At 41.9% G+C, this 72,089-nt stretch overlaps 1 protein-coding gene and 1 long non-coding RNA gene across 2 annotated transcripts; one reads left to right on the top strand and one right to left on the bottom strand.

Annotated features, from left to right (window-relative positions):
• The first annotated feature begins 28,254 nt into the window (after positions 1 to 28,254).
• On the top strand, positions 28,255 to 37,498 carry LOC126989899 (uncharacterized). The gene is made up of 2 exons (XM_050848515.1): positions 28,255 to 29,580; positions 34,937 to 37,498. Exon 2 carries the CDS (start codon positions 35,619 to 35,621, stop codon positions 36,678 to 36,680), a length of 1,062 nt encoding a protein of 353 aa, XP_050704472.1. The 5' UTR covers positions 28,255 to 29,580; positions 34,937 to 35,618; the 3' UTR covers positions 36,681 to 37,498.
• A 4,876-nt stretch (positions 37,499 to 42,374) lies between these two features.
• On the bottom strand, positions 42,375 to 60,186 carry LOC126989902 (uncharacterized). The gene is made up of 3 exons (XR_007743843.1): positions 60,144 to 60,186; positions 54,312 to 54,371; positions 42,375 to 42,421 (listed from the first exon to the last, which is right to left on the bottom strand). It is a non-coding gene; the product is annotated as an uncharacterized LOC126989902 (long non-coding RNA).
• Positions 60,187 to 72,089: the final 11,903 nt, after the last annotated feature.

The following is a 72,089-nucleotide window of genomic DNA, read 5'->3' as shown; positions in this document are numbered from 1 at the left end:
TATTGAGGAGCAGATGAAAGCACCTCGATATTGAGGAGCAGATGAAAGCACCTCGATATTGAGGAGCAGATGAAAGCACCTCGATATTGAGGAGCAGATGAAAGCATATCGATATTGAGGAGCAGATGATAGCACCTCGATATTGAGGAGCAGATGAAAGCACCTCGATATTGAGGAGCAGATGAACGCACCTCGATATTGAGGAGCAGATGAAAGCACCTTGATATTGAGGAGCAGATGAAAGCACATCGATATTGAGGAGCAGATGAAAGCACCTCGATATTGAGGAGCAGATGAAAGCACCTCGATATTGAGGAGCAGATGAAAGCAACTCGATATTGAGGAGCAGATGAAAGCACTTCGATATTGAGGAGCAGATGAAAGCACCTTGATATTGAGGAGCAGATGAAAGCACCTCGATATTGAGGAGCAGATGAAAGCACCTTGATATTGAGGAGCAGATGAAAGCACCTTGATATTGAGGAGCAGATGAAAGCACCTTGATATTGAGGAGCAGATGAAAGCACCTTGATATTGAGGAGCAGATGAAAGCACCTTGATATTGAGGAGCAGATGAAAGCACCTTGATATTGAGGAGCAGATGAAAGCACCTTGATATTGAGGAGCAGATGAAAGCACCTTGATATTGAGGAGCAGATGAAAGCACCTTGATATTGAGGAGCAGATGAAAGCACCTTGATATTGAGGAGCAGATGAAAGCACCTTGATATTGAGGAGCAGATGAAAGCACCTTGATATTGAGGAGCAGATGAAAGCACCTTGATATTGAGGAGCAGATGAAAGCACCTTGATATTGAGGAGCAGATGAAAGCACCTCGATATTGAGGAGCAGATGAAAGCACCTCGATATTGAGGAGCAGATGAAAGCACCTCGATATTGAGGAGCAGATGAAAGCACCTCGATATTGAGGAGCAGATGATAGCACCTCGATATTAATGAGCAGATGAAAGCATCTCAATATTGAGGAGCAGATGAAAGCACCTCGATATTGAGGAGCAGATGAAAGCACCTCGATATTGAGGAGCAGATGAAAGCACCTTGATATTGAGGAGCAGATGAAAGCACCTCGATATTGAGGAGCAGATGAAAGCACCTTGATATTGAGGAGCAGATGAAAGCACCTGGATATTGAGGAGCAGATGAAAGCACCTTGATATTGAGGAGCAGATGAAAGCACTTCGATATTGAGGAGCAGATGAAAGCACATCGATATTGAGGAGCAGATGAAAGCACCTCGATATTGAGGAGCAGATGAAAGCACCTCGATATTGAGGAGCAGATGAAAGCACTACGATATTTGGGAGCAGATCAAAGCAACTCGATATTGAGGAGCAGCTGAAAGCACCTTGATATTGAGGAGCAGATGAAAGCACCTCGATATTGAGGAGCAGCTGAAAGCACCTCGATATTGAGGAGCAGATGAAAGCACCTCGATATTGAGGAGCAGATGAAAGCACCTCGATATTGAGGAGCAGATGAAAGCACCTCGATATTGAGGAGCAGATGAAAGCACCTCGATATTGAGGAGCAGATGAAAGCACCTCGATATTGAGGAGCAGATGAAAGCCCCTCGTTATTGAGGAGCAGATGAAAGCACCTCGTTATTGAGGAGCAGATGAAAGCACCTCGATATTGAGGAGCAGATGAAAGCACCTCGATATTGAGGAGCAGATGAAAGCCACTCGATATTGAGGAGCAGATGAAAGCACCTTGATATTGAGGAGCAGATGAAAGCACCTCGATATTGAGGAGCAGATGAAAGCACATCGATATTGAGGAGCAGATGAAAGCACCTCGATATTGAGGAGCAGATGAAAGCACCTTGATATTGAGGAGCAGATGAAAGCACCTTGATATTGAGGAGCAGATGAAAGCACCTCGATATTGAGGAGCAGATGAAAGCACCTTGATATTGAGGAGCAGATGAAAGCACCTTGATATTGAGGAGCAGATGAAAGCACCTCGATATTGAGGAGCAGATGAAAGCACCTCGATATTGAGGAGCAGATGAAAGCACCTCGATATTGAGGAGCAGATGAAAGCACCTCGATATTGAGGAGCAGATGAAAGCACCGGGATATTGAGGAGCAGATGAAAGCACCTCGATATTGAGGAGCAGATGAAAGCACCTTGAGATTGAGGAGCAGATGAAAGCACCTTGATATTGAGGAGCAGATGAAAGCACTTCGATATTGAGAAGCAGATGAAAGCACCTCGATATTGAGGAGCAGATGAAAGCACCTCGATATTGAGGAGCAGATGAAAGCACCTCGATATTGAGGAGCAGATGAAAGCACCTTGATATTGAGGAGCAGATGAAAGCACCTCGATATTGAGGAGCAGATGAAAGCACCTCGATATTGAGGAGCAGATGAAAGCACCTCGATATTGAGGAGCAGATGAAAGCACCTCGATATTGAGGAGCAGATGAAAGCACCTTGATATTGAGGAGCAGATGAAAGCACATCGATATTGAGGAGCAGATGAAAGCACCTTGATATTGAGGAGCAGATGAAAGCACCTCGATATTGAGGAGCAGATGAAAGCACCTTGATATTGAGGAGCAGATGAAAGCACCTCGATATTGAGGAGCAGATGAAAGCACCTTGATATTGAGGAGCAGATGAAAGCACCTCGATATTGAGGAGCAGATGAAAGCACCTCGATATTGAGGAGCAGATGAAAGCACCTCGATATTGAGGAGCAGATGAAAGCACCGAGATATTGAGGAGCAGATGAAAGCACCTTGATATTGAGGAGCAGATGAAAGCACCTCGATATTGAGGAGCAGATGAAAGCACCTTGATATTGAGGAGCAGATGAAAGCACCTCGATATTGAGGAGCAGATGAAAGCACCTTGATATTGAGGAGCAGATGAAAGCACCTCGATATTGAGGAGCAGATGAAAGCACCTCGATATTGAGGAGCAGATGAAAGCACCTTGATATTGAGGAGCAGATGAAAGCACCTCGATATTGAGGAGCAGATGAAAGCACCTTGATATTGAGGAGCAGATGAAAGCACCTCGATATTGAGGAGCAGATGAAAGCACCTCGATATTGAGGAGCAGATGAAAGCACCTCGATATTGAGGAGCAGATGAAAGCACCTCGATATTGAGGAGCAGATGAAAGCACCTCGATATTGAGGAGCAGATGAAAGCACCTCGATATTGACGAGCAGATGAAAGCACCTCGATATTGAGGAGCAGATGAAAGCACCTCGATATTGAGGAGCAGATGAAAGCACCTCGATATTGAGGAGCAGATGAAAGCACCTCGATATTGAGGAGCAGATGAAAGCACCTCGATATTGAGGAGCAGATGAAAGCACCTCGATATTGAGGAGCAGATGAAAGCACCTCGATATTGAGGAGCAGATGAAAGCACCTCGATATTGAGGAGCAGATGAAAGCACCTCGATATTGAGGAGCAGATGAAAGCACCTCGATATTGAGGAGCAGATGAAAGCATCTCGATATTGAGGAGCAGACGAAAGCATCTCGATATTGAGGAGCAGATGAAAGCAGCTTGATATTGAGGAGCAGATGAAAGCACCTCGATATTGAGGAGCAGGTGAAAGCACCTCGATATTGAGGAGCAGATGAAAGCACCTTGATATTGAGGAGCAGATGAAAGCACCTCGATATTGAGGAGCAGATGAAAGCACCTCGATATTGAGGAGCAGATGAAAGCACCTCGATATTGAGGAGCAGATGAAAGCACCTCGATATTGAGGAGCAGATGAAAGCACCTCGATATTGAGGAGCAGATGAAAGCACCTTGATATTGAGGAGCAGATGAAAGCAATTCGATATTGAGGAGCAGATGAAAGCACCTCGATATTGAGGAGCAGATGAAAGCACCTCGATATTGAGGAGCAGATGAAAGCACCTCGATATTGAGGAGCAGATGAAAGCACCTCGATATTGAGGAGCAGATGAAAGCACCTTGATATTGAGGAGCAGATGAAAGCACCTCGATATTGAGGAGCAGATGAAAGCACCTCGATATTGAGGAGCAGATGAAAGCACCTCGATATTGAGGAGCAGATGAAAGCAGCTCGATATTGAGGAGCAGGTGAAAGCACATCGATATTGAGGAGCAGATGAAAGCACCTCGATATTGAGGAGCAGATGAAAGCACCTCGATATTGAGGAGCAGATGAAAGCACCTCGATATTGAGGAGCAGATGAAAGCACATCGATATTGAGGAGCAGATGAAAGCACCTCGATATTGAGGAGCAGATGAAAGCACCTCGATATTGAGGAGCAGATGAAAGCACCTCGATATTGAGGAGCAGATGAAAGCACCTCGATATTGAGGAGCAGATGAAAGCACCTCGATATTGAGGAGCAGATGAAAGCACCTCGATATTGAGGAGCAGATGAAAGCACCTGGATATTGAGGAGCAGATGAAAGCACCTCGATATTGAGGAGCAGATGAAAGCACCTCGATATTGAGGAGCAGATGAAAGCACCTCGATATTGAGGAGCAGATGAAAGCACCTCGATATTGAGGAGCAGATGAAAGCACCTCGATATTGAGGAGCAGATGACAGCACCTAGATATTGAGGAGCAGATGAAAGCACCTTGATATTGAGGAGCAGATGAAAGCACCTTGATATTGAGGAGCAGATGAAAGCACCTCGATATTGAGGAGCAGATGAAAGCACCTCGATATTGAGGAGCAGATGAAAGCACCTCGATATTGAGGAGCAGATGAAAGCACCTCGATATTGAGGAGCAGATGAAAGCACCTTGATATTGAGGAGCAGATGAAACCACCTTTATATTGAGGAGCAGATGAAAGCACCTCGATATTGAGGAGCAGATGAAAGCACCTCGATATTGAGGAGCAGATGAAAGCACCTTGATATTGAGGAGCAGATGAAAGCACCTCGATATTGAGGAGCAGATGAAAGCACCTCGATATTGAGGAGCAGATGAAAGCACCTCGATATTGAGGAGCAGATGAAAGCACCTCGATATTGAGGAGCAGATGAAAGTACCTCGATATTGAGGAGCAGATGAAAGCACCTCGATATTGAGGAGCAGATGAAAGCAACTCGATATTGAGGAGCAGATGAAAGCACCTCGATATTGAGGAGCAGATGAAAGCACCTCGATATTGAGGAGCAGATGAAAGCACCTCGATATTGAGGAGCAGATGAAAGCACCTCGATATTGAGGAGCAGATGAAAGCACATCGATATTGAGGAGCAGATGAAAGCACATAGATATTGAGTAGCAGATGAAAGCACCTTGATATTCATGAGCAGATGAAAGCAACTCGATATTGAGGTGCAGATGAAAGCACCTCGATATTGAGGAGCAGATGAAAGCACCTCGATATTGAGGAGCAGATGAAAGCACCTTGATATTGAGGAGCAGATGAAAGCACCTCGATATTGAGGAGCAGATGAAAGCACCTCGATATTGAGGAGCAGATGAAAGCACCTCGATATTGAGGAGCAGATGAAAGCACCTCGATATTGAGGAGCAGATGAAAGCACCTCGATATTGAGGAGCAGATGAAAGCACCTCGATATTGAGGAGCAGATGAAAGCAATTTGATATTGAGGAGCAGATGAAAGCACCTTGATATTGTGGAGCAAATGAAAGCACCTTGATATTAAGTAGCAGATGAAAGCAGATCGATATCTAGGAGCAGGTGAAAGCATATCGAAATTGAGGAGCAGATGAAAGCACCATGATAATGAGGAGCAGATGAAAGCACATCCATATTAAGGAGCAGATGATTGCACCTTGATATTGAGGAGCAGATGAAAGCACATCGATATTAAGGAGCAGATGATTGCACCTTGATATTGAGGAGCAGATGAAAGCACCATGATAATGAGGAGCAGATGAAAGCACATCCATATTAAGGAGCAGATGATTGCACCTTGATATTGAGGAGCAGATGAATGCACCTCGTTATTGAGGAGCAGATGAAAGTACCTCGTTATTGAGGAGCAGACGAAAGCACATCCATATTAAGGAGCAGATGAATGCACCTTGATATTGAGGAGCAGATGAAAGCACCTCGATATTGAGGAGCAGATGAAAGCACCTCGATATTGAGGAGCAGATGAAAGCACCTCGATATTGAGGAGCAGATGAAAGCACCTCGATATTGAGGAGCAGATGAAAGCACCTCGATATTGAGGAGCAGATGAAAGCACCTCGATATTGAGGAGCAGATGAAAGCACCTCGATATTGAGGAGCAGATGAAAGCACCTCGATATTGAGGAGCAGATGAAAGCACTGATATTGAGGAGCAGATGAAAGCACTTCGATATTGAGGAGCAGATGAAAGCACCTCGATATTGAGGAGCAGATGAAAGCACCTCGATATTGAGGAGCAGATGAAAGCACCTTGATATTGAGGAGCAGATGAAAGCACCTCGATATTGAGGAGCAGATGAAAGCACCTGCATATTGAGGAGCAGATGAAAGCACCTCGAGATTGAGGAGACGCTGAAAGCACATCGATATTGAGGAGCAGATGAAAGCACCTGGATATTGAGGAGCAGATGAAAGCACCTTGATATTGAGGAGCAGATGAAAGCACCTTGATATTGAGGAGCAGATGAAAGCACCTTGATATTGAGGAGCAGATGAAAGCACATCGATATTGAGGAGCAGATGAAAGCACCGATATTGAGGAGCAGAAAGCACCTTGATATTGAGAAGCAGATGAAAGCACCTCGATATTGAGGAGCAGATGAAAGCACCTCGATATTGAGGAGCAGATGAAAGCACCTCAATATTGAGGAGCAGATGAAAGCCACTCGATATTGAGGAGCAGAGAAAAGCACCTCGATATTGAGGAGCAGATGAAAGCACCTCGATATTGAGGAGCAGATGAAAGTACCTTGATATTGAGGAGCAGATGAAAGCACCTCGACATTGAGGAGCAGATGAAAGCACCTCGTTATTGAGGAGCATATGAAAGCACCTCGATATTGAGGAGCGGATAAAAGCACCTCGATATTGAGGAGCAGATGAAAGTACCTCGATATTGAGGAGCAGATGAAAGCACCTTGATATTGAGGAGCAGATGAAATCACCTCGATATTGAGGAGCAGATGAAAGCACCTCGATATTGAGGAGCAGATGAAAGCACCTTGATATTGAGGAGCAGATGAAAGCACCTCGATATTGAGGAGCAGATGAAAGCACCTCGATATTGAGGAGCAGATGAAAGCACCTCGATATTGAGGAGCAGATGAAAGTACCTCGATATTGAGGAGCAGATGAAAGCACCTTTTTATTGAGGAGCATATGAAAGCATCTCGATATTGATGAGCAGATGATAGCACCTCGATATTGAGGAGCAGATGAAAGCACCTCGATATTGAGGAGCAGATGAAAGCACCTCGATATTGAGGAGCAGATGAAAGCACCTTGATATTGAGGAGCAGATGAAAGCACCTTGATATTGAGGAGCAGATGAAAGCACCTCGATATTGAGGAGCAGATGAAAGCACCTCGATATTGAGGAGCAGATGAAAGCACCTCGATATTGAGGAGCAGATGAAAGCACCTCGATATTGAGGAGCAGATGAAAGCACCTCGATATTGAGGAGCAGATGAAAGCACCTCGATATTGAGGAGCAGATGAAAGCACCTCGATATTGAGGAGCAGATGAAAGCACCTCGATATTGAGGAGCAGATGAAAGCACCTCGATATTGAGGAGCAGATGAAAGCACCTCGATATTGAGGAGCAGATGAAAGCACCTCGATATTGAGGAGCAGATGAAAGCACCTTGATATTGAGGAGCAGAGGAAAGCACTCGATATTGAGGAGCAGATGAAAGCACCTTGATATTGAGGAGCAGATGAAAGCACCTTGATATTGAGGAGCAGATGAAAGCACCTCGATATTGAGGAGCAGATGAAAGCACCTTGATATTGAGGAGCAGATGAAAGCACCTCGATATTGAGGAGCAGATGAAAGCACCTCGATATTGTGGAGCGGAAGAAAGCACCTTGATATTGAGGAACAGATGAAAGCATCGATATTGAGTAGCAGAAGTAAGCACCTCGATATTGAGGAGCAGATGAAAGCACCTTGATATTGAGGAGCAGATGAAAGCACCTCGATATTGAGGATCAGATGAAAGCACCTCGATATTGAGGAGCAGATGAAAGCACCTCGATATTGAGGAGCAGTGAAAGCACCTTGATATTGAGGAGCAGATGAAGGCACCTCGATATTGAGGAGCAGATGAAAGGACCTTGATATTGAGGAACAGATGAAAGCACCTCGATATTGAGGAGCAGATGAAAGCACCTCGATATTGAGGAGCAGATGAAAGCACCTTGATATTGAGAAGCAGATGAAAGCACCTTGATATTGAAGAGCAGGTGAAAGCACATCGATATTGGGGAGCGGGTGAAAGCACCTTGATATTGAGAAGCAGATGATAGCACCTTGATATTGAGGAGCAGGTGAAAGCACCTCGATATTGAGGAGCGGGTGAAAACACCTCGATATTGGGGAGCGGGTGAAAGCACCTTGATATTGAGGAGCAAATGATAGCACCTCGATATTGAGGAGCAGGTGAAAGCACATCGATATTAAGGAGCAGGTAAAAGCACCTCGATGTTGAGGAGCAGATGAAAGCACCTCGATATTGAGGAGCAGATGAAAGCACCTTTATATTGAGGAGTATATGAAAGAACCTCGATATTGAGGAGCAGATGAAAGCACCTTGATATTGATTAGCAGATGAAAGCACCTTGATATAGAGAAGCAGATGAAAGCACCTCGATATTGAGGATCAGATGAAAGTACCTTGATATTAAGGAGCAGATAAAAGCACCTCGATATTGAGGAGTAATTGAAAGCACCTCGATATTGAGGAACAGATGAAAGCATCTCGTTATCGAGGAACAGATGAAAGCACCTTGATATTGAGGAACAGATGAATGCACCTCGATATTGAGAAGCAGGTGAAAGCACCTCGATATTGAGGAGCAGATGAAAGCACTTCGATACTGAGGAGCAGATGAAAGCTCCTCGATATTGAGGAGCAGATGAAAGCAAATCGATATTGAGGAGCAAGTGAAAGCACATCGATATTGGGGAGCAGGTGAAAGCACCTTGATATTGAGGAGCAGGTGAAAGCACCTCGATATTGAGGAGCAGGTGAAAGCACCTTGATATTGAGGAGCAGGTGAAAGCACATTGATATTGAGGAGCAGATAAAAGCCCCTCGATATTGAGGAGCAGGTGAAAGCACATCGATATTGAAGAGCTGGTGAAAGCACCTCGATATTAGGGAGCGGGTGAAAGCACCTTGATATTGAAGAGCAAATGATACCACCTCGATATTGAGGATCAGATGAAAGCACCTCGATATTAGGTAGCAGATGAAAGCACCCCGATATTCAGCAGCAGGTGAAAGCACATCGATATTGAGGAGCAGATGAAAGCCTCTCGTTATTGAAGAGCAGATAATTGCACCTCGATGTTGAAGAGCAGATTAAAGCACCTCGATATTGAGGAACAGATGAAAGCACCTTAATATTGAGGATCAGGTGAAAGCAGCTTTATATTGAGGAGTATATGAAAGAACCTATATATTGAGGAGCAGGTGAAAGCACCTTGATATTGAGGAGAAGTGAAAGCACCTTGATATTGAGGAGCAGGTGAAAGCACCTTGATGTTGATTAGCAGATGAAAGCACCTTGATATAGAGGAGCAGATGAAAGCACCTCGATACTGAGGATCAGATGAAAGCACCTTGATATTAAGGAGCAGATAAAAGCACCTCGATATTGAGGAACAGATGAATGCACCTCGATATTTAGGAGCAGATGAAAGTACCTCGATATTGAGGAGCAGGTGAAAGCACCTTGATATTGAGGAGCAGGTGAAAGCACATTGATATTGAGGAGCAGGTGAAAGCACCTCGATATTGAGGAGCAGATGAAAGCACATCGATATTGAGGAGCAGATGAAAGCACCTTGATATTGAGGAGCAGATGAAAGCACCTTGATATTGAGGAGCAGATGAAAGCACCTTGATATTGAGGAGCAGATGAAAGCACCTTGATATTGAGGAGCAGATGAAAGCACCTCTATATTGAGGAGCAGATGAAAGCACCTCGATATTGAGGAGCAGATGAAAGCACCTCAATATTGAGGAACAGATGAAAGCACCTCGATATTGAGCAGCAGATGAAAGCACCTCGATATTGAGGAGCAGATGAAAGCACCTCGATATTGAGGAGCAGATGAAAGCACCTCGATATTGAGGAGCAGATGAAAGCACCTCGATATTGAGGAACAGATGAAAGCACCTCGATATTGAGCAGCAGATGAAAGCACCTCAATATTGAGGAACAGATGAAAACACCTTGATATTGAGCAGCAGATGAAAGCACCAGGATATTGAGGAGCAGATGAAATTACGTCGATATTGAGTAGCAGATGAAAGCACCTCGATATTGAAGAGCAGAAGAAAGCACCTCGATATTAATTAGCACAGGATAGCACCTCGATATTAAGGAGCAGATAAAAGCACCTCGATATTGAGGAAGAGATGAAAGCACTTTGATATTGAGGAGCACATGATAGCACCTCGATATTGAGGAGCAGATGAAAGCACCTCGATATTGAGGAACAGATGAAAGGACCTCGATATTGAGGAGCAGATGAAAGCACCTCGATATTGAGGAACAGATGAATGGACCTCGATACTGAGGAGCAGATGAAAGCACCTTGATATTGAGGAGCAGAGGAAAGCACCTCGATATTGAGGAACAGATGAAAGCACATCGATATTGAGGAGCAGAGGAATGCACCTCGATATTGAGGAACAGATGAAAGCACATCGATAGTGAGGAACATATGAAAGCACCTCGATATTGAGGAACAGATGAAAGCACCTCGATATTGAGGAGCAGATGAAAGCACATCGATATTGAGGAGCAGATGAAAGCACCTTGATATTGAGGAGCAGATGAAAGCACATCGATATTGAGGAGCAGATGAAAGCACCTTGATATTGAGGAGCAGATGAAAGCACTTTGATATTGAGGAGCAGATGAAAGCACCTTGATATTGAGCAGCAGATGAAAGCACTTTGATATTGAGGAGCAGATGAAAGCACCTTGATATTGAGAAGCAGATGAAAGCACTTTGATATTGAGGAGCAGATGAAAGCACCTTGATATTGAGGAGCAGAGGAAAGCACCTCGATATTGAGGAGCAGATGAAAGCACATCGATATTGATGAGCAGATGAAAGCACTTTGATATTGAGGAGCAGATGAAAGCACCTTGATATTGAGAAGCAGATAAAAGCACCTCGATATTGATATTGATATTGATATTGATATCTTTATTGGCCATTGATATAATATAATATGTTATAAACAGTAAACAGTAATAGTACAGCCCAGGTCCATTAAGCAAGAAGCTTTTGTATGGATCAGTTTTAATGAACAAATAAAAATATAGAACATGCAAATGTTTTGGCCTAATTGAAGACAGTATCTATCATGTATAAGACATAAATACAGCACATTTTAGTTCATTGCCTACTCACACAAATACATGTACATGCAGACCCACATGTGTACATATATAATCACATACATACATACATACATACATATACACATACATATACATACATACACACATACATGCAGCATAGCATACATATACAAATGCATACATAAAGAAATAGACATATACGTTCATACAAACAATACACATACACACCATATACATACATATGGACATACATACAAACATATATACATACATACATACATACAAATACATACACATATCCACATACATATACATATACACACATATGTACACATACACACATTCATACGCATCCATATACATACATATGTACATATATACACACACATACATACACAAATACATACTCACACACATACATATATACACATACATACACACATACATACATATACATATACATACACACACATACATACATATACACATACACACATACACATATACATACATACATACATACATACATACAAACATATATACACATATACATATATACACACACATATACATACACACATATAGATTCACATACACACACACACATACATATATATACATACATGTATATATAGTATTGTAAATAATAATAGTAGAAAAAAAATAATATTAATAGTAATAATAATATTAACATGTCTGATTATTGTTCATAACTTTGCAATAAAGATGATTTAATTTTGCCTTTAAATGTATTAATAGAAGTGAGTGATTTGATATCCTGTGGGAGGTTGTTCCAGTGTGTGACGCCCCGCACACTCACACTGCGCTGAGCCTGGACAGTGCGACAGTACGGTACTCTTAGGTCATGTGGTCGTCTTGTGTTGATGTTATGAGACAGTGGCTGGAATATGTTGGTGGGATACACATGTAATGCTTTGAACACAAATAAATAAGTCTGAAGTAATATAAGATCTGGTAATTTGAGGGTTGGTATATTCATATTTTGATTTATATGACATTACCCTAATAACTTTTTTCTGTGCAACAAATAGTTGGTCTATAAGTGTTTTGAATGCTCCTCCCCAAACTGCTGAACAATACAATAACACTGGATATACAGTAGAATAATATATTAGTTTTAGGGAATCTTTAGTTACATTATTTCTAATTCTATATATTACACCTGTGACTTGAGATATTCTAATACAAACTTGCTGTAGGTGAGCTTTCCACGTTAGGTTTTCGTCAATTGTTACACCTAGGAATTTTATGTTGTTGACTCGACTCAATGATTTATTATTTAATTGTACATCAATATTGTCTTGAATTGAATGTATGGAACTAGATAGCATATAGAATGTCTTTGAAATATTTAGTGTTAATTTATTAGCAGTAATCCAATTTGATACATTTATTAGTTCTTTATTTAGAATTGCTATAATATCTTTAATGTTGTGACCCTGTACATATATTGTGGCATCATCTGCAAACAACAAAATTTTTAATTTAGTACTTGTGTATATTATATCATTGACATATATTAAAAAGAGAATTGGTCCCAGAATAGACCCTTGTGGAACACCGCACCTGACCGTACTGTAGGAAGAAGATTTGTTATTGTATACTGTAAATTGTGTTCTGGAGGACAAATTGCTTTTTAAAAAATTATGAGCTTTTCCACGTATGCCATATATACTTAATTTATGCAGCAAAATGTGATGGGATATGGTATCAAAAGCCTTACTTAGGTCACAAAACACTGTAATTTGATTACTTTTATTATCTAATGTATCATGAATACTTTGGCAAAGTTGGTGAATAGCTAGTTCAGTGGAGTAATTGGATCTAAAGCCATACTGACAGTCGGTTAAAAGTGAAAATTTTGTGAAGTAGTCAATCTAATGGCAATTAATTTTTCAAATATTTTGCTAATGCTTGGAAGGATAGAAACCGGCCTGTAATTATTATAATTAGATTTTTCACCTTTCTTAAATATTGGTATCACTTTTGCTACTTGCAATTGTTTAGGAAAGTAACCCTCTGTAAAACATTTATTTATAATGAACTTTAAAAATGGAGAAATTTCAGTAGTACATTCCTTAAGTACTTTTACACTGATGTCATCAAACCCCGGAGACGTAACTTTTAGATTATTTATAACATCCTTAATTTCTTGCTCTGTTGTGGGTTTAAGAAAGAATGAGAAAGGGACTGGCTCTGGAAGAAAGGACTCAAATGAAACTGAAGGTGGACCGATATCTGAAGCTAATTTGCTACCAATATTCGTGAAGTAGTTATTAAATTCGTCTGCAATATCGCTGTCATTAGATACAGTTTTATCTTGAAAATTCATTGAAGTTGGCAATGTAGATCTATTTATCCCCATTAAGTAATGTAAAGTTTCCCATGTTTTTTTAGAGTCACCTGATTGTTCACTAAATTTTTCTTTAAAGTAATTCTCTTTGGCTGTCCTTATTATTGATGTCAACGTATTCCTATATCGTTTAAATATTGTTTCATAGGTTAGTGGCCATTTTGCGTATAACTTTTGTAACTTGTTACGATGTTTTATTGACTTTATTAAACCTGGAGTTATGTATTGCTTGCCAAAATGTTTTTCTTTAACCAAAAATGATTTTATTGGGAAATTAATGTTATATAGTCTCTTGAATGTGTCCATGTAGAAATTAAATATATTTTCAGTTCCTTCATTATTAGCTAGTTCTAAATCCCACCTAATTTTTTTTTATTTCTTCTCTGAAAGTTGCAATTTTATCATTGGTAATAATTATCTTTGTTACATGCACATATGATATATTGTTAAGGGCAAGTGTAGAAAAAAGACCAAATACCGGGAAGTGGTCACTGATTGATGAATAAAATATACCACTTTTCATATAATTGTGAATGTCATGTGACCATATATGATCAATTAATGTTGCAGAGGTAGAGGTTACTCTGGTTGGCTTTAAAATACTTTGAAAGAATTTGTAGGAATGGAACATATTAATGTATGAAATGGTATTGTTATTGGCATTTAACAGGTTAACATTAAAATCTCCCATCAAATAACATGGTAAACTAAGATTAGATACATAATCTAAAATTTGTTCCATTGATTCAAAAAAATCATTAAGTGATGCATTGGGTGGTCTGTAAAAAACACCTATTATGAAATTTGAACGCTTGATTATTTTAATACATCGTGATTCAAGGTGTGGTAGTTTTAAACAAGCGTTAGTAATCTTTTCTCATTGAAACTTGTCATGCAGATAAATAGCTAAGCCTCCCCCTTGTGTTGACTTATTCTGAAAGTATGAAAAGTAGTTACTCTGATTATATAAGTTACATATGGCATCATTTTGACGTGTTTCACATAACCCGATAGCATCAAACGTGACAGAAGATTGATTTAAACATTCATCAAATAACGAGTCCAGGTGTTGAGGAACACTACTTATATTATACGACAATATTTTTAAACTATTTGGAGGAAAAGTTTCTTGTAAGTCCTCATTACAGAAAACATAATCACATGATGGTTCTGGCAGTATCGGTTCACTTGATCGATCTATAACATGATTGGGTCTTTCTAATTCACTAAAATCATATGTTAATGTATTTAAAATGCTAAGTGGGTAGTTGTGATTGTCCATAATTATCATATTAGTAAATTCTATGTCATTTAAATTATGAAATGGCAGGTATTGGTTTATATTCATTATATAGATGTTGATATTATATTACACTATTTAAACTACGAATGACGAGTTATTTTCTCACGGCACTTCGTAGACTTTTCTTCACCGGCTTATTCTGTGTCGAGGCAGCAGGTGCAGTAGCAGGAGTGGAAGGAGACGAGCAGGGGGCCGGACCATCAGGAAGAGGCGGGCAGGGTGGGGAAGGGACCATTCCCGGCGCCAGCCCATGCCCCCGCCACCTCCACGACGACCCCACCAGCAGCAGCAGCAGCAGCAGCAGGCCCCGGCTCCGCCCGTACCCCGGCGCCAGCCACACCCCGTGGTCCCCGTCGACTGCCGCATCCGATCAACTCCAACGTCGCTGGTCTTGTCTTTGATGATTAACTTGGTGTGACGGAAGAATGCCACTTTCCTGTGTGCGCTTGCCTGTTTTAGTAGAGGCATCTGAGCATTCTTCACGGCTTGTGACGCTGCACAGAGGTCATCGTTCACGAATATGTTCGTGCCCCTCAGCTTCTTAGAGTTCCTCATCACAGCTTCTCGATCGCAGTAACGAGAGAATCTTGCTACGATGGGACGAGGCCTGGCGTCGCGGCGCACACCAACACGATGGGCTCGCTCCAACACGAGTCCCGGCAGCTGCATCTTTTCCTCCAGGAGTGACGTCACGGCTCCCATGGCTCAGTGGCTCCACGCTCCTCCATGCCACTGATTCGCACGTCGCTCCTTCTGCTATAATCTTCCTGATAGTTTAAACTCTCTTCAAGTTCTTGAGGAGCAGATGAAAGCACATCGATATTAAGGAGCAGATGAAAACACCTTGGTATTGAGGAGCAGAAGAAAGCACCTTGATATTGAAGAGCAGATGTAAACAGATCCATATTGAGGAGCAGATGAAAGCACCTCGATATTGCGAAGCAGATGATAGCACCTCGATATTGAGGATCAGATGAAAGCACCTTGATATTGAGGAGCAGATGAAACCACATCGATATTGGGGAGCAGATGATAGCACCTCGATATTGATGAGCAGATGAAAGCACATCGATAATGAGGAGCATATGAAAGCACTACGATATTGAGAAGATGAAAGTACCTCGATATTAAGGAGCAGGTGAAAGCACATCGATATCGGGGAGCAAGTGAAAGCACCTCGATATTGAAGAGCAGGTGAGAGCACCTCGATACAGAGCAGCAGGTGAAAGCACCTCGATATTGAGGAGCAGGTGAAAGCACCTTGATATTGAGGAGCAGATGAAAGCACTTAGATATTGAGGAGCAGGTGAAAGAACATCGATATTGAGGAGCAGATGAAAACACCATGATATTGAGGAGCAGATGAAAGCACCTTGATATAGAGGAGCAGATGAAAGAACCTCAATATTGAGGAGCAGATGAAAGCACCTTGATATTGAAGAGCAGATGAAAGCACCTTGATATAGAGGAGCAGATGAAAGAACCTCAATATTGAGGAGCAGATGAAAGAACCTCAATATTGAGGAGCAGATGAAAGCACCTTGATATTGAAGAGCAGATGAAAGCACCTTGATATAGAGGAGCAGGTGAAAGAACATCGATATTAAGGAGCAGATGAAAGCACCTTGATATTGAAGAGCAGATGAAAGCACCTCGATATTGAGGAGCAGATGAAAGAACCTCAATATTGAGGAGCAGATGAAAGTACCTCGATATTGCGAAACAGATGAATGCACCTCGATATTGAGCAGCAGACTAAAGCACCTCGATATTGAGGAGCAGATGAAACCACCTCGATATTGAGGAACAGATGAAAGCACCTCGATATTGAGGAACAGATGAAAGCACCTCGATATTGAGCAGCAGATGAAAGCACCTCGATATTGAGGAACAGATGAAAGCACCTCGATATTGAGGAGCAGATGAAAGCACCTCGATATTGAGGAGCAGATGAAAGCATCTCGATATTGAGGAGCAGTGAAAGGACCTCGATATTGAGGAGCAGATGAAAGCATCTCGATATTGAGGAACAGATGAAAGCATCTCGATATTGAGGAGCAGATGAAGGCACCTCGATATTGAGGAGCAGATGAAAGCACCTCGATATTGAGGAACAGATGAAAGCATCTCGATATTGAGGAACAGATGAAAGCACCTCGATATTGAGGAACAGATGAAAGCACCTCGATATTGAGGAGCAGATGAAAGCACCTCGATATTGAGGAACAGATGAAAGCACCTCGATATTGAGCAGCAGACGAAAGCGCCTCGATATTGGTGAGCAGATAAAAGGACCTCGATATTGAAGAGCAGATGAAAGCACCTCGATATTGAGGAGCTGATGAAAGCACATCGATGCTGAGGAGCAGAGCAGATGTAAGCACCTTGATATTGAGGAGCACTTGAAAACAACTCGACTTTGAGGTGTTATAACTATGCTAGTGAAAGGCTGGACTGCACTAATCTGAAACTGTAGAAAGGTGAAGGGATATGAGGGTGGCACTCTCTGGCTCAGTATTAGGTAATCAGAAGGTGTCATGTGCTGCAGAGAGGCTTAGAGGTGTTATAAATATGGTAGTGAAGGCTGGACTGCACTAATCTGACCTGTTAGAAGGTGGCACTCTCTGGCTCAGTGCTAGGGAATCAGAAGGTGTCATGTGCTGCAGAGAGGCTTGGAGGTGTTATAACTATGCCAGTGAACGGCTTGACTGCACTAATCTGACCCTGTAGGAGGATGGCACTCTCTGGCTCGGTGCTAGGGAATTAGGTGTCATGTGCTGCAGAGAGACCTGAAGGTGTTATAACTATGCTAGTGTAAGGCTGGGCTTCACTAATCTGGCCCTCTAGGAAGGTGAATATGTAGGAAGGTGGCACTCTCAAACTCAGTGCTGGGGAATCAGAAGGTGTCATGTGCTGCAGATAGGCCTGGAGGTGTTATAACAATGATAGTGAAATGCTGGATTGCACTAGTCTGACCCTGTAGGAAGGTGAATGTGTAGGCAGGTGGTCATGGAGGTAAAAAGGGTGGAGAGGCCGTGAGGCGCTCGGGCTGATCCCAGCGAACTGTCAGTCGGCCATCTTTTTGTAGGGGTAGGCAGCGACTGCTGGGTAGTGATGAAACACGTCATGGAAGTATTTCGCTACGTTGGGATGCATGTTTGTCCCCTGTCTAAGAGGTGGGGTCTTGGTGAGGTCACATAGTTAATAGGGAGAGTCAGGTCTGTTTTGGGGTTGGGCTATGATGACTCAGTTCGAGAAAAACCGAGGTCAGGGTGAGGACAGATAATTAATAAGGGATGTCAGGTCTTGACCCAAGTCGATCCACATATTCTCTGTCTGTAATTCAGTAGAGCTCTCGTGCAGCGAGAGTAATAAAGGCAGGAATGTCGCTCCGTGTGTGGTCTGGAATGCTGGCTACCTGTGTTTCATTTGGGTGCAATGAACAAGCTAACAAAAATCTGATCCATTCATTACTTTTCACCAGTAAACTATTTATTTATTAATTATTCAAGCAAGCGTGCATAACTTTTACATACATAAGAAGAACAACATAAGAACATAGGGAGACTGCAAGAGGCCGAGTGGCCTACACAGGGCTGATGCACATGACGTATGAACATTGATTATTTGATCAAAGTGTTAGCAACAAGATAGTTGGCTATATAGCCGGATTTGTCAGCTTAAGACCTAAGAGGTCTTTTAAGTGTGAGTCGTGCTGCAATGCTTTATTTACCCAACATCTGGATGCAACTCATTGATTTATCTCAGTTGAAAATAAAGGCCACATATCTTTTCCATCCAGAGATGTTGCCATTTGTCTTGTGCGTGAATGAAAATTCAGAGAGAAAGTTTTACAGTATAGTGACCAACCATATGCAACGTTGTGAACACATTCTTGTCACAACATTGTAACACTGTCTGAGTTCCAGGAGAGGGCTGTCTTATCCAGCCTGGCACAACACATGTTAGACAGTGATCCGTTCACTAATTATCTTGTGTTACTGATCAAGGCTGTAGCCGAGACCTATCTGCAGGTCAGGTACAGATATGCAGCTAGACCGTTTACTGCACGACTAATATCCCTTAAAGGCGCCAGAAGCAGAGCCAGGATATATAAATTAGTACTATTTAGTGGACTGTGATTCTGAGTATAATATATAATATCTAGTCTGAAGGACCTGTTGGGATGCAATGTATGTAACACTGTAGTTTCATTTGACACGCCTTATTATTATAAGTAAGTATAAACAGTGTAAAATGGGGTAAAAAAAAGTGCTACTGAAGTGACAGCCCCTACAACAATATGGCGGACGGGGGAAAGCGGTGGGCTCACCCAAGACAATACTGACCGCGCGCCTCACAGCCACTCCACCCTTAATACCTCCATGAAGGTGGCACTCTCAAGCTCAGTGCTAGGGAATCAGAAGGTGCCATGTGCTGCAGAGACGCATGGAGTTTTTATAACTATACAAGTGAAAGGCTGGACAGCACTAATTTGACATTGTATGAAGGTGGCACTCTCTGGCTCAGTGCTCAGCTCAGCTGTCTTGTGCTGCAGAGAGGCTTGGAGGTGTTATAACAATGATGGTGAAATGCTGGACTGCACTCGTCTGACCCTGTAGGAAAGTGACATTATCAAGTTCGGTGCTAGTGAATCAGAAGGTGACATGTGCTGAAGAGAGGCTTGGAGGTGGTATACATATGCTAGTAAAAGGATGGACTGCACTAATCTGACCCTGTAGGAAGGTGGCACTCTCAAGCTCAGTGTTAGGGAACCAGGTGTCATATGCAGCAGAGTGGCTTGGAGGTGTTGTAACCATGTTAGTGAGGTGCTGGTGTTGAGGAGTGAGTGACACACACGAGGGAGCGGGAGTTGCGATGTATTCTATAAAGAGGCCAGGCAGGGAATGTCCGATCCTCGAGCCTTGGCAGTACATGTATACTCGGATTGTTCCGAAGCGCTGCTCAGTGCTTCGGTGCCGCTGAAGGGTAATGGCTCTACAACACCTCACCCCCCTACCAAAGTTTTATGTTATCCCCCAAATATCCACCACCATCTCCAGTCACCAAAGCTCCCCTTTACTGCCGTCACCATTTACATAGTTGCTTGATATCTGCCAGGCGGCTTCCTTTGTCGTGCCGATCGTCGCCTCGTCTCGGCATAAGTAATTTTTTTCCCCGGGTGTCTGTCCTGTTGACCCCTCTGGCCGGCGCGTTTGTCCTGCCCCTTTCGGCGGTTCTGCTGCCGCCTCTCCCGGTTTGGTTGACGCCCTCCCCTCTGTTCCCGGTCATGGTTATCTGGATGGCCTTCTGTCTACTAGTTGGGGATGCTGTATATCCGCCGCTGCCCCGCTGCGTGCCTCCGTGTCCCCATCGTCTTCTCGCCGCTCAGCCGTCTCCCCTTGGGCGGCTGGGGTGTCTATGTCCGTGGCCTGCTTGTTACCTCTCTGGGGCACTTGGTCGTCACCTGCTGACAATGGGGATTCTCCGCTAATTTTGTCCTGGGCAGGCCTGTCACTGCTTACCAAAATTATTTGATCCGCGTGGCGGGACCACAAGGTATTTCCTCCAACATCTGCTTCGTAGGACAGTGGTCCCGTCTTGGCTATTATTCTCCCTCTCCTCCATTTCGGTCCCACATAGCTTCTTGCCCAAACTATGTCATTTTTTTCGGAATGTTCTTACCCTTTTCCCCGTCATCTGTTGGTCTTGCCTGCTCACCATCGCGGTCTCTTCGTCGGGCAGAAGTGGGTCTAGTTTTGAGCGTATATTCCTGCCCATCAGCATTTCCGCCGGTGTTTTCCCTGTTGTGCTGTGTGGAGCAGAACGATAGTTTAACAGAAATTTAAACAGGCTCCTTTCCCCCGACTTGCAGCCCCCCATCATTGCCTTTATTCCTTCCTTCACAGTGCTCACCGCTCTCTCCGCCAGTCCGTTACTCGCCGGGTGGTATGGCGCCACTCTGATGTGCCGGATTCCATTCTGCTTGACGAAAGATGCCATCTCTTCCGACGTAAACTGCGGGCCATTGCCTGTGCATAGCTGTAGGGGTAGACCAAACCTGCTAAACAGTACACTCAGTTCATGAAGAGTTCAAGCCGTTGTCGTGGACGTCATTGGTACTGCCTCTATCCACTTTGAGTAGCTATCCACTACTTTGAGAAGCGTTGTTCCCATAATTGGCCCCGCAAAATCTGCATGGAGCCTCTGCCTCGTGTTCTCTCCCATGGGTGGACCGCTGACTGTGGTGGTGCTGCCCGCTTCTCCGCACATCCTGGACACGCTTTCGCAATTCCTCCAGCTCCTTGTCGAGACCCGGCCGCCACACACATCGTCGAGCCAGCTGCTTCATCCTCACGCATCCTGAGTGCCCCACATGCAGTTCCTCTTTCACCTTGTCTTGCAGGGACGCCGGTATCACCACTCTGCCTCCCCACATTAAGCAATCCCCCTCTGTCGACTGTTCCTCCATCCGAGACTTGTAACTGCTTACCTCTGCTGTTGCCTCCTCCGGCAATCCGCCTGACCTTACTGCCGCCAGCACCTTTCCCAGGACTCTGTCACGCCGCGTTGCCGCTGACACTTCTCCTGCTGTCACTGAAGGCCCCTCGTCCATATATAACACGTTACTCGTCTTGGTTTCCCTCTCTATTCTTTCTGCTCCTTTGTCGACGATGCCCGAGAGCGGTAGTCTGGACAAGGTGTCGGCGACCCTCATGTCTGCAGAGGGTCTTACCCCCATATCGTAGCTGTAGGCTGCTAGTTGAAGGGCGTATCGCTGCCCCCAACGGCGGCATCTCTCTGCTGGGGTTCAATATTCTGGAAAGTGCTTTGTTATAACTGACAAGGGTAAACTTCCTCTCATAGCAATACTGATGAAATTTCCTAATACCGTAATAAACTGCCAAAGCTTCCTTTTCTACGATGGGATATTTCTGCTCTGTTTATGTCAGTATTCTTGACGCATACGCCACCGGCCTTTCTATGTCTCCTGGAAAGACTTGCATTAGCGCCGCCCCGACTCCTACTTCGCTCGCGTCTGTTACCAGTTTGACCGGTAGTTGTGGACCGTATATCACCAATACTGGGTTGCTGGCCACCGTCTGTTTTACCCTTGCCATCGCCTCTTCACATTCCTTGGTCCATCGCCACTTAACACCCTTCTTGAGTAGCTCATACAATGGCGACAACGTAGTGGCGAGGTGTGGCAACAGCCGGGACTAGTACCCACCGCTCCCAATACGCTCCGGAGTGTCGGTACAGCACTCGGGTTCGGCATCCTCCTTATTGCTTCGGTCTTCTCGGGTATGGGTTTCAGCTCCGTGCACCTCCTGCAAATTGAATTCACACTTTGACCTTTTGAGCCTAATCTCATTCTCTTTCAGTCTCCCCAGCACTTTGTCCAAAGTTTCAATAAGGTCTTCTATGTTCGTGCCCATCACCAGCAAGTCGTCTAAGTATGCCACACAGGAGGGGATTCCTTCTAATATTCTGTCCATCGCCGCCTGGAAAATGTCCCCACAGAAAGCTAAACGAAAGGGCAATTTGTTCATCCTCAACAATCCTCTATGCGTAGCTACAGTTGTTAGGTCTTTTGACTCCTCACTTAACTCCATCTGTAGATAAGCATCTCTCAAATCTAGCTTTGCAAACCTCTTCCCTTTTATCCTTGTAAACAACTCTTCCGGGGAGGGTAAGGGGTGCTTAACTATATCCAACTGGGGATTTACCGTCACTCTGTAGTCAGCCGCCAGCCTTACTTTGCCATCTGCTTTGGGCACTACCACCAACGGTGTCGCCTAGCCACTGCTGTTGTCAGTCTCCACGGGCTCGGCAACACCTTCCTTAATCCACCTCTCCAGCTCCTGGTCCACGAGTGGGTAAAGGGCGTGTGGCCCTGGTCGCGCTTTCTTCCGCACCGGTCGTGCCCCTTCCTTGAGACGCAGGTGTGCTTTGATCGGCATGTGCCCTAAGGACTGTGAAAAGACCTCACTGTGCTTGTGTAGGATTGTGGTAAGTTTATCCCCATTCTTCTCCGCAACTCAAAGTTTGCCTACCATCTTCCAGTCCAGCTGAATCCCCAGTAGCCAGTCACGACCCAGGAGCGAGGGCCCTGTTCCTTTCACTACCTTTAACGGCAGAGTTTCTATTTGATTTTTAAACTTGACCTCCACCATGGCTACTCCTCGTACCTGAAGTGCCTCACCTGTGTATGTGACTAACCGCCTGTTGGAGGCTTCAAGTCTTGGTTTGTTGCGTAGCCTGTTCCACTCCTCCTCGCTGATGACTGTGCTGCTCGCTCCCGTGTCCACCTCCGTGCGTATCTCTGTGCCCTGCACGCTCACGTCTACAGTCAGTGGTGGGGTTTTCCGGGTTCTCCGCTGTTGTCCAGGCAGCTGTAAAATACCACACCTCCACCCTCTTCCTCATCACTAATCTCTTGCTCCTCATCATCCACGCTATTTACTCTGCCTCGCCGTCGACACATTACATTCGCCTGGTGTGGCCTTTACGACTGCACCTGAGACATTCCTTATCCTTAAATGGGCACTCCGTTGCCTTGTGGTAACTACTGCCACACCGATTACAAGCTACACTACTACGTGCCCCCTCACGAGGCAAGTACTTGTTTTGCAGCCTGGCCTTGTCCCACCTGCTCGTTGGTTCTTTCTGGTCCCCTGGATTCGTTCGCGGCGGCTCCACTCTGTTCACCTGGGCTTCTTTGTGCTCCCCTCCCAGCACCTTCGCCTCCGTGGTTGCTGCCTCCATCGATAATGCCAGTTTGCAAGCTTTGTCCCAAGTTAAGTCATCGCCCTCTCGTAACAGCCTCCGCCGGATCCGTTCGCTCGACACTCCACCGACGAATCTTTCTCGAAGCTGCTCTGTTAAGTTTGCCCCAAAGCTGCAGTTGGAAGCTTTCCTCTTCAGTTCTGCCACGTAACTGCTGATTGTTGAATTTGATCCTTTCCACTACCACTGAAACTTTGGGCACATAGTGCTGAGTAGCGAGACGAATCAATTCCTTCAGTGTCCTCTCAGAGGGTTTCCCAGGGCGCACAGGTTCCTCAGTAATTGATACACCGTCGGGCCGCAGACAGTCAGGAGCAACGCCCGTTTCCGATTCTCCTCGGTGATATTACTGACCTCCAGGAACTGTTCGAACCTTTCTGTATAGGCCTCGAAATCTTCTCCCTCTGAGTACTGCTCCACCGCTCCAATTATTGCTGCCATTCTCGTCCACGGGGTTTCACTCGATTCCTTCAGAATCCCATCCTCGTCGCCACGTGTTGAGGAGTGAATGACAAACAAGAAGGAGCGGGGGTTGCGATGTATTCTATAAAGAGGCCAGACAGGGAATGTCCGATCCTCGAGCCTTGGCAGTACATGTATCCTCGGATTGCTGTTCCGAAGAGCTGCTCAGTGCTTCGGTGCCGCTGAGGTGTAATGACTATACAACAGCTGGACTGCAGTAATCTGACACTGTAGAAAGGTGGCACTATCTGGCTCATTCATAGGGAATCAGAAGGTGTCATGTGCTGCAGAGAGGCTTGTAGGTGTTATACCTATGCTAGTGAAAGGCTGGACAGCACTAATCTGACCTGTAGGAAGGTGGCACTCTCTGGCTCAATGCTCAGGAAAAAGAAGGTGCCATGTGCTGCAATGAGGCTTGGAGGTGTGATAACTATGCTAGTGATAGGCTAGACTGCACTATTCTGACCCTGTAAGAAGGTGAAGGTGTAGGAAAGTGGCAGTCTCTGGCTCAGTGCTAGGGAATCAGAAGGTGCCATGTGCTGCAGAGAGGCTTGGAGGTGTTATATCTATGCTACTGAAATGCTGGACTGCACTAATCTAGCCCTGTAGAAATGGCATTCTCAAGCTCAGTGCTAGGGAATCTGAGGGTGTCATGTGCTGCAGAGAGGCTTAGAGGTGTTATAACTATGATAGTGAACGACTGGACTGCACTAATCTGGCTCTCTAGGAAGGTGAAGTTGTAGGAAGGTGGCACTCCTTGGCTCAAAGGGAATCTAAAGGTCGTATATGCTGCAGAGAGGATTGGAGGTGTTACAGCTATGCTAGTGAAAGGCTGGACTGCACTAATCCGACGAAGGTGAAGGTGTAGGAAGGTGGGACTCTCTGGCTTAGTGCTAGGGAATCAGAATGTGTCACGTGCTGCAGAGAGGCTTGGAAGTGTTATACTTATGCTGCTGAAAGGCTGGACTGTACTAATCTGACCCTGTACGAAGGTGAAGATGTAGGAAGTTGGTACTGTCAAGCACTGTGCTAGGAAATCAAAATGTGTCATGTGCAGCAGGGAGGCTTGGAGGTGATATAACTATGCTAGTGAAAGGCTGGACTGCACTTTTCTGAGCTTGTAGGAAGGTGAAGGTCTAGTAAGTTGGCACTATCTGGCTCTGTACGTGCTAAGGATTCAGAAGGTGTCATGTGCTACAGAGAGGCTTGGAGGTGTTTAAACTATGCTAGTTAAAGGCTGGAATGCACTATTTTGTCCCTCTAGGAAGGTGGCACTCTCTGGTTAAGTGCTAGGGAATCAGAAGGTGTCATGTGCTGCAGAGAGGCATGGAGGCGTTATTCCTATGCTACCGAAAGGCTGGACTGCACTAATCTGACCCCTTAGGAAGGAAAAGGTGTAGGAAGATGGCACTCTCAAGATCAGTGCTAGGGAATCAGAAGGTGGCATGTGCTGCAGAAAGGCTCGGAGGTGTTTTAACATGCTAATGAGAGGCTTGACTGAGCTAATAATTATGACCCTGTAAGAAGCTGAAGATTTAGGAAAGTGGCACTCTCTGGCACAGGGTTAGGGAATTAGAAGGTGTCATGTGCTGCAGAGAGGCTTGGAAGTGATATAAATATGACAGTGAAAGTCTGGACAACACTAATCTAGCCTGTAAGAAGGTGGTACTCTCTGGCTCAGTGCTAAGGAATCAGGAGGTGCCATGTGCTGCAGAGAGGCTTGGTGATGTTAAAACTATGCTTGTGAAATGTTGGACTCCAGTAACCTGATTATGTAGGGAGGTGAAGGTGTAGGAAGGTGGCACTCACCGGCTCAGTCCTAGGAAATCAGAAGGTGTCATGTTCTGCAGAGATGCTTGGAGGTATTATAACTACGTTAGTGAAAGGCTGGACTGCAGTAATATGACAATGTAGGAAGGTGGCACTCTCTGGCTCAGTGCTAGAGAGTCTGAAGCTGCCTAGTGCTGCAGAAAGGCTTGGCGGTGTTATAACAATGCTACTCAGAAGCTGGACTGCACTAATCAGACCCTGTAGGAAGGTGAAGGTTTAAGAAGGTGGCACTCTCTGGCTCAATTCTAAGGAATCAGAAGGTTTTCATGTGCTTCAGAGAAGCTTAGAGGTGTTATAACTATGCTAGTAAAATGCTGGACTTCACAAATCTGATCCTGCAGGAAGGCACCACTCTCAAGGTCAAGGCTAGGGAATCAAGAGGTGTCATGTGCTGCAGAAAGGCTTGGAGGTGTAACAACTTCTGCTTCTTTCTTCTTTTAAGATTTACCCCCTAAAAAGGGGGAACGGGCCTTTGTCTATGCGACGGCCCGTCGCAGGGGGGAACCCGCCGCTGGCGTGCGGCGGGTGTAGGGAAGCCTCCGCCGCCGCTACAGCCACGGGTAAAAGCCGGCGAGCAGCGACGGAGGCACGGGCTCTCTGGGCAGGCGCCCAGCAGACACCCGTAGCGGTACTCGTGCGAGCAGCCGACCGGTCGACCCGACCACGGAGGGGTGGCCCTAAGCGAGGAATACCCCACGGGTCCACCTCGCCTCCGCAGCAGGGCCACCCGGCTGCTCGCCCGAGGAGTGCTGGCGTTCCACTGTGTAACAACTATGTTAGTGACAGGCTAGACTGAACTAATCTGACCCTGAAAGAAGGTGAAGGTGTTGGAAGGTGGCACTCTGCATCTGTGCTGGGAAATCAGAAGGTGTCTTGTGCTGCAGAGGAGCTTGGAGGTGTTATAGCTATGCTAGTGAAAGGCTGGACTGCACTAATTTGTCCCTGTAGGAAGGTGAAAGTGTAGGAAGTTGGCACTCTCAAGCTCAGTGCTAGGGAATCAGAAGGTGTAATTTGCAGCAGAGAGGTTTGGAGGTGTTATACCTATGCTGGTGAAAGGCTGGACTGCAGTAATCTGACTCTGTAGAAAGGTGGCATACTCTGTCTCAGTACTAGGGAATCAGAAGGTGTCATGTACTGCCTAGAGGCTTGGATGTGTTATACGTATGCTAGTGAAAGGTTGAACTACACTAATCTGACCCTTTTGGAAGGGGAAGGTGTAGGAAGGTGGCATTCTCAACCTATGTTCTAAGGAATCAGAAGGTGTCAGGTGCTGCAGAGAGGCTTGGAAGAGTTTTAACAATGGTAGTAATAGCCTGGACTGGATTAATCTGACCCTGTGGGAAGGAGAAGGTGTAGGAATGTGGCACTCCCTCTCTCAGTACTAGGGAATCAGAAGGTGTCATGTACTGCAGAGAGGCGTGCAGATGTTATAACTATGCTAGTGAAAGGCTGGACTGCACTAATCTGTCCCTGTAGGAAGATGGCACTCTGGAGCGTAGTGCTTGGAAATCTGAAGTTGTCATGTACTGCAGAGAGACTTGGAGGTGTTATAACTATGCTAGTCAAAGGCTGGACTGAACTAATCTGACCCCGTAGGAAGGTGAAGGTGTATGAAGGTGTAACTCTCAAGCTCTGTGATAGGGAATCAGAAGGTGCCATGTGCCGCATAAAGGCTTGGAGGTGTTATAATTATGCTAGTGAAAAGCTGGACTGCACTACTCTGACCATGTAGGAAGGTGTAGCTATAGGAAGGTTTCACTCTCTGGCTCAGTGCAGGGGAATCAGAAGATGTCATGTGCTGCAGAGTAACTTGGAGGTGTTATAACTATGCTAGTGGAAGGTTGAACTGCATTAATCTGACCCTATAGGAAGGTGGCACTTTAAGGCTCAGTTCTAGGGAATCAGAAGGTGTCATGTGCTGCAGAGAGGCTTGGAGGTGTTATAACTATTGTAAACATGTAAATATTAATCCTAAATATCTATCCGTTTCCACTTCTTCTCCTTCTATCTGTATAAATCCTTTTGTGACTAGGCAACCTCATGAACGAAAGATGACGCACATAGCTTGTGCGGCTGCCGAGGGCAGTCATCATTTCGTCTAGATAGAGTTCACATCACCGCTCCGTGTAAGACACACAACCAGTAAAAAGACAAGTTAAGCAAGGACTTTAACTCCAAACCTGCTAAACTTATATTGGTGGCAGCGGTTACAAAGCGATTACAAAGCGATTACTAAGCGATTACAAAGGATTTATCATCAAATAATACTGGCCTACACAAAGTGCCTCAAAATACGTGGTGACTCCATACCAGTGAACCAGTGTGAACTCCAGCACAATCGCAAAATCCGGCACACCCTCTCTACAATTACGGGATTACTACACTCCCTATGAGACGACTACAAGCCCCATCGCTCGTACTTGCACCTACAAAAGAGGTCATCACCTACGTTGTATCACCAAACCAACAATCTTTGCCACCACTCAGCAAACGTCCGTGACCAGTCTACCCAAAAATCCCACCTCAATTAACGGGATTAACCCCTGCCGCGCTCCCCCAACCCTGTATCTTCACAGTCACAAGAGGAGGAAGAGGAAGCCATATTAGTAGTGAAGAGGTAGTAGCCGCGGCCAGGCAGCTCAATTCAACGCGTCAGCGGTCAGCGTCAGCGTGCCGTCAATCACGGCATCGGCAACACCCACCCCCGGCTAGTGGAACACGCCGCACAATTTTGGTTTGTCACCTGAACTATCACTCAAGTAAGACGAAACGTTGTTCCATAATTTAGTACATGTACTGTCGAAACCCCCCACTTCAAATAACATTCTCACCCTCGTCTCCCATTCTCCACTAATTTCCCCAAATATAATCGCCATTTCATTTGTTCTTAATCCCTTACACGGATTACATTTAAATTCCTATCCCTACTCTCTTGTAATCCATACCGTTCGCCTTCAGCGCTCCTCCCCTCCCCGTTCACCAGCCCTACCCCTCTTTCGCCGGCGGCAGCCACGCCTTGCTGATCCCAGTGATATGTGTCGCCATCTGCACATCTGCTGATCCCAGTCATTTATGCCCTTGTACCGACCCACTCTTTCCTCCAGCGACCTCACGACTGCTTCACACCCAAGGTATCTTACCATTTCCTTACGGATTACCTACGAATCTTCCTATAATCTTCCCTTTAATCTTACTTAAAATTTCCCTTCCTATAATTTTCCTTATATACGTCCTAATATCTCCCGTACATTACAGCTTGTGCCGGTGAGCAGAGAGAAGTGAGTTAACCCACATCTCCTGCGTCCCAGTCTCCCCCCTCACCATACATCAGCCATACCATCATGCTCTGGTCTCCTTACAAATGCATCAGACACAGCTAAGTGACTCCCCCGTCTAACTCCCCATGTCCCAGGATCGAAAACTGGAAGAGGCTTTATCCTCTGCCTTCAGCGGTTTAACAATTGATACTCCCCATCACACAGTCCTCCGTTCAGGAGCTGCTTATCCAAAACCTATTCCCCCAGCAACCCCATTACCTCCTGCTGAGCAGCTCCCCTCAGACTCCCCCCCAGAGCTTTCCCGGACTACTTCTTCCCAGACAGAACAGCACCAAAGTGACCCAACCATGAGTGAAAAACCTCAAAACGTCATTTTAAGGGGCGAGGATAAAAATCCAAAATATACGGGCTCAGAGGAGACCGGCCCCGACCTCCTAACTCACCTGCAGAGGGTAGAGGATGCTTTTACCAAATTCCATTATACAAATGAAAAGGAGAAATTGGCCCACCTTTACGACAGCATCCACACGGGCCCTTGTCGGGCTCAATCCATTATAAAAAGTGACGCATTCAAGAAAGCCAAAACATATGATGAAGCGAAAGCGAATCTCATCAACCATTTCGGCTCCACATGCAAACAAGGTGCCCTGTCAGTCTTGTTCCGCCTAGCGGCTACCTACCGTCCCAAAATAAAGGCTAATATTGCAGTGGATGACTGTTTAGGCGTCGCGGGTGGAGCCTTCACAGAGTTTGAAACCCAATTCCGTCACTCCCCGTGGACTACCGATGAGAAAATGAACCTTGAGGATGTGTGCCGCCTTTTCTCATACTTTGTCTTTCTCCTCAATTGCACGGAGACACTCTTCAAAGAGTTACAAAAGGAAGAACCCCTACCAAAAGGTAGAACCCTTTTCAACCACATCAGTCCCCTGTCGGGACGAGAGCCACCAACAGAACCCCCATCCTCAGCGGTGAGGGGTGTCAGAATTCAGAGGGGGCGTCCCCAAAGTCGCTCCCCGACCGGAGCTCAGACCCCTAGGAACCGCTCTACCACACCCCGCGGCCGCCGCCCTTACACTAGAGGCAGGGGTCGCGGGCGTGGCTATAACACTCAATATTGTTACAACTGCAGAATCACAGGACACCATACACGTAATTGCTGGTACGGCAGCAACACCCAACAGTCAAATCAATATTGTTCCTACCATAAGACATCAGGCCATAACACCAAGGATTGCCGCGCGAGGCCCCGGGGAGGTACCTCGTCGGGGGAAGCCTCGCGCCACGTCTCCCGCAATAACATAGGCTCAGGTACAAAATCACACCAGGTGCGTGGTATTCATACAACACCCCTAACCCGCACACCTTTAAACAAACCAAGTACATCCACAGCTCATTTTGACATTGAAACCCAACCTACGGATGTTGAAACCACTACCATGAAACACCACCGCATTGCTCTTTATCCCCAATCCTCCCTTGCCATGACTGTCCCTGCTAAGTGTAATGGTCGCCATATTAGTGTTTTCATGGACACAGGGGCATGTCCCAATATCATAAACATCGGTACATTGCGTGCCTTACATGACGCAAAGACAACCTTGGTATTGGAACCTCCCTGCCTAAAATTAAGTGGACTAGATGACACATCATTTAAAGTAGTTGGACACACCCCCTTGTCTATCCAGTTGGCTAACTCCCTGTCCCCGATTACAGCCACCTTTCATGTGTGTCATGGTTTGAATATCCCAGGTGATATTCTTTTGGGTCTTCAATCTATGCGGGAACACTGCTTGTCCCTAGCTCCAGCAGAAGATTGTGTTTACCAACATGAAACACCCATTAGGACACTCACGGCCCCAAAGCCATTGTTGTGCACTTCTCCATCCGCCGATGGAGAATATACTCATCGTTCTAGCGTGGCCCAGCGGTCACTGGTTGATACTTCATCTCCAGTCGTGCATGTTATTAAGGAACAAAGTGCATCATCCTCCAATACATTACCTCCTCTCCTCTTCTTCCTCTTCGCAAGAGCATTTGAGGGTCCACGGCGTTCTGGCGACTGACGTCACGTTAGAAGGACGTGGATCAGCTATGCTTCAAATGCGTCTTGCTGGTATAAGTGATGAATGTGAGGCTATCTGTATGAGTGAGAGCTTGAAGATGAATGCCATGACTATGGAGGATGCACTTTGCAAAGTAGATAAAAATGGTCAAACCTTCCTAATAATGCACAACTCATCCCCGTACGTACGCAAGTTCCGTCAAGGGACATGCGTCGTTGACTTTGAAGTTCTACCTGAACGCATAGGTAGCGTACAGGAATCAGAGATCATCTCCCCCTCTGAGATCTTGCGGAGTGATCATCATAAACAAAAAGTAAATGATTACCTAGCTACTCATCTCGAAGATCTAGCTTTTCCAGAAGCAAGGAGAAATTGCACAACCTACTAGAGACATACCACTCCATTGTCAGTCTGCCGGATGATCCTATTGGATCCACAAATGTTTTAACACATACAATACCGGTTGATCCCAATACCAACCCCATCTATGTGCCTGCATACAGAACACCACACTCTCAAAGACCTATCCTAGATACTGCAGTCAAAGACATGTTAGCATCAGGTATTATAGAACACACTACTTCTCCCTGAACTTTCCCATTTTCCTTGTGAAGAAGAAAACGGCCAATTTCGGCCAGTTGTTGACTACAGGAAACTAAATGCTGTTTCGCACCCTCAAAGATACCCCTTACCTCACTTGCAGGATATTTTAAGCAGCATGGGCACCAACAACAAGGTTTTCACGACCTTAGATTTAGCAAGTGGCTATTGGCAGGTTGACCTCGATGAGCATAGTAAACCGCTCACAGCCTTCTCTACCCCTTCGGGTCACTGGCAGTTTCGTAAACTCCCCTTTGGAGTTAGTGGTGCGCCACTAACGTTCCAAAGGCTAGTCAACAAAGTTTTGCATGGCCTCCTTGGCAAACAGGTTTTCGCCTTTATAGATGACATCATCATAGTGTCACAGGATGTCGACTCACACATTACCTTACTACAAGAAGTATTTGATCGCCTTTACCAGGCAGGTCTAACTCTGCGTTTCCCAAAATGTCATTTTCTGCGTCCAAGCATCACATACTTAGGCCATGTACTAGATCAGAATGGTGTACATACGACTCCTGACAAAGTCCAGGCTATTTTTAACTATCCTGTGCCCACAGACGTGAAATCTGTCCGCTCCTTCCTAGGACTGTCCGGGTACTATCGATCCTTTATCAAGGACTATTCACGCATTGCAAGACCCCTCACTCAACTTTTGCGCAAAGACTCCACATTTACATGGGGGGCGGAACATCAGGAAGCTTTTGATAACCTTAGAACAACACTAACATCCCCGCCTGTCCTGGCCTACCCAGACCACACAAAAGACTTTTTCCTGTACACAGATGCTTGTGGCAAGGGCCTAGGAGCCGCTCTCATGCAATATGATGTTAGAAATAAATTACAACCTCTAGCATATGCAAGTCGCACGCTCAACAAAGCAGAATCAAACTACAGTACTACCCACCTTGAGGCCCTTGCGGTCGTGTGGGCATTACGTCATTTTCGTGACATCATTTATGGCTACAATATCCATGTCAGAACCGACCACGCAGCCGTGGTGGAATTATTCAATACTAAAACCCTCACGGGGAAATTGGCCCGATGGAGCCTCATTGTCCAAGACTTTAATCCCTCATTTGCTCATGTCCCTGGAGCAGTAAATCAGGTAGCGGACGCCCTATCCAGAAATATCGGCGCGATAATGGACATGGATGTAGATCATTTTGAAGACCCAAGTCGAACTCATGACCCAACTTTGAATGATTCCATACGCGCAGCGCAACAAACAGATAACTTCTGTCAACCCATCCTATACTATCTGCAGAGTGGCGACCCCAATTCCTTGCCAACACTACCTGTACCCTTAACTGACTTTGATCTCAACGACGGCATCCTCGTCAGGAATACATACATCACAACTAAATACGGTCCGCATAGGGAAGTTACACAAATCGTCGTACCAGAAAGCCTAGTCTCTATGATCTTGCATAACATACATTCTTCCCCTCATGCCGGCCATCCTGGAAAAAGTAGAGCTTTGATGCAAGCCCGTTTGTTATATTATTGGCCACGTATGCGGCTCGACATCATTGATTACATCAACAACTGCCACACTTGTGCAGAAAATTATGGATCCATTACTCAGCAAGTCCCCATCAAAAGCTATCCCATACCTTTAGAGCCATGGGATACCATTGCTATTGACCTATTGAAATTACCCCAAACTACTGAAGGCCACAAATACCTATTGGTTGCCATTGATCATTTCAGTCGTTTCTCGGTTCTAGTTCCCATAGTGGACAAGCAAGCAACTACTGTGGCTAAAGCTCTCATTGATGAAGTCTTTTGTAAATACAACACCCCTAAAGTCCTCATCTCAGATAATGGCACAGAATTTAACAATAAAATCTTGGAGGCAATCTGCAGGGAATACCAAGTTGATAAGGTAAATACCATGGCTTATCATCCAGCTTCCAATGGCATGGTCGAGCGACAAAATCGAAAAATCATTCAGACACTGCGCTCTCTGGTCGGTGATGTCTCAGTAACTTGGCACGAATGGATGCCTCAGGTAATGGCTTCTCTTAACTCATCTCTCCATAAATCAATAGGTGACACACCTCACTTTGTCATTTTTGGCCAGGACCATCGATTGCCATACTCATTCCTCCTCAAAGAGGACACACCCATCTATAATTTTGATGACTACGTTCGAGTCAGAGGGACAGACTTCCAGAAGATCTATAAACGGGTTACCTCCAACATCGAGGATAGCAAGGCTGCCATGAATGCGTCACAATGGAAATCAGCAACCGACAAATTATTGGTCACAGGGGACATTGTCTATTTAAAGATTCAGGAACCCAAAAACAAACTAGCACCTCGCTTTGAGGGACCGTACCGAGTACTGTCCTACGACAAAGGGAATAAGGTCAAGATCCGCCACCTGACTACCTTGGAAACGAAGCTTGCTCACCTAGACCACCTAAAACGCACTAACCGACCTTCTTCCTCAACCTGTGAGGAGTCGACCCCTGCGCCTGACGACCCTCTAACGACACCGACAAATCCTCCAGGCCCAGCTGAGGTGGACACTACCAACGACTACAGGAAGAAACTAAGATCATACACATCTGCACACTGATGCATTTGTACGGAGAACCATCTTCATCCCTTAGTGTCCCGTCTCTCCCACAATTTTTTTTTACCTTATCCATCCACTAACCACTTTCTATTATCTCACCCAGTTGCGATGCTACTCCCTTGCCTATGTGTCTTGGGAGGTGTTCTCCTGGTCCTCCCCACAAATGCCACGAAGCAGCCCTCCTATGAACAACACCTCCGTGTGGGGGCAATCGTGGAGCCAGACGGCCCCGTGATGGTGGTGGAGGACGTGGTCGATGTCCGCATTACCCTATGCGATTTTCGTGAGCTGGAGCGACTCCATATACCCCAGTTCCGGCGCCAGATCCAGCAAGCGGAAGCGGTTCTCCAGCAGACCTCGGACACAGTTCATAAACTAAACCATCCACTCACGCTGACATATTTCTCTACTCTCATGCTATCTTTCCTAAATATCCAACAATCCTTTGATAGTCTGCTAGAATGGACCCCTTTTTCAACTTACCTTAAACACCAGTAGCCCACTCCAGTTCCAAGCTTGGTATCATCGACATTGGTGGGAGATTGTTAAAAGGCCTCATTGGTACAGCTACGGAAGCCGATGTTGCTGAGGTTCACGATCAGTTAGACAAATGGGGTACTATTTTGAATAACCAGGCCATTGTTCTCAGTTCCCAAAACAAAGCTATTGAGACGGTTGTTAAGACTCAAAAAGTTATCATAGACCGCCTCAACAACTTCACATCCCTCATAACCCAGCTTCAGCAGGACCAACACCAGTACTTATTGGCTCACCATTTGGCTTTAATGGCAGCAAACCTCAGAGCTGTCTACCTTGCAATCACAAATTTTAAATTAGCACTGCAGGACACATTTACACTCCTCAGAGACGTGTTAGATGGTGTTGTAACCCCTTCCCTTCTCACCCCTCAGGAACTTATGCATGTCATTGATTGGGCCAGAACAGAAAAAGGCTTAACTCCTGTTTTCAGTGAGACCCAGGTTCAATATTATTACCCCTACATGGAGGCAACATTGACTACAGATGGTATCTTGGTGCATATCCCCTTTAGGTCGCCAGATATGTTCACTATCTATCACATTCATCCATTCCCTACAGTTGTCAATTCTTCCATCTACCAACTATCTACATCTCATGCCACTCTCTTGGTTTCATCAGATTTCATGCACATTGCTTTTCCAGCTGACTTTCATGATTGCCATATCACCCGCTTCCAGATGTACCTTTGCCCTGCTTATCAGTACGTCTTTTTGCCTACCAGTCATTATCCTTGTGAGCTGGGTCTAGTTAGAAACTCCCCAATTGAATCTCTGTGTCTTTTCACCCCAGTCGAGGATACCACCATCTTCCACCTTCGAGTGAAACCCTGGCGTTACTTCTATTTCCATCATTCAATTGCTCTTACAGTTACTTGCCCTGGATCCCGACCTAGCAACACCGCTGTCCACGGCTCCTTTGTCGTCTTGGAGGCCTGCAGTCTCACATCCCACAACCTAACCACTAAACAATCTAACCATCTATTGCTTAACCAAACCTTTCATACCTACAACCTCAAACCCTTTCACTTGCCGACACCAACAACTCCCCTACAACTCGAACCCTTACACTCTTTAGGAGACACCTTACCCAAACTCACTGCACCGAACATCACCCTACAACCCATTTCCTCTCTCACCATCTGGCCAGAACTTCGCCCCGACACAGTATACCCCATCCTCGCGTCACTGACTACGGTACTGACGCTCACTGTGATCCTGGCTACCCTCCTCATCTGTGTCTTCCACCGCCGCTACGCCTTCCTGCGTCGAGCCGTCCTCCAGCGCCCCTTACAGCCCGCAACGGCATAGGCCATATTCCCGTTGTCCAATAATATTTTTTTTTTCATTGAGCATAATTGTATTCATATGCCATTTATCTATACCCAGAGGACAGGATAATTTCTTACAATAACTAACTAACATGCAAGTCCTCTGTGATATGTATCTGTTTACCATTTGTATATACGCCTATATCTCCATATACAACCAATTTTTTTTTGTTTCCATATTTTAACTTAACCATGTATGTATTCCCATACCATTTATTCCATGATCATGATCATATTTTCTACTATATATTATTTCTCATGTTATATTTAGTTAATAAATCATTCTCCCGGGAGTTTAGATATTAGAAAACAAATATTTTTTTTTGTGCACTTGTTTTTATTTGTTTATACACCATTACTATAGGTCATGTAACCATGTGCCAATTGTTTAACTGCATTTAACTGCTATTTGTCCCTCATGGGCTTCTCATCCTGTATCCCATTCATTCTTTTTTTTTCCCATTCCCTTTTACTGTGTACTTCCTTTCTCGTCTTCATACTTTCTATACCTCATTTTGCCCGGCCATCCTTGTACATAGAGTTTTACTTTCATCGTGGCGTGGGCGCCACGCTAGCCTGACCGAGCATTGTAAACATGTAAATATTAATCCTAAATATCTATCCGTTTCCACTTCTTCTCCTTCTATCTGTATAAATCCTTTTGTGACTAGGCAACCTCATGAACGAAAGATGACGCACATAGCTTGTGCGGCTGCCGAGGGCAGTCATCATTTCGTCTAGATAGAGTTCACATCACCGCTCCGTGTAAGACACACAACCAGTAAAAAGACAAGTTAAGCAAGGACTTTAACTCCAAACCTGCTAAACTTATATATGCTAGTGAAAGGTTGGACTGCACTAATCTGGCCCTGTAGGAGGTTGCAGCTGTAGGAAGGTGGCACTCTCTGGCTCAGTGCAGGGGAATCAGAAGATGTCATGTGCTGCAGAGAGGCTTGGAGGTGTTATAACTATGCTAGTGAAAGGCTGAACTGCACTAATCTGACCCAATAGGAAGGTGGCACTCTAAGGCTCAGTGCTAGGGATTCAGAATGTGGCATGTGCTGCAGAGAGGCTTGGAGGCGTTATAACTCTGCTAGTGAAAAGCTGGACTGCACTAATCTGTCCTTATAGGAAGGTGGCACTCTCTGGCTCAGTGCAAAGGAGTCAGCAGTTGTCATGTGCTGCATAGAGGCTCTGAGGTGTTATAACTATGCTAGTGAACGGTTGGAATGCACTAATCTGACCCTATAGGAGGGTGGCACTCTCTGGCTTAGTGCTAGGGACTCAGAAGGTGTCCTATGCTGCAGAGAGGCTTAGAGGTGTTATAGCTATGCTAGTAAAAGGCTGGACTGCACTAATTTGACCCTGTTGGAATGTGCAACTGTAGGAGGGTGGCACTCTCTGGCTCAGTGTTAGGGAGTCAGAAGATGTCTTGTGCTGCAGAGAGGCTTGGAGGTGTTATAACTATGCTAGTGAAAGGCTGGACTGCACTAATCTAACCCTGTAGGAAGGTGGCACTCACTGGCTCCGTGCTAGGGAATCAGAAAGTGTCATGTACTGCAGAGAGGCATGGAGGCGTTATTCCTATGCTACTGAAAGGCTGGACTGCACTAATATGACCCTGCAGGGAGGTTAAGGCGTTGGAAGGTGGCACTCTCAAGCTCTGTGATAGGGAATCAAAAGGTGTCATGTGGTGCAGAGAGGCTTGGAGGTGTTATAACTATACTAGTGATAGGCTGGACTGCACTAATCTGACACTTTAGAAAGGTGATGGTGTAGGAATGTGGCACTCGCTGGCTCAGTGGTAGGTGATCAGATGATGTAATGTGCTTCAGAGAGGCTCGGATGTGTTATAACTATGCTAGTGTAATCTGGACTGCACTGATCTGACCCTGTATGTAGGTGGCACTCTCTGGCTTAGGGCTAGTGAATCAGAAGGTGTCATGTGCTGTAGAGTGTCTTGGAGGTGGTATAACCATGCTAGTGAAAGGCTGGACTGCACTGATCTGACCCTGTTGGAAGGCGAAAGTGTAGGAAGGTGACACTCTCAAGCTCTGTGCTAGGGAATCATAAGGTTTAATGTACTGCAGAGAGGCTTGGAGGTCTTATAACTGAGCTAGTGTGTTGCCTTCAGCTTCGATCCTCTGTTTTTAATATATTACTATTAAGTGAGTTTCATAGTTGTTAGGGTTACGCAATACAATGTTAAGTTATGATTAAGTTTATTCACATTATGTTGGTGTATAATGGTAGCGAACCTATTCAAGTTAAGTAACAATATCATTTACACTTCATCATTCTGTTGGTAATGATAGCGAGCTTATTGAAGTTAATAAACAATTCTATTGACAACTTACGTACTCTGTTGGTAATGGAAGCGAGCTTTCACCGAAGTACTCTACAATACTGATTAGAACTCGTCATTCCAATCACCAGAAGGGCCTACCCATATGGGATAATTTCATAATATATATATATATATATATATATATATATATATATATATATATATATATATATATATATATATATATATATATATATATATATATATATATATATATATATATATATATATATATATATATATATATATATATATATATATATATATATATATATATATATATATATATATATATATATATATATATATATATATATATATATATATATATATATATATATATATATATATATATATATATATATATATATATATATATATATATATATATATATATATATATATATACCTGGGAAGGAAACATATCACACGACATTACCTGGAAAGGAAACATATCACACAACATTACCTGGAAAGGAAACATATCACACAACATTACCTGGAAAGGAAACATATCACACAACATTACCTGGAAAGGAAACATATCACACAACATTACCTGGAAAGGAAACATATCACACATTACAAGGTAAGGAAACATATCACACAACATTACCTGGAAAGGAAACATATCACACAACATTACCTGGGGAGGAAACATATCACACAACATTACCTGGAAAGGAAACATATCACACAACATTAAATGGAAAGGAAACATATCACACAACATTACCTGGAAAGGAAACATATCACACAACATTACCTGGAAAGGAAACATATCACACAACATTAAATGGAAAGGAAACATATCACACAACATTAAATTTAAAGGAAACATATCACACAACATTACCTGGAAAGGAAACATATCACACAACATTAACTGGAAAGGAAACATATCACACAACATTAAATGGAAAGGAAACATATCACACAACATTACCTGGAAAGGAAACATATCACACAACATTACCTGGAAAGGAAACATATCACACAACATTAAATGGAAAGGAAACATATCACACAACATTACCTGGAAAGGAAACATACCACACAACATTAAATGGAAAGGAAACATATCACACAACATTAAATTTCAAGGAAACATATCACACAACATTACCTGTGAAGGAAACATATCACTCAACATTACCTGGAAAGGAAACATATCACACAACATTACCTTGCAAGGAAACATATCACACAACACTACCTGGGAAGGAAACATATCACATAACGTTACCTGGGAAGGAAACATATCACATAACGTTACCTGGGAAGGAAACATATCACACAACATTACCTTGCAAGGAAACATATCACACAACATTATCTGGGAAGGAAACATATCACACAACATTACCTGGAAAGGAAACATATCACACAACATTACCTTGCAAGGAAACATATCACACAACATTACCTGGGAAGGAAACATATCACACAACATTACCTGGAAAGGAAACATATCACACAACATTACCTTGCAAGGAAACATATCACAAAACATTATCTGGGAAGGAAACATATCACAGAACATTACCTTGCAAGGAAACATATCACACAACATTATCTGGGAAGGAAACATATCACAGAACATTACCTTGCAAGGAAACATATCACACAACATTATCTGGGAAGGAAACATATCACAGAACATTACATTGCAAGGAAACATATCACACAACATTACCTTGCAAGGAAACATATCACACAACATTACCTGGGAAGGAAACATATCACTCAACATTACCTGGGAAGGAAACATATCACACAACATTACCTGGAAAGGAAACATATCACACAACATTACCTGGAAAGGAAACATATCACACAACATTACCTGGGAATTAAACATATTACACAACATTACCTGGAAAGGAAAAATATATCACTCAACATTACCTGGGAAGGATACATATCACACAACATTACCTGGAAAGGAAACATATCACACAACTTTACCTGGAAAGGAAATATATCACACAACATTACCTGGGAATGAAATATATCACACGACATTAAATGGAAAGGAAACATATTACACAACATTACCTGGAAAGGAAACATATCACACAACATTACCTAGAAAGGAAACATATCACACAACATTAAATGGAAAGGAAACATATCACACAACATTACCTGGGAATGAAACATCACACAACATTAAATGGAAAGGAAACATATCACTCAACATTAAATGGAAAGGAAACATATCACTCAACATTAAATGGAAAGGAAACATATCACACAACATTACCTGGGAAGGAAACATATCACACAACATTACCTGGAAAGGAAACATATCACACAACATTACCTGGAAAGGAAACATATTAAACAACATTACCTGGAAAGGAAACATATCACACAATATTACCTGGAAAGGAAACATATCACACAATACTACCTGGAAAGGAAACATATCACACAACATTATCTGGAAAGGAAACATATTACACAATATTACCTGGAAAGGAAACATATTACACAATATTACCTGGAAAGGAAACATATCACACAATATAACCTGGAAAGGAGACATATCACTCAACATTACCTGGGAAGGAAACATATCACACAATATTACCTGGAAAGGAAACATATCACACAACATTACCTGGAAAGGAAACATATCACACAATATTACCTGGAAAGGAAACATATCACACAACATTACCTGGGAAGGAAACACATCACACAACATTACCTGGAAAGGAAACATATCACACAACATTACCTGGAAAGGAAACATCACACAACGTTACCTGGAAAGGAAACATATCACACAACATTACCTAAAAAGGAAACATATCACACAACATTACCTGGGAAGGAAACATATCACAAAACATTACCTGAAAAGGAAACATATCACACAACATTACCTGGGAAGGAAACATATCACAGAACATTACCTCGAAAGGAAACATATCACACAATATTACCTGGAAAGGAAACATATCACAAAACATTACCTGGGAAGGAAACATATCACTCAACATTACCTGGGAAGGAAACATATCATATTACATTAAATGGAAAGGAAACATATCACACAACATTAAATGGAAAGGAAACATATCACACAACATTACCTGGAAAGGAAACATATCAAACAACATTAAATGGAAAGGAAACATATCACACAACATTAAATGGAAAGGAAACATATCACACAACATTCCATGGGAAGGAAACATATCACACAACATTAAATGGAAAGGAAACATATCACAAAACATTAAATGGAAAGGAAACATATCACACAACATTCCATGGGAAGGAAACATATCACACAACATTACCTGGAAAGGAAACATATCACACAACATTACCTGGAAAGAAAATATATCACACAACATTACCTGGAAAGGAAATATATCACACGACATTAAATGGAAAGGAAACATATCACACAACATTACCTGGAAAGGAAATATATCACACGACATTAAATGGAAAGGAAACATATCACACAACATTACCAGGAAAGGAAACATATCACACAACATTACCTGGAAAGGAAACATATCACACAACATTACCTGGAAAGGAAACATATCACACAACATTACCTGGAAAGGAAACATATCACACAACATTACCTGGAAAGGAAACATATCACACAACATTACCTGGAAAGGAAACATATCACACAACATTACCTGGGATGGACACATATCACACAACATTACCTGGAAAGGAAACATATCACACAACATTACATGGGAAGGACACATACCACAAAACATTACCTGGGAATTAAACATATCACATGACATTACCTGGGAAGGAAACATATCACACAACATTACATGGGAAGGAAATATATCACACAACATTACCTGGGAAGGAAACATATCACACAATATTACCTGGAAAGGAAACATATCACACAACATTACCTGGGAAGAAATCATATCACACAACATTACCTGGTAAGGAAACATATCACACAACATTACCTGGAAAAGAAACATATAACACGACATTAAATGGAAAGGAAACATATCACACAACATTACCTGGAAAGGAAACATATCACACAACATTAAATGGAAAGGAAACATATCACACAACATTACCTGGAAAGGAAACATATCACAACATTACCTGGAAAGGAAACATATCACACAACATTACCTGGAAAGGAAACATATCACACAACATTACCTGGAAAGGAAACATATCACACAACATTACCTGGAAAGGAAACATATCACACAACATTACCTGGAAAGGAAACATATTACACAATATTACCTGGAAAGGAAACATATCACACAACATTACCTGGAAAGGAAACATATCACACAATATTACCTGAAAAGGAAACATATCACACAACATTACCTGGAAAGGAAACATATCACACAACATTACCTGGAAAGGAAACATATCACACAACATTACCTGGAAAGGAAACATATCACACAATATTACATGAAAAGGAAACATATCACACAACATTACCTGGAAAGGAAACATATTACACAATATTACCTGGAAAGGAAACATATTACACAATATTACCTGGAAAGGAAACATATCACACAATATTACCTGGAAAGGAAATATATCACACAATATTACCTGGAAAGGAAACATATCACACAATATTACCTGGAAAGGAAACATCACACAACGTTACCTGGAAAGGAAACATATCACACAACATTACCTGGAAAGGAAACATCACACAACGTTACCTGGAAAGGAAACATATCACACAACATTACCTGGAAAGGAAACATATCACAAAACATTACCTGGGAAGGAAACATATTACAGAACATTACCTGGAAAGGAAACATATCACAAAACATTACCAGAAAAGGAAACATATCACACAATATTACCTGGGAAGGAAACATATCACACAACATTACCTGGAAAGGAAACATATTACACAACATTACCTGGAAAGGAATCATATCACACAACATTACCAGGAAAGGAAATATATCACACAATATTACCTGGAAAGGAAACATATCACACAATATTACCTGGAAAGGAAACATCAGACAACGTTACCTGGAAAGGAAATATATCACACAACATTACCTGGAAAGGAAACATATCACACAACATTACCTGGAAAGGAATCATATCACACAACATTACCTGGAAAGGAAATATATCACACAATATTACCTGGAAAGGAAACATATCACACAAAATTACCTGGAAAGGATATATATCACACAATATTACCTGGAAAGGAAACATATCACACAATATTACCTGGAAAGGAAACATCACACAACGTTACCTTGAAAGGAAACATATCACACAACATTACCTAGAAAGGAAACATATCACACAACATTACCTGGGAAGGAAACATATCACAAAACATTACCTGGAAAGGAAACATATCACACAACATTACCTGGGAAGGAAACATATCACACAACATTACCTGGAAAGGAAACATATTACACAATATTACCTGGAAAGGAAACATATTACACAATATTACCTGGAAAGGAAACATATCACACAATATTACCTGGAAAGGAAATATATCACACAATATTACCTGGAAAGGAAACATATCACACAATATTACCTGGAAAGGAAACATCACACAACGTTACCTGGAAAGGAAACATATCACACAACATTACCTGAAAAGGAAACATATCACACAACATTACCTGGGAAGGAAACATATCACACAACATTCCCTGATAAAGAAACATATCACACAACATTACCTGGGAAGGAAACATATCACACAACATTATCTGGAAAGGAAATATATCACACAACATTATCTGGAAAGGAAACATATCACACGACATTAAATTGAAAGGAAACATATCACACAACATTACCTGGAAAGGAATCATATCACACAACATTATCTGGAAAGGAAATATATCACACAACATTATCTGGAAAGGAAACATATCACACGACATTAAATTGAAAGGAAACATATCACACATTACCTGGGGAGGAAACATATCACACGACATTAAATGGAAAGGAAACATATCACACAACATTATCTGGGAAGGAGACATATCACACAACATTACCTGGAAAGGAAACATATCACACAACATTACCTGGAAAGGAAACATATCACACAACATTACCTGGAAAGGAAACATATCACACAACATTACCTGGAAAGGAAACATATCACACAACATTACCTGGAAAGGAAACATATAACACAACATTACCTGGAAAGGAAACATATAACACAACATTACCTGGAAAGGAAACATATCACACAACATTACCTTGAAAGGAAACATATCACACAACATTACCTGGAAAGGAAACATATAACACAACATTACCTGGAAAGGAAACATATCACACAACATTACCTGGAAAGGAAACATATCACACAACATTACCTGGAAAGGAAACATATCACACAACATTACCTGGAAAGGAAACATGTCACACAATATTACCTGGAAATGAAACATATTACACAATATCACCTGGAAAGGAAACATATCACACAATATTACCTGGAAAGGAAATATATCACACAATATTACCTGGAAAGGAAACATATCACACAATATTACCTGGAAAGGAAACATATCACACAACATTACCTGGAAAGGAAACATATCACACAACATTACCTGGAAAGGAAACATATCACACAACATTACCTGGAAAGGAAACATATCACACAACATTACCTGGAAAGGAAACATATCACACAACATTACCTGGAAAGGAATCATATCACACAACATTACCTGGAAAGGAAACATATCACACAACATTACCTGGAAAGGAAACATATCACACAACATTACCTGGAAAGGAATCATATCACACAACATTACCTGGAAAGGAAACATATCACACAACATTACCTGGAAAGGAAACATATCACACAACATTACCTGGAAAGGAAACATATCACACAACATTACCTGGAAAGGAATCATATCACAGAACATTACCTGGAAAGGAAACATATCACACAACATTATCTGAAAAGGAAACATATCACACAACATTACCTGGAAATTAAATATATCACAACATTACCTGGTAAGGAAACATATCACAAAACATTACCTGAAAAGGAAACATATCACACAACATTACCTGGGAAGGAAACATATCACACAACATTACCTGGAAAGGAAACATATCACACAATATTACCTGGAAAGGAAACATATCACACAATATTACCTGGAAAGGAAACATATCACAATATTACCTGGAAAGGAAACATATCACACAATATTACCTGGAAAGGAAACATTACACAACGTTACCTGGAAAGGAAACATATCACACAACATTACCTGGAAAGGAAACATATCACACAACATTACCTGGAAAGGAAACATATCACACAACATTACCTGGAAAGGAAACATATCACACAACATTACCTGGAAAGGAAACATATCACACAACATTACCTGTAAAGGAAACATATCACACAATATTACCTGGAAAGGAAACATATCACACAACATTACCTGGAAAGGAAACATATCACACAACATTACCTGGAAAGGAAACATATCACACAATATTACCTGGGAAGGAAACATATCACACAACATTACCTGGAAAGGAAACATATCACACAACATTACCTGGAAAGGAAACATATCACACAACATTACCTGGAAAGGAAACATATCACACAACATTACCTGGAAAGGAAACATATCACACAACATTAACTTGAAAGGAAACAAATCACACAACATTACCTGGAAAGGAAACATATTACACAACATTACCTGGAAAGGAAACATATCACACAAAATTAACTGGAAAGGAATCATATAACACAACATTACCTGGAAAGGAAACATATCACACAACATTACCTGGAAAGGAAACATATCACACAACATTACCTGGAAAGGAAACATATCACACAACATTACCTGGAAAGGAAACATATCACACAACATTACCTGGAAAGGAAACATATCACACAACATTACCTGGAAAGGAAACATATCACAACATTACCTGAAAGGAAACATATCACACAACATTACCTGGAAAGGAAACATATCACACAACATTACCTGAAAGGAAACATATCACACAACATTACCTGGAAAGGAAACATATCACACAACATTACCTGGAAAGGAAACATATCACACAACATTACCTGGAAAGGAAACATATCACACAACATTACCTGGAAAGGAAACATATCACACAATATTACCTGAAAGGAAACATATCACACAACATTACCTGGAAAGGAAACATATCACACAACATTACCTGGAAAGGAAACATATCACACAACATTACCTGGAAAGGAAACATATCACACAACATTACCTGGAAAGGAAACATATCACACAACATTACCTGGAAAGGAAACATATCACACAACATTACCTGGAAAGGAAACATATCACACAAAATTACCTGGAAAGGAAAAATATCACACAACATTACCTTGAAAGGAAACATATCACACAACATTACCTGGAAAGGAAACATATCACACAACATTACCTGGAAAGGAAACATATCACACAACATTACCTGGATAGGAAACATATACAACATTACCTGGAAAGGAAACATATCACACAACATTACCTGAAAGGAAACATATCATACAACATTACCTGGAAAGGAAACATATCACACAACATTACCTGGAAAGGAAACATATCACACAACATTACCTGGAAAGGAAACATATCACACAACATTACCTGGAAAGGAAACATATCACACAACATTACCTGGAAAGGAAACATATCACACAACATTACCTGGAAAGGAAACATATCACACAACATTACCTGGAAAGGAAACATATCACACAACATTACCTGGAAAGGAAACATATCACACAACATTACCTGGAAAGGAAACATATCACACAACATTACCATAAAGGAAATATATCACACAAAAATAACTGGAAAGGAAACATATCACACAACATTACCTGAAAGGAAACATATCACAACATTACCTGAAAGGAAACATATCACACAACCTTACCTTGAAAGGAAACATATCACACAACATTACCTGGAAAGGAAACATATCACACAACATTACCTGGAAAGGAAACATATCACACAACATTACCTGGAAAGGAAACATATCACACAACATTACCTGGAAAGGAAACATATCACACAACATTACATGGAAAGGAAACATATCACACAACATTACCTGGATAGGAAACATATCACACAACATTACCTGGAAAGGAAACATATCACACAACATTACCTGGAAAGGAAACATATCACACAACATTACCTGGAAAGGAAACATATCACACAACATTACATGAAAGGAAACATATCACAACATTACCTGGAAAGGAAACATATCACACAACATTACCTGAAAGGAAACATATCACACAACATTACCTGGAAAGGAAACATATCACACAACATTACCTGAAAGGAAACATATCACACAACATTACCTGGAAAGGAAACATATCACACAACATTACCTGAAAGGAAACATATCACACAACATTACCTGGAAAGGAAACATATCACACAACATTACCTGAAAGGAAACATATCACACAACATTACCTGAAAGGAAACATATCACACAACATTACCTGAAAGGAAACATATCACACAACATTACCTGAAAGGAAACATATCACACAACATTACCTGAAAGGAAACATATCACACAACATTACCTGAAAGGAAACATATCACACAACATTACCTGAAAGGAAACATATCACACAACATTACCTGGAAAGGAAACATATCACACAACATTACCTGAAAGGAAACATATCACACAACATTACCTGGAAAGGAAACATATCACACAACATTACCTGGAAAGGAAACATATCACACAACATTACCTGAAAGGAAACATATTACACAACATTACCTGGAAATGAAACATATCACACAACATTACCTGGAAAGGAAACATATCACACAACATTACCTGGAAAGGAAACATATCACACAACATTACCTGAAAGGAAACATATCACACAACATTACCTGAAAGGAAACATATCACACAACATTACCTGGAAAGGAAACATATCACACAACATTACCTGGAAAGGAAACATATCACACAACATTACCTGGAAAGGAAACATATCACACAACATTACCTGAAAGGAAACATATCACACAACATTACCTGGAAAGGAAACATATCACACAACATTACCTGAAAGGAAACATATCACACAACATTACCTGAAAGGAAACATATCACACAACATTACCTGGAAAGGAAACATATCACACAACATTACCTGGAAAGGAAACATATCACACAACATTACCTGTAAAGGAAACATATCACACTAAATTACCTGAAAAGGAAACATATCACACAACATTACCTGAAAGGAAACATATCACACAACATTACCTGGAAAGGAAACATATCACACAACATTACCTGGAAAGGAAATATATCACACAACATTACCTTGAAAGGAAACATATCACACAACATTACCTTCAAAGGAAACATATCACACAACATTACCTGGAAAGGAAAAATATCACAACATTACCTGAAAGGAAACATATCACACAACATTACCTGAAAGGAAACATATCACACAACATTACCTGGAAAGGAAACATATCACACAACATTACCTGAAAGGAAACATATCACACAACATTACCTGGAAAGGAAACATATCACACAACATTACCTGGAAAAGAAACATATCACACAACATTACCTGAAAAGGAAACATATCACACAACATTACCTGGAAAGGAAACATATCACACAATATTACCTGGAAAGGAAACATATCACACAATATTACCTGGAAAGGAAATATATTACACAACATTACCTGGAAAGGAAACATATCACACAACATTACCTGAAAAAGAAACATATCACACAACATTACCTGGGAAGGAAACATATCACAAAACATTACCTGAAAAGGAAACATATCACACAACATTACCTGAAAAGGAAACATATCACACAACATTACCTGGAAAGGAAACATATTACACAATATTACCTGAAAGGAAACATATCACACAACATTACCTAGAAAGGAAATATATCACACAACATTACCTGGAAAGGAAACATATCACACAACATTACCCGGAAAGGAAACATGTCACACAATATTACCTGAAAAGGAAACATATCACACAACATTACCTGGAAAGGAAACATATCACACAACATTACCTGGAAAGGAAACATATAACACAATATTACCTGGAAAGGAAACATATCACACAAAATTACCCTGAAAGGAAACATGTCACACAACATTACCTGGAAAGGAAACATATCACACAACATTACCTGGAAAGGAAACATATCACACAACATTACCTGAAAGGAAACATATCACACAACATTACCTGAAAGGAAACATATCACACAACATTACCTGAAAGGAAACATATCACACAAAATTACCTGTATAGGATACATATCACACAACTTTACCTGGAAAGGAAACGTATCACACAACATTACCTGGAAAGGAAACATATCACACAACATTACCTGATAAGGAAACATATCACACAACATTACCTGGAAAGGAAACATATCACACAACATTACCTGGAAAGGAAACATATCACACAACATTACCTGGAAAGGAAACATATCACACAACATTACCTGAAAGGAAACATATCACACAACATTACCTGAAAGGAAACATATCACACAACATTACCTGAAAGGAAACATATCACACAACATTACCTGGAAAGGAAACATATCACAACATTACCTGAAAGGAAACATATCACACAACATTACCTGGAAAGGAAACATATCACACAACATTACCTGAAAGGAAACATATCACACAACATTACCTGGAAAGGAAACATATCACACAACATTACCTGAAAGGAAACATATCACACAACATTACCTGGAAAGGAAACATATCACACAACATTACCTGAAAGGAAACATATCACACAACATTACCTGGAAAGGAAACATATCACACAACATTACCTGAAAGGAAACATATCACACAACATTACCTGGAAAGGAAACATATCACACAACATTACCTGGAAAGGAAACATATCACAACATTACCTGGAAAGGAAACATATCACACAACATTACCTGAAAGGAAACATATCACACAACATTACCTGAAAGGAAACATATCACACAACATTACCTGGAAAGGAAACATATCACACAACATTACCTGAAAGGAAACATATCACACAACATTACCTGGAAAGGAAACATATCACACAACATTACCTGAAAGGAAACATATCACACAACATTACCTGGAAAGGAAACATATCACACAACATTACCTGGAAAGGAAACATATCACACAACATTACCTGGAAAGGAAACATATCACACAACATTACCTGGAAAGGAAACATATCACACAACATTACCTGGAAAGGAAACATATCACACAACATTACCTGAAAGGAAACATATCACACAACATTACCTGGAAAGGAAACATATCACACAACATTACCTGAAAGGAAACATATCACACAACATTACCTGAAAGGAAACATATCACACAACATTACCTGGAAAGGAAACATATCACACAACATTACCTGAAAGGAAACATATCACACAACATTACCTGAAAGGAAACATATCACACAACATTACCTGAAAGGAAACATATCACACAACATTACCTGGAAAGGAAACATATCACACAACATTACCTGGAAAGGAAACATATCACAACATTACCTGGAAACATATCACACAACATTACCTGGAAAGAAACATATCACACAACATTACCTGGAAAGGAAACATATCACACAACATTACCTGGAAAGGAAACATATCACACAACATTACCTGGAAAGGAAAATATATCACAACATTACCTGAAAGGAAACATATCACACAACATTACCTGGAAAGGAAACATATCACTCAACATTACCTGGGAAGGAAACATATCACACAACATTACCTGGAAAGGAAACATATCACACAACATTACCTGGAAAGGAAACATATCACACAACATTACCTGGAAAGGAAACATATCACACAACATTACCTGGAAAGAAACATATCACACAACATTACCTGGAAAGGAAACATATCACACAACATTACCTGGAAAGGAAACATATCACACAACATTACCTGGAAAGGAAACATATCACACAACATTACCTGGAAAGGAAACATATCACACAACATTACCTGGAAAGGAAACATATCACACAACATTACCTGGAAAGGAAACATATCACACAACATTACCTGGGAAGGAAACATATCACACAACATTACCTGGGAAGGAAACATATCACTCAACATTACCTGGAAAGGAAACATATCACACAACATTACCTGGAAAGGAAATATATTACACAACATTACCTAGGAAGGAAACATATCACTCTACATTACCTGGAAAGGAAACATATCACACAACATTACCTGGAAAGGAAACATATCACACAACCTTCCCTTCAAAGGAAACATATCACACAACATTACCTGGAAAGGAAACATATCACACAACATTACCTGGAAAGGAAATATATCACACAATATTACCTGGAAAGGAAACATATCACACAATATTACCTGGAAAGGAAACATCACACAACATTACCTGGAAAGGAAACATATCACACAAAATTACCTGGAAAGGAAACATATCACACAACATTACCTGGGAAGGAAACAAATCACAAAACATTACCTGGAAAGAAAACATATCACACAACATTACCTGGAAAGGAAACATATCACACAACATTACCTGGAAAGGAAACATATCACACAACATTACCTGGAAAGGAAACATATCACACAACATTACCTGGAAAGGAAACATATCACAACATTACCTGAAGGAAACATATCACACAACATTACCTGGAAAACATATCACACAACATTACCTGGAAAGGAAACATATCACACAACATTACCTGGAAGAAACATATCACACAACATTACCTGGAAAGGAAGCATATCACACAATATTACCTGGAAAGGAAACATATCACACAACATTACCTGGAAGAAACATATCACACAACATTACCTGGAAAGAAACATATCACACAACATTACCTGGAAAGGAAACATATCACACAACATTACCTGGAAAGGAAACATATCACACAACATTACCTGGAAAGAAACATATCACACAACATTACCTGGAAAGGAAACATATCACACAACATTACCTGGAAAGGAAACATTTCACACAAGATTACCTGGAAAGGAACATATCACACAACATTACCTGGAAAGGAAACATATCACACAACATTACCTGGAAAGGAAACATATCACACAACATTACCTGGAAAGGAAACATATCACACAACATTACCTGGAAAACATTTCACACAACATTACCTGGAAAGGAAACATATCACACAACATTACCTGGAAAGGAAACATATCACACAACATTACCTGGAAAGGAAACATATCACACAACATTACCTGGAAAGCAATCATATCACAACATTACCTGGAAAGGAAACATATCACACAACATTACCTGGAAAGGAAACATATCACACAACATTACCTGAAAGGAAACATATCACACAACATTACCTGGAAAGGAAACATATCACACAACATTACCTGAAAAGGAAACCTATCACACAATATTACCTGGAAAGGAAACATATCACAAAACATTACCTGGTAAGGAAACATATCACACAACATTACCTGGAAGAAACATATCACAAAACATTACCTGGAAAGGAAAAATATCACACAACATTACCTGGAAAGGAAACATATCACACAACATTACCTGGAAAGGAAACATATCACACAAAATTACCTGGGAAGGAAACATATCACTCTACATTACCTGGAAGAAACATATCACACAACATTACCTGGAAAGAAACATATCACACAACATTACCTGGAAAGGAAACATATCACAACATTACCTGGAAAGGAAACATATCACACAACATTACCTGGAAGGAAACATATCACACAACATTACCTGGAAAGAAACATATCACAACATTACCTGGAAAGGAAACATATCACACAACATTACCTGGAAAGAAACATATCACACAACATTACCTGGAAAGGAAACATATCACAACATTACCTGGAAAACATATCACACAACATTACCTGTAAATGAATCATATCAAACAACATTACCTGGAAAGGAAACATATCACACAACATTACCTGGAAAGGAAACATATCACACAACATTACCTGGAAAGGAAACATATCACACAACATTACCTGGAAAGGAAACATATCACTCAACATTACCTGGAAAGGAAACATATCACACAACATTACCTGGAAAGGAAACATATCACACAACATTACCTGGAAAGGAAACATATCACACAACATTACCTGGGAAGGAAACATATCACACAACATTACCTGGGAAGGAAACATATCACACAACATTACCTGGAAAGGAAACATATCACACAACATTACCTGGAAAGGAAACATATCACACAACATTACCTGGAAGGGAAACATATCACACAACATTACCTGGAAAGGAAACATATCACACAACATTACCTGGAGAGGAAACATATCACACAACATTACCTGGAAAGGAAACATATCACACAACATTACCTGGAAAGGAAACATATCACACAACATTACCTGGAAAGGAAACATATCACACAACATTACCTGGAACGAAACATATCACACAACATTAACTGGGAAGGAAACATATCACACAACATTACCTGGAAAGAAAACATATCACACAATATTACCTGGAAAGGAAACGTATCACACAACATTACCTGGGATGAAATCATATCACACAACATTACCTGGAAAGGAAACATATCACACAACATTACCTGGAAAGGAAACATATCACACAACATTACCTGGAAAGGAAACATATCACACAACATTACCTGGAAAGGAAATATATCACACAACATTACCTGGAAAGGAAACATATCACACAACATTACCTGGAAAGTAAACATATTACACAACATTACCTGGAAAGTAAACATATTACACAACATTACCTGGAAAGTAAACATATTACACAACATTACCTGGAAAGTAAACATATTACACAACATTACCTGGAAAGGAAACATATCACACAACATTACCTGGAAAGGAAACATATCACACAACATTACCTGGAAAGGAAATATATCACACAACATTACCTGGAAAGGAAACATATCACACAACATTACCTGGGAAGGAAACATATCACAAAACATTACCTGAAAAGGAAACATATCACACAACATTACCTGGTAAGGAAACATATCACACAACATTACCTGGAAAGGAAACATATCACACAACACTACCTAGGAAGGAAACATATCACACAACATTACCTGGAAAGGAAATATATCACACAACATTACCTGGAAAGGAAACATATCACACAACATTACCTGGAAAGGAAACATATCACACAACATTACCTGGAAAAGGAAACATATTACACAACATTACCTGGAAAGGAAACATATCACACAACATTACCTGGAAAGGAAACATATCACACAACATTACCTGGAAAGGAAACATATCACACAACATTACCTGGAAAGGAAACATATCACACAACATTAACTGGAAAGTAAACATATCACACAACATTACCTGGAAAGGAAACATATTACACAACATTACCTGGAAAGGAAACATATCACACAACATTACCTGGAAAACATATCACACAACATTACCTGGAAAGAAACATATCACACAACATTACCTGGAAAGAAACATATCACACAACATTACCTGGAAGGAAACATATCACACAACATTACCTGGAAAGGAAACATATCACACAACATTACCTGGAAAGAAACATATCACACAACATTACCTGGAAAGGAAACATATCACACAACATTACCTGGAAAGAAACATATCACACAACACTACCTGGAAAGGAAACATATCACACAACATTACCTGGAAAGGAAACATATCACACAACATTACCTGGAAAGGAAACATATCACACAACATTACCTGGAAAGGAAACATATCACACAACATTACCTGGAAAGGAAACATATCACACAACATTACCTGGAAAGGAAATATATCACACAACATTACCAGGAAAGGAAACATATCACAACATTACCTGGAAGGAAACATATCACACAACATTACCTGGAAAGGAAACATATCACACAACATTACCTGGAAGAAACATATCACACAACATTACCTGGAAAGAAACATATCACACAACATTACCTGGAAAGGAAACATATCACAACATTACCTGGAAAGGAAACATATCACACAACATTACCTGGAAAGGAAACATATCACACAACATTACCTGGAAAGGAAACATATCACACAACATTACCTGGAAAGGAAACATATCACACAACATTACCTGGAAAGGAAACATATCACACAACATTACCTGGAAAGGAAACATATCACACAACTTTACCTGGTAAAGAAGCATAGAACATAACATTACCTGGAAAGGAAACATATTACACAACATTACCTGGAAAGGAAACATATCACACAACATTACCTGGAAAGGAAACATATCACACAACATTACCTGGAAAGAAAACATATCACACCACATTACCTGGAAAGGAATCATATCACAGAACATTACCTGGAAGAAATATATCACACAACATTACCTGGAAAGGAAACATATCACACAACATTACCTGGAAGGAACATATCACACAACATTACCTGGAAAGAAACATATCACACAACATTACCTGGAAAGGAAACATATCACACAACATTACCTGGAAAGGAAATATATCACACAACATTACCTGGAAGGTAAACATATCACACAACATTACCTGAAAGGAAACATATCACACAACATTACCTGGAAGGAAACATATCACACAACATTACCTGGAAAGAAACATATCACACAACATTACCTGGAAAGGAAACATATCACACAACATTACCTGGAAAGAAACATATCACACAACATTACCTGGAAAGGAAACATATCACACAACTTTACCTGGAAAGAAACATATCACACAACATTACCTGGAAAGGAAACATATTACACAACATTACCTGGAAAGGAAACATATCACACAACATTACCTGGAAAGGAAACATATCACACAACATTACCTGGAAAGTAAACATATCACACAACATTACCTGGAAAGGAAACATATCACACAACATTACCTGGAAAGGAAACATATCACACAACATTACCAGGAAAGAAAAAATATCACACAACATTACCTGGAAAGGAAACATATCACACAAAATTACCTGGAAAGAAACATATCACACAACATTACCTGGAAAGGAAACATATCACACAACATTACCTGGAAGAAACATATCACACAACATTACCTGGAAAGGAAACATATCACACAACATTACCTGGAAGGAAACATATCACACAACATTACCTGGAAAGGAAACATATCACAACATTACCTGGAAAGGAAACATATCACACAACATTACCTGGAAAGAAACATATTACACAATATTACCTGGAAAGGAAACATATCACACAACATTACCTGGTAAGGAAACATATCACACAACATTACCTGGAAAGGAAACATATTACACAACATTACCTGGAAAGGAAACATATCACACAACATTACCTGGAAAGGAAATATATCACACAACATTACCTGGAAAGGAAACATCACACAACGTTACCTGGAAAGAAAACATATCACACAACATTACCTGGAAAGGAAACATATCACACAATATTACCTGGAAAGGAAACATCACACAACGTTACCTGGAAAGAAAACATATCACACAACATTACCTGGAAAGGAATCATATCACACAACATTACCTGGAAAGGAAACATCACACAACGTTACCTGGAAAGAAAACATATCACACAACATTACCTGGAAAGGAAACATATCACACAACATTACCTGGAAAGGAAACATATCACACAACATTACCTGGAAAGGAATCATATCACACAACATTACCTGGAAAGGAAACATCACACAACGTTACCTGGAAAGGAAATATATCACACAACATTATCTGGAAAGGAATCATATCACACAACATTACCTGGAAAGGAAACATATCACACAACATTACCTGGAAAGGAAACATATCACACAACATTACCTGGAAAGGAAACATATCACACAACATTACCTGGAAAGGAATCATATCACAGAACATTACCTGGAAAGGAAACATATCACACAACATTACCTGGAAAGGAATCATATCACACAACATTACTTGGAAAGGAAATATATCACACAACATTACCTGGGAAGGAAACATATCACAAAACATTACCTGAAAAGGAAACATATCACAAAACATTACCTGGGAAGGAAACATATAACACAGCATTACCTGAAAAGGAAACATGTTACACAATATTACCTGGAAAGGAAACATATCACACAATATTACCTGGAAAGGAAATATATCACACAATATTACCTGGAAAGGAAACATATCACACAATATTACCTGGAAAGGAAACATCACACAACGTTACATGGAAAGGAAACATATCACACAACATTACCTAGAAAGGAAACATATCACACAACATTACCTGGGAAGGAAACATATCACAAAACATTACCTGAAAAGGAAACATATCACACAACATTACCTGTGAAGGAAACATATCACACAACATTACCTGGAAAGGAAACATATTACACAATATTACCTGGAAAGGAAACATATTACACAATATTACCTGGAAAGGAAACATATCACACAATATTACCTGGAAAGGAAATATATCACACAATATTACCTGGAAAGGAAACATATCACACAATATTACCTGGAAATGAAACATCACACAACGTTACCTGGAAAGGAAACATATCACACAACATTACCTGGAAAGGAAACATATCACACAACATTACCTCGGAAGGAAACATATCACAAAACATTACCTGAAAAGGAAACATATCACACAACATTACCTGGGAAGGAAACATATCACACAACATTACCTGGAAAGGAAACATATCACACAATATTACCTGGAAAGGAAACATATCACACAACATTACCTGGAAAGGAAACATATCACACAACATTACCTGGAAAGGAATCATATCACACAACATTATCTGGAAAGGAAACATATCACACAACATTACCTGGAAAGGAATCATATCACACAACATTATCTGGAAAGGAATCATATCACACAACATTACCTGGAAAGGAAACATATCACACAACATTACCTGGAAAGGAAACATATCACACAACATTACCTGGAAAGGAAACATATCACACAACATTACCTAGGGAGGAAACATATCACACGACATTAAATGGAAAGGAAACATATCACACAACATTATCTGGGAAGGAGAGATATCACACAACATTACCTGGAAAGGAAACATATCACACAACATTAAATGGAAAGGAAACATATAACACAACATTACCTGGAAAGGAAACATATTACACAATATTACCTGGAAAGGAAACATATCACACAACATTACCTGGAAAGGAAACATGTCACACAATATTACCTGAAAAGGAAACATATCACACAACATTACCTAGAAAGGAAACATATCACACAACATTACCTGGAAAGGAAACATATTACACAATATTACCTGGAAAGGAAACATATTACACAATATTACCTGGAAAGGAAACATATCACACAATATTACCTGGAAAAGAAACATATTACACAATATTACATGGAGAGGAAATATATCACACAATATTACCTGGAGAGGAAACATATCACACAATATTACCTGGAAAGGAAACATCACACAACATTACCTGGAAAGGAAACATATCACACAACATTACCTGGAAAGGAAACATATCACACAACATTACCTGAAAAGGAAACATATCACACAACATTACCTGGGAAGGAAACATATCACAAAACATTACCTGAAAAGGAAACATATCACACAACATTACCTGGGAAGGAAACATATCACACAACATTACCTGGAAAGGAAACATATCACACAATATTACCTGGAAAGGAAACATATCACACAACATTACCTGGAAAGGAAACATATCACACAACATTACCTGGAAAGGAATCATATCACACAACATTACCTGGAAAGGAAATATATCACACAATATTATCTGGAAAGGAAACATCACACAACGTTACCTGGAAAGGAAACATATCACACAACATTACCTGGAAAGGAAACATATCACAGAACATTACCTGGGAAGGAAACATATCACAAAACATTACCAGAAAAGGAAACATATCACACAACATTACCTGGGAAAGAAACATATCACACAACATTACCTGGAAAGGAAACATATCACACAATATTACCTGGAAAGGAAACATATCACACAACATTACCTGGAAAGGAAACATATCACACAACATTACCTGGAAAGGAATCATATCACACAACATTACCTGGAAAGGAAACATATCACACAACATTACCTGGAAAGGAATCATATCACACAACATTACCTGGAAAGGAAACATATCACACAACATTACCTGGAAAGGAAATATATCACTCAACATTACCTGGGAAGGAATCATATCACACAACATTACCTGGAAAGGAAATATATCACTCAACATTACCTGGAAAGGAATCATATCACACAACATTACCTGGAAAGGAAACATATTACACAACATTACCTGGAAAGGAAATATATCACTCAACATTACCTGGAAAGGAAACATATTACACAACATTACCTGGAAAGGAAATATATCACTCAACATTACCTGGAAAGGAAATATATCACTCAACATTACCTGGGAAGGAAACATATCACACAACATTACCTGAAAAGGAAACATATCACACAACATTACCTGGAAAGGAAACATATCACACAACATTACCTGGAAAGGAAACATATCACACAACATTACCTGGAAAGGAAACATATCACACAATATTACCTGGAAAGGAAATATATCACACAATATTACCTGGAAAGGAAACATATCACACAACATTACCTGGAAAGGAAACATATCACACAACATTACCTGGAAGAAACATATCACACAACCTTACCTGGAAAGGAAACATATCACACAACATTACCTGGAAAGGAAACATATCACACAACATTACCTCGGAAAACATATCACACAACATTACCTGGTAAGGACACATATCACACAACATTACCTGGAAAGGAAACATATCACACAACATTAACTGGAAAGGAAACATATCACACAACATTACCTGGTAAAGAAACATATTACACAACATTACCTGGAAAACATATCACACAACATTACCTGGAAAGGAAACATATCACACAACATTACGTGGAAAGGAAACATATCACACAACATTACCTGGAAGGAAACATATCACAAAACATTACCTGGAAAGGAATCATATCACACAACATTACCTGGAAAGGAAACATATCACACAACATTACCTGGAAAGGAAACATATCACACAACATTACCTAGGAAGGAAACATATCACACAACATTACCTGGAAAGGAAACATATCACACAACATTATCTGGAAAGGAAACATATCACACAACATTACCTGGAAAGGAAACATATCACACAACATTACCTAGGAAGGAAACATATCACACAACATTACCTGGAAAGGAAACATATCACACAACATTACCTGGAAAGGAAACATATAACACAACAATACCTGGAAGAAATATATCACACAACATTACCTGGAAGGAAACATATCACACAACATTACCTGAAAGGAAACATATCACACAACATTACCTGGAAGAAACATATCACAACATTACCTGGAAAGGAAACATATCACACAACATTACCTGGAAAGAAACATATTACTCAACATTACCTGGAAAGGAAACATATCACACAACATTACCTGGAAAGGAAACATATCACACAACATTACCTGGAAAGGAAACATATTACACAACATTACCTGGAAGGGAAAAATATTACACAACATTACCTGGAAAGAAAACATATAACACGACATTACCTGGAAGGAAACATATCACACAACATTACCTGGAAAGGAAACATATCACACAACATTACCTGGAAAGGAAACATATCACAAAACTTTACCTGGAAGAAACATATCACACAACATTACCTGGAAAGGAAATATATCACACAACATTACCTGGAAAGAAACATATAACACAACATTACCTGGAAAGGAAACATATCACACAACATTACCTGGAAAGGAAACATATTACACAACATTACCTGGAAACTAAACATATCACACAACATTACCTGGAAAGGAATCATATCACACAACATTACCTGGAAAGGAAACATATCACACAACATTACCTGGAAAGAATCATATCACACAACATTACCTGGAAAGGAAATATATCACACAACATTACCTGGAAAGGAAACATATCACACAACATTACCTGGGAAGGAAACATATCACAAAACATTACCTGAAAAGTAAACATATCACACAACATTACCAGGGAAGGACACATATCAAACAACATTACATGGAAATGTAATATATCACACTACATTACCTGGGAAGGAAACATATCACACAACATTACCTGGAAAGGAAATATATCACACAACATTACCTGGAAAGGAAATATATCACACAACATTACCTGGTAAGGAAACATATCACAAAACATTACCTGAAAAGTAAACATATCACACAACATTACCTGGGAAGGAAACATATCACACAACATTACCTGGAAAGGAACAAATCACACAACATTACCTGGAAAGGAAACATATCACACAACATTACCTGGAAAGGAAACATATCACACAACATTACCTGGAAAGGAAACATATCACACAACATTACCTGGAAAGGAAACATATTACACAACATTACCTGGAAAGGAAACATATCACACAACATTACCTGGAAAGGAAACATATCACACAACATTACCTGGAAAGAATCATATCACACAACATTACCTGGAAAGGAAACATATCACACAACATTACCTGGAAAGGAAACATATTACACAACATTACCTGGAAAGGAAACATATCACACAACATTACCTGGAAAGGAAATATATCACACAACATTACCTGGAAAGTAAACATATCACACAACATTACCTGGAAAGGAAACATATCACACAACATTACCTGGAAAGGAAACATATCACACAACATTACCTGGAAAGGAAACATATCACACAACATTACCTGGAAAGGAATCATATCACACAACATTACCTGGAAAGGAAACATATCACACAACATTACCTGGAAAGGAATCATATCACACAACATTACCTGGAAAGGAAATATATCACACAACATTACCTGGAAAGGAAACATATCACACAACATTACCTCGGAAGGAAACATATCACAAAACATTACCTGGAAAGGAAACATATTACACAACATTACCTGGAAAGGAAACATATCACACAACATTACCTGGAAAGGAATTATATCACACAACATTACCTGGAATGGAAATATATCACACAACATTACCTGGAAAGGAAACATATCACACAACATTACCTGGAAGGAAACATATCACACAACATTACCTGGAAAGAAACATATCACACAACATTACCTTGAAAGGAAACATATCACACAACATTACCTAGAAAGGGAACATATCACACAACATTACCAAGTAGAGGAACATATCACACAACATTACCTGGAAAGGAAACATATCACACAACATTACCTGGAAAGGAAACATATCACACAACATTACCTGGAAAGGAAACATATCACAGTACATTACCTTGTACGGAAACATATCACACAACATTACCTGAAAGGAAACATATCACACAACATTACCTGGAAAGGAAACATATCACACAACATTACCTGAAAGGAAACATATCACACAACATTACCTGGAAAGGAAACATATCACACAACATTACCTGGAAAGGAAACATATCACACAACATTACCTGAAAGGAAACATATCACACAACATTACCTGGAAAGGAAACATATCACACAACATTACCTGGAAAGGAAACATATCACACAACATTACCTGGAAAGGAAACATATCACACAACATTACCTGAAAGGAAACATATCACACTACATTACCTGGAAAGGAAACATATCACACAACATTACCTGGAAAGGAAACATATCACACAACATTACCTGGAAAGGAAACATATCACACAACATTACCTGGAAAGGAAACATATCACACAACATTACCTGGAAAGGAAACATATCACACAACATTACCTGAAAGGAAACATATCACACAACATTACCTGGAAAGGAAACATATCACACAACATTACCTGAAAGGAAACATATCACACAACATTACCTGGAAAGGAAACATATCACACAACATTACCTGGAAAGGAAATATATCACACAACATTACCTGAAAGGAAACATATCTCAAAACATTACCTGAAAGGAAACATATCACAACAATCCCTGGAAAGGAATCATATCACACAACATTACCTGGAAAGGAAACATATCACAAAACATTACCTGAAAAGGAAACATATCACACAGCAATACCTGGAAGGAAACATATCACACAACATTACCTGAAAAGGAAACATATCACACAACATTACCTGGAAAGGAAACATATCACACAACATTACCTGGAAAGGAAATATATCACACAACATTACCTGAAAAGGAAACATATCACACAACATTACCTGTAAAGGAAACATATCACACAACATTACCTGGAAAGGAAACATATCACACAACATTACCTGTAAAGGAAACATATCACACAACATTACCTGGAAAGGAAACATATCACACAACATTACCTGAAAAGGAAACATATCACACAACATTACCTGAAAAGGAAACATATCACACAACATTACCTGAAAAGGAAACATATCACACAACATTACCTGGAAAGGAAACATATCACACAACATTACCTGAAAAGGAAACATATCACACAACATTACCTGAAAAGGAAACATATCACACAACATTACCTGGAAAGGAAACATATTACACAATATTACCTGGAAAGGAAACTTACCACACGCCATCACTGTGAATCATATCATATCACACGGCATCACATACATCGACACACAGTACCCTCCCCCCGCCACACACACGCACACTCACTCACTCGCTCACTCACTCACTCACACACACACACACACACACACACACACACACACACACACACACACACACACACACACACACACACACACACACACACACACACACACACACACACACACACACACACACACACACACACACACACACACACACACACACACACACACACACACACACACACACACACACACACACACACACACACACACACACACACACACACGGTATTTGTTTCGGGTGTTCCATTGCGCAAGGACAGTTTGAACTGCAATGTGAGATTAATTATTGTCCTTTTTTTTTTTCTCAAGTCGTTCAAGACATATACTCACTGGCCGATGACTTTTGTTTTGTTTTGATCGATCTTAAAGCTTAACCAAGTTTACCGGTCGTTATTTCCAAGCTGTGAACGGAGCTTTCATTAATACTTTGGCGATTTTAAAAGTTTTCTTCTCGTCGGGTGAAACCATTGCTCCTTTTTGACGCAAAGAAATGTGATCCTTAACCTTTACCCTCACATTTTGTATTGGGGTTTGATTTTTTTTTACTTCTTTTTATTTTTGTTTTTTTTATGTATTTTGTATTTGGTTTGATTTTTTTCATTAATCTTAATCCTAATCTTTTGTATTTCATTTTAAGTTTTTTTTAGTATTTTATATATGTATTTTTTTATTTAGTTTCTTTTTTTTTATACATTCTTCACTGGCCTTACTCCATCGCTGCCACGTCCCTCTCGCTTACTTCGTCAAAGTCATCCTCGCCTTCACCCTCCTTACTCAACAGGACCAGGGTGGCGGGCGGGCGGGTCCGGAGGGGCAGCAGCGCCCACCCCGAACTGCCCCACCACCACCTCCACCACCTCTTCCCGGTCCATCTCCACCCGGTCCACCTCCTCAAAGCCATCCTCTTCTTCAATCTCCTCGGCAGGCGGCTCGAGAGGGGCGGCAAGGTCACCCACCCCGAACTGCCCCTCCTCCACCGCCTCCATCACCTCCCTCTGATCCATGTCCTCAAACTCATCCTCGTCTTCCCCCTCCTCCTCACCCCGAGGGTGGTGGACGGGCGGGACAGGAGGGGGGACTAGAGCCCCCACCCTGAACTGCCAATTCACTGCCTCCACCACCACCACCACCTCCCTCAGTTCCACTTCTTCAAAGTCATCCTCTTCAAACACAGGGTCAAGATCAAGACCAGGGTCATCGTCAGGGTTGTCATCATCAGATTTGTCATCATCAGGGTTGTCATCGTAAGGGTTCTCATCGTCAGGGGCGCTGGCTCCCGAAATGAAGCTCGCCAGGGTAGCGAGCAGCAGCCCTTGCAGGACCCACCACCAGTAGGCGAGGGTGTGCAGGACGTCGGAGGGTCCCAGGCCCAGTCCGTGCAGCAAGGGCTGTGCCTGCAGGTCGTATAGCACGCGGAGCGCACCTCGCGCGAGGTCGTCACTATAGGTGACGTGAGCGGCGAGCCACACCCTACGCAAGGAATCATGTCCGTGCGTCAGGAGGAGGACGAGCACGGAGCACAGCGCGGCAATGCCCCGCAGGAGGTCACTCTGGTCCTGCTGATGGTAGGCGTAGGCCAGGGTGACCACGTGGCCGGCCAGCAGCAGGAGCAGCAGCAGGCCGGCCACACACTTGTACGGGCGGCGCATAATAGCCTTGCGTAGGCGTTGGCAGGGCGTTGATAAACGCGACATTGTGCCTTCCATCGCTCCGTGTTTGGAGTTACTGTACCTCTGCTGACACTCTTCACTTTCAGTGTCAAGATCACTGTCAGGGTCATCGTCAAGGTTGTCGTCGTCAGGGTTGTTATCGTCAGGGCTGTCATCGTCGGGGCTGTAGTAATCAGGGGCGCTGGGTCCCGAGATGAAGCTCGCCAGGGTAGCGAGCAGCAGCCCTTGCAGGACCCACCACCAGTAGCCGAGGGTGTGCAGGGCGTCGGTGGGTCCCAGGCCCAGGGCGTGCAGCAGGGGCTGTGCCTGCAGGTCGTATTGCACAGCGAGGGCCTCTCGCACGAGGTCGTCACTATAGGTGACGTGAACGGCGAGCCATGCACACCGCATTAAGGAACTCCCGGATGGCCGGAGGAGGGCGACGGATGGCACGATGAGCACGGAGCATAGCGCGGCAATGCCCCGCAGGAGGTCACTCTGGCCTTGCTGATGGTAGGCGTAGGCCAGGGTGGCCACGTGGCCGGCCAGCAGCAGGAGCAGCAGCAGGCCGGCCACACACTTGTACGGGCGGCGCATAATAGCCTTGCATAGGCGTTGGCAGGGCGTTGGTAAACGCGACATTGTGCCTTCCATCGCTCCGTGTTTGTTGTTATTGTGTGTCTCAAGGAACACTTCACTTTGTGAGTTATCTTCGAGAGGTAATTCAACCGTTACGTGCATGTTGCTGTTAATGCACCTTTGCTGTCCATCCTCCACCGCCACCACCACCTCCCTCAGTTCCACTTCAAAGTCACCCACAGGGTGAGGATCACTGTCAGGGTCAGCGCCAGGGTTGTCATCGTCAGGGTTGTCATCATCAGGGTTGTCTTTGTCCGGGGTGCTGGGTCCCGAGATGAAGCTCGCCAGGGTAGCGAGCAGCAGCCCTTGCAGGACCCACCACCAGTAGGTGAGGGTGTGCAGGGCGTCTGGGGGTCCCAGGCCCAGTCCGTGCAGCAGGGGCTGTGCCTGCAGGTTGTTTAGCACGCGGAGGGCGCCTCGCGCGAGATCGTCACTATAGGTGACGTGAACGGCGAGCCACGCCCTACGCAGGGAATCATGTCCGTGCGTCAGGAGGAGGACGAGCACGGAGCACAGCGCGGCAATGCCCCGCAGGAGGTCACTCTGGTCCTGCTGATGGTAGGCGTAGGCCAGGGTGACCACGTGGCCGGCCAACAGCAGGAGCAGCAGCAGGCTGGCCACACACTTGTACGGGCGGCGCACAATAGCCTTGCGTAGGCATTGCCAGGGGGTCGATAAACGCGACATTGTGCCTTCCATCGCTCCGTGTTTGTTGTTATTGTGTGTCTGAAGGAACACTTCACCTTGTGAGTTATCATCGAAAGGTAATTCAACCCGCACGTCCATGTTGCTTTTATTGTATTTCTCAATGCTTGTTTGAGTTCGTGAGTTCTCTTCTATGGGTATGTCCACCACTACGTGCATGGTGCTTTTATTGTGTTTTTGAGTGTTCGTCCGAGTTTGTGAGTTTTCTTGGAAGGGTAAGTCCACCCTTACTTCCATGCAGCTTTGCTTTTGTTTTTGAATGTTTGCTTGTTTTTGTGGGTTAGCTGCGTGAGGCAATCCAAGCTTTATGTCCATTTAGCCTTCTGAAGGTTATCTTGGCTCGGGGGCCAGCCACGGGATTTTGATTTCTTGAGATGGGGGTATCTTTTTCCCTTTGCTTACCCTATACAGGGTTGAGATTTACCACATCACCTCGGTTTGAGATATGCCGTTTTAGGGAGCTCGGAGTTGACATTGCATGGGGCGAAATCTAGAGCTAGTTACACCTTTTGTAGGGAAGATCGCTACGGAAGCTGATTGGCTGGATGGAGGGAGTGTCTGGTTAGCTACGGGAGCTGATTGGCTGGATGGAGGGAGTGTCTGGTTAGCTACGGGAGCTGATTGGCTGGATGGAAGGAAGTCTTATTCTTAAAGGTATCGGCGCCTCGGTTCGCCTGTTTGAAAAGCCTCTCAAAAGTGGCTGTGGTTCTCATGGACTGTTTTGTGATGCTGGTGATAGTTGCACACGCCTTCTGCACCCCGAATGGTAAAATCACCCATGACAAACAGGTTAATCTTCTCTGTGGCCTTGGGAAACAGTCATAACGGGAGTCCGATTCGTTTGAAAATATGGGCCTTAGGAGTAAGAAGTTGGCATTTTCTCGCTTCAGTAATTGTTGAATCCACTGTCTTAAAACATTATGCGAAACAAATCAATAAGATTAATAACAGGTGGAGAAGATTAATAGAAAAGGTAGGGGGGAAATTGGAGATGTACTAAACGCCATCTAAAGTCGATAGAGTGCTGCATAAATCATTCCCTATATAGGAGATGCATGATTACAGATACATCATGAGAGTCAACCACTGATTCCCGGTACCCTGACATGAAAATGAGTATAAATTCTGAGACACTGCAAGTTTAATATGGAATGAGAATATACGTTACGGATAAACAATCTCCGTGGCTCAAGATCTTATCAGACAATGATTCGGACAGGACTAGGCCGCCGCAGAGCTATTGAGTAAGGACTAATTTATCTGTTCATTCTATCTCTGTCTTCCGCACACCGAGGTCGGTATTATAAGACACTTTCGCTACTCACATCAGCGATTTCTAGAGGCCAAAGAGGGGGTCTGTCGGGTCCTAATGAGTGTTTCTTCAGGTTCACGGTATAGGAGAAGGGTCAGTCTCCCACCAGGGTCATAAAACTACTCCTGGAAATGCCCACAACTCCTACGAAAGCCTTGTCAAATGTGTGTTCTTGGGCGGCGAAATGTCTTGTAATACGACCCCAAGTCTCTAACACCACCAGCAAGGAAGGAACGAGGAATGGCGGCAGCAGGGCGACGCGCCGTGGCCTGACACTCGAAACGCCTCTGGTGAGTCTCTAGGAGCCGGGACTGGCTGACCCTGACTGCCTTGCTTCATCCGAGGGTGACGGCCTGACAGCCCTCCTGCATCCCATCCACGAGGGACTCCACACCGGGCGCCCCCATTAATAATTCCTCGTGTCTATCAGCATTATAGCGTCGTGGATATAGAGAGACAAGCTAATGAAGGTGTTCAGATCTGGAACCTTCAAGCAGAGTTTAATTGACGTGTAAGAAAACTGTGAGGCGATGCTCATGTATAGAGTCTGGAGGAGTAAAAGGGAAAAGCTCAGTTACTACTGTCCTTGTTTTTATTTTGGGTTGTCTTAAAAATGCTTTAAACATATTTAGTAAGGGTGCGTGTGTTTAACATCTCCCAAAGTCTTCATTGGATACTAATTTACGTCTTATTGGAGATCTGACATTTACCAATAAATCATTAAACATTTTCTCTTAACATGATAAACTGGAATTCGATGTTTTTTTTTTTATTGGTTGCAGTGGTACGATTCATATTATTTATTCGATGTATTTCTTATTTACTCGTATATGCCAATGCTGATCTTTACTAATAAGCCAAAACTGATGGTGATAGTGTTCAGCTGGTCGGATAAAAAAAAGTGACTTTCCTACATAAATAAAAATTGTTTTCGAAAGCTACACAACCTTCACATCTCCCATCCTGCGGTGGAGACTTTCCTGATGAGTCCTTACTCCCACGGTATGATTATACTCCGAAACAGTTGTGTTGTTATGTTTTTTTTGTGTGTGTGTGTCTCTACTGATGTCTTTTGGATTGCCAGTCTTTCGAACAATCAGCGTCTCAGTTTGTATATATGTCATCTGCGTCTGCATATTCGGCACATTTGTTTGACGATTTGAGTATTTGACGGTCGGTCTGTCTCTTTGCTTGTTATTCCCTATATATGTCTTTCGGCTCGATTTTTTTTGTCTGTTTGCCTGTCTATCTGTCTGAATGTATATATACTTCTTTGTCTCTGTTTGTCTGTCTGTCTGTCTATCTCTGTCACCCTCCCCACACACACACAGAGGTGCGAGCGCTCAAAATATAATTGTGTGTACACAAATGAATATTCATAAATACATTAACACATAGGCGGTGGCTGAGTGGTTAGCGTGCTGGGTTCACATTCAATACGCCATTGACAACGTCGGTTCGAATCCCCACGCTATCACCTGGGATTTTTCAGTCACCGCCGAGTGGCCTAAGACTACCCACATGCTGTCCAGAAGACCACCCATCGACCCGGACTCTACTCTAGAAAAAACCGTCCCGTGAATCAAGAATGAGTTCCCGGGGGCAGCTTGAGCCGAGCATAACTGGCGCCACTATAAAAAAAAATTGCCTGCGCCATGACGGGCTTGAACCGACCATCTGGCCCCTGAAGAAAGCCTACCGGCGCTATAGGCAGGGATGTAAACACACACACACACACACACACACACACACACACACACACACACACACACAGGTGATTCTTTATCTTACAAACAAAAACCTTCCGACAGGTCCTTCATGTGGTCAAGGTGAGGCGGAGTCCTATGCGTGTTGTGTAACCTCATCATTAAGGGAAAGCTCCTCCTCTTGGCGGGGATAAACTTTACGATGATTCTATGTTTGTGAAGATTATGATTGGATATGACGAAAGAGCTTGCATGGGTATAACAAAATAAAAGAAATGAGGGAGGCATTATCTCGGACGCGCAAGACGATAATAAATGTGAATAAAAGAAAAGAGCATACAGGGGGAAAAAGCTGCTGCGGCAAAATCACAAAAAGACCGAGGCCGGCCACCTGCACGGGGCCTGATGCGCCATACCACGGTGGTGCATTTTGCGTTCTGTATCACGCTTGGAACTGCTGGCAAAAGATGAGCCTTCTTACTGCAGTGTTTCGATGGTCAACGTAATAATAACAAGGAAACTAATCTATACAAACCAAATAAATGTTAGACGCTCCTCGCGTCTGACGTGTGCAGCAGAAGGCAACGTATTTAGGGCTGGTGGTGTATAGTAAGCAGTACAGGGACTTGCAAAGGAAAAGGTGATGATTTGATGGTGAGAATGATGTGTGTGTGTGTGTGTGTGTGTGTGTGTGTGTGTGTGTGTGTGTGTGTGTGTGTGTGTGTGTGTGCAGTGAAAGCATTAAAATGGGTTTTCTTTATAAAACAATATATCATCTAATAGGCGTTGAGAAAAGTAAACGCTCCACATTACTGTAAGGACTCATGACAATGATGCATCAAATTAAAAGTTTTTCATCAATGTTTAGAAAGATAAAAGCATAAT

This window comes from Eriocheir sinensis, unplaced genomic scaffold (genome assembly GCF_024679095.1).
Source record: "Eriocheir sinensis breed Jianghai 21 unplaced genomic scaffold, ASM2467909v1 Scaffold137, whole genome shotgun sequence".
In the NCBI taxonomy this organism is placed as follows: Eukaryota; Metazoa; Arthropoda; class Malacostraca; order Decapoda; family Varunidae; genus Eriocheir; species Eriocheir sinensis.
Note: the sequence above shows the minus strand (reverse complement) of the source record. Positions and strands in the feature narration are given on the sequence as shown.

What these genes read in the sequence shown, in the direction of transcription:
- LOC126989899 (XM_050848515.1), top strand. Translation starts at nt 35,619, where the DNA reads ATGGCAGCAAACCTCAGAGCTGTCTACCTTGCAATCACAAATTTTAAA.